Below are 72,089 nucleotides of genomic sequence, written 5' to 3'. Positions count from 1 at the left end.
TATCCAAAGTTCAATAGCAGCAGCAACCACAAGCATGGAGAAGGGATCAGAAAACTCTTTCAGTAATGTATTGGATCATACGATAACCCTGTACCCATCCTTGGTTAGTGAACCTTTTGTCTCTTCATGTAGTATACAGGCACAAGAAGTATTATTGTGTAAAATAAGTGGCAGAAACAAGGTGAAGTGCTGTCATCTTGCTGACTTTATTGCTACATAGTAATACAGGAAACCAGAACACATAACTACATACACCCTGGTACTCTAGAAGTAAAAGATGTTAAGCATTTATAGACATATTTCAATATAATACTCCTTTTCAGTGATGAAAAATGGTGATGAATTCAGAAAACTTTGTCACATCACAGGAGGCAGATTTGCATGGCAAGTGGCTAAGTGTAGGATGTATACAATTCAAGAAGAAAAGTGACATGGCCAGACTAAACAGCATGATTGGGCAAGATATATGTTAATGGACATATGATGACATGGTAATGAGTAACATTATTAAAATTACCCTCTCTGTGTATAATCAGGAGGCAAAACAAGACAATGGAGAACTTTAGAAATGTATAAATGCTGTGTAACAGAGGTACATCCACTGTGTATTTAAACCAGGCTGAAACCCATGTTCAGATATTGAGGAAATCAGATAGCAATGTTATGGACAACCACAGCATTAGTAAATATGTATCTTTAAGATGGTCTTATAGCCTGCTTTCTGTCCAACCATTCATGACTTTAACTCTGAAGGAAATCTTTCATTCAGCCACTTAACCTTTCAGAGATACCTGAACACTGACATTGTGAACCAGTACTGTGTGGATAATGACACCATGTAAAACACTGTGGACATATGGTCTCACTGCAATCGTGGAGTATTGCTCCACTAGATATTAAGGCATTTGTGGCTTTACATATATTGGAACCTTTCAGCAACCTGCTGAGAACACAATGGAGGTATCTCAGACATTTGCCTCAAGAATACTCAAACAGTTTCTCGATGTTGTACTTTAGTATGTGAGGATCAGGTCTATTTAATAAAATCAAAAAGACTTTACCGCGAACGCTCACATGAGCGAAAATGCCGGTAATCGAAATTGCTATTGTGGGTGGCTGCACCCCCCCCCCCGCTAAATATATATTCTAACTCCGAGGTTGCACTACAGTGAGGAAAGGGCAAATGTCCCACTCCTCAGTGTAACACAACCCCACAATCACAGTTTCAATTCCTGGCATTTTCGCTCATGTGAGCATTCGCGTTAAAGTCTTTTTGTGCATCTAATATAGACCCGGGGGATCATATGTGGTTCTTGTGTATGACAGAGAAGAGAGACAGCACTATGTGGGAATTTTGTGATACAGCCCATTTTACTCGGTGACAACACCCACATTGAAATAAAGGCACCACCTGGTGAATTTGGAAGGAGGTATGTGAACCATAAATGGTATCACTCCATTAACTTCCAGGAGCAACCTGCTAGTACAGGGTATCAATTATAATGCGCGCGCGTGTGTGTGTGTGTGTGTGTGTGTGTGTGTGTGTGTGTGTGTGTGTGTGTGTGTGTGTGTGTGTGTGTGCGCGCGCGTGCAGGCTACCCAGGCAGTTATTATGACTTCCACAAATGGCACACTTGTCACTTGTTTCAATGATTTTTGAGGGGTAACTTCCCATGGGAGCATCTTGTTGGTAATGCCAGATATGCCTTAAACCCTGCTTCATGATATCTATAAGAAATCCACAAAATCAGAAAGACCATGGATACAACTATGCACAACTACAAATAAGAAACATTACTGTGCATGTGTTTGGGCTGTTGAAGGTATGGTTTCACTGTTTTGATTCATCCTGTAGCATCCTGCAGTATGACCATAACCCATGCCAAATAGTGCCAGTATGTACAGTGTTACACTGTACATACTTAGGAAGCAGTTACAACAGGGCTAGCACTTACAGGATCAGCAGTCTCCAGCATACCAGGCATTGAAGACTGAATCAGATAAGGAGTCAGTGGAGTAGCCAGCAGCAGGGGACGATCATGCTAATGTAGGTGGGTGCAGTGACAAAGCAGCAGCAGCTTGCATGTAGCTTCAGAGCACAGTACACAAGAGTAAAGCAGCTAGACCACATTAAAAGTGGTGCATGCCAAACTAACACCGGGCTGTGCTTAACCATGTATAGGTTGGCCACCACATGTACCAGACATAGGGAAACCATATAAAAATATGCAAAGAGAAGGGCACAGTTATCATCATTTGCACAGATGGGGGAAGGAGCACAGGAGTGCATGTCTTTCACAGTGAAGTGTTAGAGTGCAGGAGAGTATGAAAATAATATGTGCTTTGCAGCACATGGGATGAAACCATAAGGCTGTTGTACTGGCAGCAAATGGGGAAATCAGAAGAAGCTGGGCATTTAGACAGAAGGGAAAGTAGTGGAACAGGTTAACAGATTTAAGTATCTGGGAGGGTTGGGTGAGGAAAAGGAAAGTCTGAATGAGGAAGTTAAAGCTAGAATCAGAAGAGCTGCAGCAAACTGGTACAGAGTGTCATGGGTAGTGTATGACAGAAGAATGCCAAAGCAGCTGAAAAGTATAGTGTACCAAACAGTAGTATGACCAGTACTATGGTATGGTACAGAAACCTGGGCAGTAATGGCAGAGCAGATGATGAAGCTGCAGGTGATGGCGATAAAGTGTCAGAGACTGGAGCAGGGTAGACACTATGAGACAGCCAAGGAAATAAGGACATCAGAGCAAAAGCCAAAGTAGCTCCAATTGCAGAAAGTGTCAAAGAGAAAAAATTACAGTGGTTTGGGCACATGTGCAAAGAGACAGAAGACAATCTGGTGAAGAAAATTTGGGACAGAAGCGAAGAAGACATGAGGAAATGAGGGCATACTCCAAAGATATTGATGGCGTGTGTAAGAGAAGTCAGACATGACTGTCAAATAAGGTAGGAGATTGGCACTGAATTGAGAGAGATGGTGACAGTTAACACAACACCTTGACCTCATGTAGAAAAAAAAGGGGTTGTTGATGATGATGACAATATGCTTTACTGTGAAATGTCAGTTCTGAGAGTTGGCCTTTAACATAAGACTCATTGAGAAGGGCCTGGGCCAGTGGAGGTGTGTGATGTACTGGGAGCTGTGGTGTTGTGAGTGTGAGCCTGCAAGAGCACAGCAGTAGTTACAGCACTGTGGCATGGCCTACTGGATAGGTCCAGGGCATGGATAGCAGAGGATTCAGCATCCTGTGTACTTCTCGACCATTGAGTGTTGGCTGGATGACCCATGATGCTGGCTAGACGCTGGTGCACTGCATGACCTTGAATGATGACTGTTATAAGACATGCCACTCTGGCTACTTCTACATCCACTGAGATATCTTCTTCTGAGTACAGACACCTTCACAACAGATGTCGCCAGGTCTTCTTCTGAGTACAGACACCTTCACAACAGATGTCGCCATGTAAGTGTTACCACTTTGTTAACACAATCTTGGTCATATATGTCCATGCTAGCTATCATGTCTGGATATTGCAGTTGGCCAGTTCAGTGGATGGTCCCTCACCCATGGCAGGCAGGCCTGAGAAAAAATTGCATGTTTCAGTGAGTGAGTGAGTAATATTGTCTACCCAAGCAATGACAGACACAGGACTTGCACTACTGTAGGACATTAAACACACCCTCCATCACCCTCATTATCTCAACATAGCTGTGTTGTACTAGCCTGTGCATCCATGATGGCTCTGCCCATATGCTAAGTTGTGGCAACTAACACACTAAACTCCTGGGGAGGGTGGTAACCATGTATCCAATGAGCACAATTACCCCCCCCCCCATTTGGAGCCTGTTGCTCATGAGATCTAGTGGCAGATTCTAACATCTGCCCACTGGGGGCAAGCACACTTCCCAGATTGATAGTACTCTCATTAACTTATCTTTCCTGTGAGATGTGCCTAGCCTGGCTATCTGCAGGCATAGAAGCTGTGTTCAATTTCTGTACTGTGGCTGCACTGGTCATATTCCCTGTGTCCAACACACATTCTGTACTCACAAATTATATCAACTCATTCCTACTTCCATTATCAGAGGCTGCAGATCCTCCAACATTAGGTGGGTCCAGTTCCATGGTGCTGGTGCCAGATAAGGAATCACCTTCAAATATAAACCACACAATAACCTTTGTATGTATGACACACTGCCAGGAGTAGACATGCAACTGAATGTTTTACAAATATAAACATGATAAAAGGTTATATTTTGTGTGCATACCTTGTCCAGATGATTGTGGATCCTGAACTCCTGATGTACCTATTCAACATTAGTCAAACAACTTTAATAAGTTTGATAGTGTTTGAGGGGTACGTAGGACTTGCAGGTATTGAAACACAAAAACAAGGTTACATAATTGAGATTGTAGTGGATTATCTCTGGGGACCACCCTAACATCCAGCACTGCACAGTGGGACTCTGAAGAGATGCTACTCCCTCTAAGATAGGCAAAGAATGAGTCCCTATTAAATTATCGAACGTTTCAAAGTTTGAATGTCATATGGTCGACACCATATGAACAAACTTTGGCAAGTGCGAAGGTGAAAGACAACGGCCCCATACGTGCAGAATAAGAACATTTCCCTTTTGTGCACTAAAGTGCGGTCTTGGAGTTGGTATATTTAAGTATGGGAGGTGTGGGGGATGGAGGGGGTTTTGCTCCCCTGCTGAGAGAGTTAAGGTAAGTGTTTTTTTTTTTTTTTTAATTTTTATTATATATTTGAAGATTCAAGTTTCGATCATATGTTATCGAACATATGAGGTTTGAAATTTTGAAACTTCGAATATATAATATAGACCCGCAAAGAACTCCCCCAGCTTCATGAGAGATGGCACACTCTGTGAAGTCCCTCCAAATGCCAATTGTGAATTATAATAGGGGTGACTCAAACAATTGCCCAGGGCTCACAGCTTTCTTTTTATCTTGAAGCCGATTGATATCATCATAGTCGCACATGATCAATGTACAATAGTGACCTTTTACTGCCTACATGCTGCACATGCACAAGTAGTTGCTTGCAGTATTATTTAAATTTTTTTTTTACTTTCTTGATATTCCCTGCTATAATGATAAACTGGCATAACATTATGCAGACAATGGTGTTGGTCTTAATTACCAGAAGTTAATTATTTTATTTTATTTATTTGCGTTTATTAATTGAATATCTGGGATAAAGACTACAGCATTTATTCACATGGACCCTATTAACTCATTCCCTCCAGTGGAGCTCTTTTCAGCTTCTGCTTTCATCTCCCAGTGGGCGTGACCTGAGCCTTTGAAAGAAATAAAGTTATTGCTTCACAGTTCATACAAAAGTTCTTGTCTCTAGAACCATAGGTGTTACTAGGAAACTGTAAATAGCAAGCTGTGCATCACAAAGTAACATTTACAATGCTTGCAGTCATTCAATTCTAATTCTTAAACTGGATTTTATAAGATACAGTAACCAAAGTAAATATGCAATGTTGCATAAATAACTTACAATATCTCAGTAGCCATTCAAACAACATACATAATGCTAGCAGCATTTTATTCATACAGCTGTGAGCCTTCATATGACACTAAACAGTTCTGTTGTGTCACCTGATTGTTGAGATATTTAGAGACATATGAACATTATTACATATAAATAATTTTCCTTGTAACAAACGTATGTTAATTGCTGCTGCAGATTTGGTTATACATTTTCTGCTTTTGCAGTGTCCTTGACTTTGCCTTAGATTTGTGGTTCATACCTTATGAAATGTGTTGTCTTGTGACAAATTGTCAAGGACTTCAGTCAGGCAGCTCTGACTTAGATATTGTTTGCTCAAAGTCTAATCTTACAGGATTAGTGTACATTTTATGAAATAAGCTACAATATTTATTCTTTGGCTACTGTTTGTTTTTGAAACTGCACCTGATGTTACAAAATGTCTATGACTTTGCCTCATATCTTTGTAATTTTCCTCAAAAAAAATTTGTGTTGTCATACAAAACACATTGAGGATTGAAGTCACTAAATAATGATGTTTGACTTTAAAGATTTCTTTGTCTTCAAAATATACATACAAATGTGAAAAAAATGTTCTTTTTAAGTACATAACAATGATATGCAAAATATGTCCCATGATTCCTGTGATAAGAGGCTGATTTATATTATTTATTTTTGCCACAATCCGTCATCTGAGATATACACAGACAGCAATGGGATTTTAATAATTGCTGGGTATAGGGACTGTCTATGGATGAGATTGCTGACACTGACTGTTACAATCATGTTAAACAGTCATTAATCTGGCTTTGCAGAACAAGTGTGAATTTGTGCAAAACAATTTGGAATATTTTAATGGGACCATTTTTGAAGCAATCTGACATGTTGAGGTGTATACAGTTAAGTGGCTAAACTGATAGGTATGGGCATTGGTGAATTATAGTAACAGTATGGAAGGTCTTAAGTCAGTAAGGTGAATCGAAGAAAATGTGATTTATGTGTGAGCTAGGTTATGTGGAGGGTTGGGGGCTCTTGGTGTGAAAACTTCCCAGGGTCCAAGGTGCTCTTAATCAACCACTGTCCATTGCCCTTCCTTCTCATGACAGGAGTGGTGCTCATTGTTGGTCACTATGTATATCACTGGCTCTGTGGAGCACCATTTCATAACCATGGATGTGGCCACCAACTGCATTAACATTTGTCACAATATCTCCCAGGCATGGTTCCAGTAGGGAAGATCAGCTACCTGCAGATCAGAGAGCCATCATCCATGAATAGAGAGAGAGAGAGAGAGACTGCCTGGAAAAGCACTTCATTCTCTGCAACCAAGACGGTGGGCTTATTTGTGGATGTGAAACTAGTGGAATTACCAGCTTATTTGCTGCATGTCAGTGACAAATCCTAACACCATAAGTGTTCTCATTGGCCATATACCATGTTGTTTGTGTGCCTGGCAGTTATAAATCTTTATCCATACTCTTTAATTAATGTCAAGGACATAGGTTTACTGAGCATGTCACCCACAAACCAATCACATATCCTTGCAACTGACCAAGGTGGTGTGACTGCACTTCTCAGTCTTCAAACTGACTTTGCTACTAAGGTACATTCAATGTATACATCAGTCAAATGTACATACTGGAAGTTGTATCATACACACTGTGGAGATGTTTTGAACTATGCTCTGGATGATAATTTAGTCCCCCCCCAAAAAAAAAACTGGTGTCCTGATGAGTCATTGTTGATTCTATTATTCTTTCTTTCTGCAAGTGTGTAACACCCAACTGCTGTGTGTTTGCCTGAAGCTTTTCGTCACTCTGTTTCTCTAGCACACACTGGAAATGAAGTGCTTTGGATAGTAAAAGCAAGGAGGGTTGTGGGTCCATGTATCCTCTGGGTTGCATGTTTTTTGTGTCTTTTATTCTTTCAGTATGCAGGTGTGTAACACCCAACAGCGATGTGCTTCACTGATGCCTTTTGACTTACTGCTTCTGTAGGCTCAACCTGTAAATGAAGTGCCTTGCATAGTATCAGTGGGAATGGTTATATACTCTTTTATTCTTTCATTCTGCAAGCAACACGCACCTGTTTTGCATTTCACAGGTACCTTTTGTTTTACTGCTTCTATAGCTTAGCCTCTAATGAAGTGCTTTACACATTATAAGTGGGGAGGGGAGGACTGTGGGTTCAAGTTCCCAGAGAGTTGTATGCGTTTTGTCAGTTTCATTCTGTAAGTATATAACCCCCAAATGATATGTGCTTCATTGACACCTTTGTCTCACTGTTTCTGTAAATCAGCTTTTAAATGAAGTGCTTCGCACAATGCATACTACCACTGCAAAATCTTATGGGTTCATGGGCCTATTATGTGAGTTTTGTTATGTGTCTTTTTGTATGTGTGTCTGTGATTCCCCTCCCTGATTGTGTCAGCTTTCTTCACAGTCTTGTCTATATTATATGTCTGCATGGCTATACCACCTATTGTACACACATACAACATTATGTTAAAATAAATTGGCACACATGCCTTTAACCCTATAGGGCTGCCACATACCTTCTTTCTCTTACCTTGACGGCATGCGTGAGATTGTACCTCTGTTTATATTTCTCTGTGGCCACAACATAGTCCTACAGGCTCTTCCCACAGTCTCTGCTGCAGTCCCAGCCAAAATATTTAATAAATTATTTGTCATGCATACGTGTCTGGCCACATTAATTTGTTAATGACCATTGGGGCTGGTCACGCATTCACAGTAAACAGAGGAGACCTGGCTACGATTACAACCACAATGTTTACAAATCCCAGGTATGCTCATATTTTTAGATAAAGATTAGAACTATATATTAGCTAGAGCACGTTTTTCTCATTTTTTTTGTATATCAGATTATCACGACGTATGTTATTTTATATTGGAAATTTGTAGAAAAGCACCAAGTAACAAAAAGCACTAAAATGGAGCAGGATACAGGAATAAATAAAATTTATTAAGCGCTTTCGTCAAACATTAGGATTGACTTCTTCAGAATACCCGACAGTCAGCAAGACCATCCTTTTATACATACAACAATTAAGCCATTGATTGAATACAATTGAATAATTAAGCATAAAAATGTTTAAAGACATAGACTCCCTTGTTTTCTGAATTGTTTCTTTTTCAGTAAATTAAAAAAAGATAGGCCATTACTTAGTACCACTGTAAAAAATATATGTATGTGGTAAGTGTGCACCCTGATACTAAATTACAAAAAATGCCAGCTTGTAAATATAATACAAAACTATCAACTGTTTCTAGAGAAAATATGAACAACATATGTATGAATCTCTGCAACAAGCAATATTTACAATAAAATATGTCCAATAAAAACTGTAGAAAAAAACAAAATGTCTTGCAACAAGCAATAATTAATATCAGTACTATAAAAACTTACATAGAAATGAAAAACAAGGTCATATTGTACACCTCATCAAAATAAAAAGTCTGCTTTAAGTTTTAAATAACTGGTGAGGGACACCATATTGTTCAAACCTGGGCTAGTAGTGGCAATAACTCTGAGTTGACATATAAGTTCTCTAAATTCAAGGAACCAGTCACTGGGTCCCCCTCTCTCATCCATTACTACCCTTTCCAGAATAATAAACTTGAAATTGTGGTTTGGAAATGTATTAATGTGCTTTGCCAGGACATTTTTGGTGTTGCCTTTAGTTATATCATATGTATGCTGATAAACGCATGTCCTAAAGGCATTTTTGGTCTTGCCAATATAAAACCCAAGACACGCCTGGCATATAGCAGCATACACTACTTGTTTACTCACACAATTACAATTCTGGTTGACTTTTACCCATCCACAACCTTTAATAAAGACTCTGTCGCACTGTAACATATGTTTGCATTGAGTGCAGTGCCCACATTTTGTCATTCTCCCAATACCAGGTTTAGTAATCTTACCACTGGACTCCAAAAGGTTCTTAATGCTGGAATCCTTTTTGTATATTATAACAGGGGAGTCACCCACCTTCTCTCCTATGGCCTTGTTGCTCATAAGAATGAACCAGTTTCTCACCAATATGTCCTGTATCAAAGGGAATTGTAAGTTGTATGTAAGAATAAGGCAGTTGTCGAAACCCTACTTTCTGAAGGTGCACAGAGTCTAGAAGTGTCCAAACCCAACAGTGGGTAGAAATTACCTTCCACTCTCTTTATGGATACTTCCTCAAGTAAAGGTTTAACAAATTCTTCAGAGTACCCCCTGTTGATTAACATACCTAATAAAACATCCCTTTCCTTGTAGAAGTCCTCAATTCTGCTGATCATGCGGGCCAATCTCACCCCTTGTCCTTTTATTAAGGATTTTTCTTGATGAAGGGGATGTCTGCTGTCAAAATGAAGAAGGGTGTTCGAGTATGTGGGTTTCCTGAAGATGTTAGAATAAAACTGGTTGTTCTCTAGATCCTTGGAAATCTGTATAGCCAGGTAACTAATGGATTCCATATGAGTTATCATGGTAAACTCCAGAAAGGTAGTACTGGAGTTGAGAAACAGTAGGTATTCAGACAACTGCTCCTGGTCCCCCCTCCAGAAAATAAGGATGTCATATAGGTACTGCCCATAAAAAGAACAGTATGCCATACATTCAGATGTAAAAACTTGGGACAATTCCCATTGCGTCAAGACGATATTAGCAAAAACTGGTGCACAGGCCGCCCCCATAGCAATACCTGATTTTTGCTTAAAAAGATGTCCCTCAAAAATCAGGAAACTGTTTTCCAGGACTAATTCCATTAAAGTCCTAAGTGTAAGAATCCTGGTATGGGAGAATGTAGTCTGTTGGCACAAAAAATCATAGAACAATTCAATGCCTTCCGAATGTGGGATGACATTGAATAAATCTTTGATGTCAATAGTTAAACATATGATGTTACTGTCAAAAAATTCTTGCCTGATCTTTTTGAGACAGTCCCAAGAATCTTTTATAATCTGGGAAAATGACAGTTTTTTTAACTTGTGGTCCAAAAATTTGGCAATACTAATAGTTATGGAACCTTTCGCATCCACTATGGGCCTTAATGGTGGGTGGGAGATGTTCTTGTGAATTTTTGGGATCCCAAATATCGTTGGGATCCATGGATGTTTCTGTGTGCAAAAAAACAGTTCTTCTTCAGATATCTGGTTGTTAAGAAATAAATCAGAAAGCACCATGTCTACATGACTATATGCGATGTTTAATTCGTTGAGTGATATTTGTGCATATCCATCACCAAGAAGATGTTCTAGCATACAGTCAATGTACCTTTCCTGATCCATGACTACTAAACCACCCCCCTTGTCAGGTTTCATGACTCTGATCTGTCTGTTGTTAGAAATACTGTCTAGAAGGATAGTCTCCTCCTTAGTTAAATTGTACAATTTACTATTGTCGTTCACTCTATTTAAATCCCTGATTTCCTTAGTGCAAATGCCTTGGAACAGTTGTAAAGTGGGATGCAGTGGGGGGGGGGGGTTATAAGTGCTTGTTTTTTTGCACCCAACTGGTAACTGGTAACTATTCCCAGTTTCACTTACACAGACACTCAGATTTAGTTTTCTAGTGTAAAGCATGACGTAAAGAAGTGTTTTTTCCATGTTGAATTTCTTGTAGGGTACAAAATTTAACCCCTTCTGAAACAAGTTCGCACAATCTTTTGTAACTTCTATGTTACTTAAATTATAAATTTTGAAGTCTTGATGGTCATTAGAAATAATGGAAATCTCACTGTTGCTGTCCAAAACTTGCCCTGTCATGTCTGTTGCCAGTTCACCCGACAAGCCTTGGATTCATTAACAATCATGTAGGCTTCACATGAAGCCAACAAGATTTAAGCACGTTAGTGTGATGAGTAGCAGCACATAGAATATGCATGCTGCTCATTGCACCTACACATTTACAAGCACCTTTTCATGGGCAGTAGCAGAGTTGGCAGCCATGAAAAGATGCAGCAAATCACAGACACACAATGTAAACAAAACGGCTTGCCTATAAGCAAACTATTATGCGAGTATGTGCCGACAGCTTACATGAAGTAAGGGCAAGTAGGTAAGAATTAAGATGTAGGGGATTTAAATTGGAAGAATATACACAGAATACAGTGGTAATAATTCAGACATATAAGAAAGATGAGATGTAAATGGGGAAAACGTACTCATTTAAGCAGTCAAATGTAATTATGTTACAAAGAAACATTTTAAACATCCTTCCATACTGATGTAATAATAATTAATCCTGTTCACAAATCCTGACCCATGTTCATAACTAAAAACAGACATGCTAACAAAAGATGTGAGAGGGACACACTGCAACATTGCAACTAAGGGAATTAAATACAATATTAATGTTGCTAACATGCTGAGTTGAGATAACATTTAGCAAGGACAGTGGATACAGTAGAGGCTATTCACATAGACTGAATTTATTGAAAATGACATGAATATAGAGGAAATGTATGTGTGATAACCAACAGTACTGTTTTATTCTCCATTTCATCATGTATAAACAAGAAGAAATGATCCCTACAGCTGTTGCCCCATGCACATCAGAAAGAGTTATGTTTTGCCATTTGTTGTCATTTGGCAACCAGATGCAGGGGAATATTACCTTCAGACATGTATTAGACAAGCACATTATATATTCATGTATATCCTGAGCAGTATGATAATAACACTCAAAAGATACAAATAGCAAATGACCACACAGATCTGATGACATTTCAGTAGTTCAAAGTATACATTCCTAAATGGAGCACATCTATTACGTTTATACTGGGGATGCTCATAAGAAATTGCAGTAAACACTGCATAACAGCATGCAAATACCACAAACACACAAGAAATTCTTTGAACACAGGCCCAATTACACTTCATGATTTTATATCATGTCATACAATAAGAAATGCTATGCAAGTAATCATGTCCTATAAAGCTGTACAGTGTGAAATAAAAAATGGCAGTAATACAGAAATGTTTGCATGAAGATATGCAATATAAAGCATTATTATTTGGAAATGAAGTTATACCTGTGAATAATCAATGATATATTCAACATTTGCATCTTACCAGATTGGAACAAATGCCAGGATACATATCCTAGTTCACACTCCTGCTTATCATACTCTACACTCTTCAGAGCTGCGTTTTGACTGTGTCTACCACAGAACATAGCAATAGAGCTTGACACAAATAACTGATGTTAATGTGTGAAGTAAGAAAAGAGATTTGATGATAATTTGTACAACAATATTATGTCAGGGTGATGACAAGGAGGTAACTTTGTTAATGTTCACGCAACTGTGAACAGTTGTTGCATCTTTCGGCTTTTCTAGGTTAGGAGTTTCCACAGCCGAACTCTGGTCTGCTAATGATTGGCAGTAGATTTTTACGTACCAAGTTGCCAGCTCTGATGCACAACCTTCAACAAAGGTACGCCCATTCACGCATGTCTACACACAGAAGACGTTTTAGCTGAGAATCGAACAGGACAACGTCTTACTGTGAGGCAACAACGCTACCACAGCACCACCACCGCAGTACAATATCAATAAATATTGGCCAAGGAAGCAGTTTCTGTTGTTTTTCACATGCACTGTCCCAGTATTGAACCACACTCTTTGTAGATATGCTATACAATATATGTATTGTATAACTATGTTTAGTAGATATGCTATACAAGTCATTACTGAATGGATGTGGCAGGGGAGCACTAATACCATAACATTTGTAGAACAACTGTTTCCTTGTGAGGAAATTACCAAATGAGTTTACGTTTGTTTCTCCAAAGTAAAAAGTGAGAATAATAACTTCATGCAGTATTTGCTTGTGTAATGTCTGTGCACTCATATAATATTGTCCTGTGCTGCAATTGAACAGCAGTCTATGTAAGTCCACTGAATAATGGCGTATGTAAGAAATACATGTGTCACAGTGGAAGTCTTAAACACCTCTGTGTCTCCACCTGTATGAAGTCATTACATCATGTGATTGTGTTGCAAACAATTTGTATGAGATAAAATGAATAGAGCAGGTATCTCCCATGCAAACTGTACACATTATAACAGCTGTGGATGTCATTCATGCATAACAGCATAAGGACACATGATGCTCACAGTCGCTCATTGTGGGTTTTGAGCACCTTATGATGTGACAGCAGAAGATACTTGATATTGTGAAGAATGCATCATGGTGCAGATTTTGCAAAAGTTATAAGATATTTGTGCATTGGAAACCATGAAATCATGTTATTGCTACAAGGGATATGTCTGCCTGTAATTTCTTTAAAAGACTGTTGCTATATTTCTATTTCTCACACAATATTCCCTGCTGCTATGTTTGCCCAAACATGAATGCATAATGCAATTGTCACTGTGATGGGAGAATAGCAACCATGCACAATGTATTGATAACCATGGATTTGAACACATGCCTTACTAAGGCAACATCATACAGAGAACATTAGACTCAAACCTACTGCCTAGTTAGTTACTCAGTCTGGAGTGCACAGTATCGATTGTTGTTGATACTATGCACTCTAGACTGAGTAACTAACAGGATAAGACATATTACAACTGTTATGCACTTCATTTTTGAAATCATGATTTAACCATTGTGTTTCCAAAATTGAGTAGGGTAGCCTTCTGCCAGTACAAATATGACTTCAAAGTATAAATTTACATAAGGGGTGTTGTCAAAGAGCAAACTGTGCACACAGTCACATTAGTTAACCCACTTTGGATTTGAAACCCTAACATATACATTTTCACAATCTAGAGAACACAGTATCAGTTGCAAGCACCATAGGAGAAGTCAGATGCTTATAGTGAGAGATTGCACCTATGAAAGGATGACCTCAGCAGTGTGTTGCAGAGAACCTGTTTATTTTAAAAGGGGATGGGAAAGTCCTCTCCCAAGTTAAATTCTACCCAAGAATGAAAGTAGATACAGCATATCTGTTCATTTAGCTATACATGCCTAAAATTAAAGATGCATACAGAAATTGACAACTGTGAGATTTGAATCTTGTACCTAACTAATTACAAAATGCAGACAATACAGTATTAGCTGCAATCACCACAGGAGATGTCTGATTTTTAAGGGGAAATAGTACACTTTTGACAGGGTGACTTCCTCAGTGTGTTCCTGAGAATATGTTTGCTGTAAACTGAGATAAAGTGTAGAGGGAGTTAAGGTTATCTCCTGAGTGGAAGTGGACAAAGCATATCTGTTGTTGAGGCTTTATCTGCCTGATACTAGCACTGTACTCATACACAATTTTACCACTATCAGATCTGAGCCACCTACCTAACTAATTACAGCATCTACAGTACACTTTATGAATCTCAAGAGCCATAGGAGGTCTGACTTTAACAATGTGAAAATGCACATTTGTAAGTATTAAAACTTCATTATTTGAAACATGACTTATTGTACATCACAGGTCTTGGGACAAATGCATGTGTCTGGACAGGCCAATGTAACAACACTGTGCTTGTCCCATGTAATTACATACTTCTCTGCTAACATCTATATATTGCCATTCATGTACATTGCATTACTGTGACTGACATGTACCTGTTTCATAGTGTGGGGTGCCAGTGACAATCACAACTGTAAAACAGTGGATTGTCAAGGAAACATTCATGACAGTTGATACCAGGATAACTGCATGCAAGTAGTAACCATTTAGTGCCTATGACAGTTGTCTTAGCCCATGCTTGCACAATGTGCGTTGACAATACAAACAGACATTTCCTAAATATGAAAGAGCACTTCAGAATAACAGAAATGGATTGTGTGTGAAAAGGTTACAACACATTGTGACACAGTTGCAAGTGTAACCATCGGCGTGCAGACATACATTAACAGACTAACTTAACTGAGTCTACATCACTCTGACCAAGGAAGACAATTCTAGTTCTTTTAATCAAATTAATATGGTGCTGCATTGCTCACTGAATGCCAGTGATATTAAAGATGTGTTGAGGAAAAACTGGTCTTTTCTGTAATGTGATAAGGATACTAAGAAATGCTTTCTGGGAGGACCATTTTTTTACATTTAAAAAAAAATTAACATCAAACGTTTATTAGAGGCACCAGTTCATAACAATTTTGAGACATCAACTACTCTGTTGTGTGGGCATTGTAAGCAGTGCCCTTATACTAATACTGTGTTGGACAAATCAAGTGGCAATCTAGATAAGTTGGGACAACAGTGAGGGGAAATTTAATTGAGAAGTGCAGTGATTAACGTTGTCGCCTCACAGCAAGAGGTTCTCTGGTTTGATTCTTGGCAGGTGTACCTTCTGTGCAAAGTCTGCATGTCCTCCCTGCATTCAAGTGGGTTTCCTCTGGGTAGTCTTGTCTCCTCCCACATTCCAAAAACGTGCATCTAGAGCATTTATCCCCAGTTTCTGCTAAAAATAGGCTCTGTCATAGTCAGACGTTCCTGGTCAACAAATGTTAAATAAATAAAAAAAAATTGTCACTCAGCTAGAGTGGCTTATTTGGCAACTGTGAAACCTGTGGAGCATACTATGTTGGTAAAACTAAGAATGCCTTGAATAACAGGATATACCAGCATTTGTACAGTATATAAAGAAAAGACTCAAGGAGTGCCTTGGCTAAGCACTCTGTCAATTGGATTGGGTTTCAGAAATTCACATTTGTTGTCCTTGAATAGGTGCATGCAACAGCTTTTTGGGGGGGTTGGCAAAGCAAACTGCTGCATCAAGAGATGTGTTGTCAGCTCAATTTAAATGCAGCTAACTCCCCTGGTTTAAACAATGGTATTCCAATTTTCAGTGAACTAAAAAAAGGGCAGCATGCCTCTTAACTTCCATTTTTATTTTTATTATTCATTTTAATACAATTTACATTGTCAATTGGTTCAGTTTAGTTAGGAAGAATGATGCTGTTCCTTTAAATGATATCTAACTCTGTTTATGATTGTTAGGAATGTATGGGTGTGTTCACAATCAGCTGTTTCATTCAGCTTTTTAAACCACAGTTTGAGTAACTAACACCAAAGTTCTGAAGAGGTCTAGCTGTATGACCAAAGTGCTTAATCGAGGTATTTTGGGAACTACGGCTACCTGGAATTACCATTTGTATGTTCTCACGTTACTTTGTATTCCTGCAGGGCAGCAGATGTAAGCACATTTGCATGACATGGACATTGCTAGTGCAGCTGAAATTAAAAGCTTCAGCTTTTGCCATAGGACATTAAACATCATTCACTGTCATTCAACATTGCTACATGATGCCATCCTTCGAGCAAATAAACACTGGTGACAAAAAGTGAAAGCTTTTCATAGGTCATTACTGGCTATATGTGCTGTATATGATTCTATTTTTTACCACACTAAACATGTGAAAATAGGGTTGCTAGAACATTGGTGAAAATGGTGGGGGCCAGAGGGTAGGACACAGGGGAAAGTTCACAGGATTGTGTTAGAAGAGCAGCATAGCTATCCACTTCTTCACAACATAAATGCAGAGCTGAACACATAATTTTATGACTTTGGAGAGTCACCACACCAAGAAATGTTGAATAACCAATTACCAAATCAAGTGTGTCAAGATGGCAAATAGTCAAAATAGAAAGCTATGTATGGGGAATAATTTTTTTTGTGGGACAGGTGCCCATTTTTTTTTCAGAGAAATTAGATTGTTGGGGAAGGTGCTTAGAAATGAGAGGGTCAGACAGGTGGGGTAGACATTCAGGACACACAGGGATGGTAATGGACATAAAATGTTGAGGAAAGCTATGATTTAGGGATAGATAGGCAGGACACTTCAGAGCTGCATACACATTCAGCTTGAGAACAGTGAGAAACTTGTCCTCACCCTTAGAACTGTCATTACTCTCTCCTATGTCCATTGTCTGGGTCAGTGCGAAATGTGGCATTGATTTCACAATGCAATGCAGGACGTTTCAACCCTGCTGAATTGGGCACTGAGGACTCTCTCCCTTATGCCCTCCACCAGTCATATCACCACTTTCATTACTACTACTGCTGAAGGTTATAACTTCACTAGCAGCCAGGTAGAGCTACCTGGTGCAGCTGGAGCAGGTAGAGCAGAAGTTTTGAAGGTACTGCTAACAAGTTGCAACTCAGATGTGCTGGGTGTCTGTGCTGCCTGTAGTGGTACTGGCACAGCCACCTGTCACGGTATGGCATACTGAATTCTAGTTGTCAGTCTAGCTCCCTGTGCTGATGGTCATTTTATTATCAGTAACAATGCATTAAAAACATTATATATGAATAACAAAAAAAATAGAGAGAGAGTTAGGATGGGGGAGACAAACAGAGAATTAGATCAATGGCATGTCACGTTATTTTATTATTTCAAAATAATAAACCAATATGAGAAATAAATAAGTGCACCTTGGTCACATATAAACATGATGGGAATGCATTCATGTGTTATAAAATTAATCTGTCACAATGGCATAACATGACTAACAGAATAATTTATTTCACTATGCCTTATCAGATACCTGCTTTCAAAGTTAATAACTGCATTTGTCAAAGTTTAATTGTTAATGTCATGCAGTATTGCAGTTAACCTCTTACAAATCCATCCATCCATCACTCCATCCATATACAATCCTTTTTTCCCATTTTTCACATGGGGTCAGGGCATCACTTCAACAGTGACAATCATCTACAACCAAGTTTTATAAACTATTGTGTAAAAAATCTAATGTATGTTTCTGAGTATTGAATCCACACACATTTATGCATATGTATTCATTGTCTAATGCAATAATCAAGAGCTATTGTAGCAGGCATGTATATTCAATATCAGTGTTAAGGTTTGCCTGCTCAAGACAACATACAGTAACAGATGGAAAATACTTCTCTGCCTTGCACTCATAAGTGATGTATACTTACACTGTGCCTGTCTGAGGTGAGTTAGTCTCTCCTGATGCACCTCACAGTTTTCTGCTATCTCTGCTGTAGCTGTACAGTGGAATATATATATATATATATATATATATATATATATATATATATATATATATATATATATATATATATATGCAAGAGTAATGAATAACTGTGTTGCCTGGTTAATTAATGTCAGGTCATAGAAAGGTGATGGGTCAGTATTCTTACTACTCAAGGGCGTTTGCAGTCTTAAATTCATCCTCCCTTAAGCTGAAGAGGTTCTGCTTCTGCCTCCTCATGTCAATGTTGTGGAGACAACATTGCTGTTTAGTATGTGGGATGCCAGGTGCAATGGAGACAGCCTTGACCAAGCAATTCTAAGTCTCAGTCTTATACTGTAGCTCTATATAATCCCCCTGCAGCAACGTCCAGGTGTAGTGCTTCATAGGGAGTGCCACAAAAATCCTGGACTCCTCCACACCCTACCTCTGTGCTCTAAATAGAACACCATCCCTACCATCACCAGTCATGTCTGCAGCAGTCGAGCTGGAAATATGTTTCTGAACTGGTACCCAATTCAGATCTCACTTGTAACAGTTTTTGCATAAGGGTGCATATCCTTGCCAAATGCATTTGTGTAATTGAAAGTACAGAAATGGCTTTTCAGACACATTGACAATGTTTAAATCAAAAAGCACAGATGGTGTGAAATATGGCAGTAGCATTTGGCCATATGTGATGCTTAAGCTATTGAGATGAGTTCCAATGTTAAACAATAAAATATTTTATGGTGTTTGTTATAATCATAGTTGGTTAGAGGAAAATGGTGTGACTTGTGACATATTGGACAGTTGGGAATTGCACACTGATAAGATTGAGTAGTACTACCTGAGAACTCATGAAAAAAAAAGATGTACACTGGGATTCAACAACCAAAGATTTCCATGCAGGAACAGTGTAGCCACTCCTGCATGGGAATATGGCAGCCGAGAGATCCAGGAACATGCTGTAATGATGTGCAGGAGCAAGTCGACACTGTTCCTGCATGGAAACCCATGCGGGATGCTAATTACCTCATTTTCTGGTGGAAACCATGCAAACAAGGTAAAGTAGCGATCCAGGAAGCAGGTAGGTAGCTGTGTAGGAACAGTGTAAGCTGCAGAAATGTATTTGGCTACTAGCCGAATACATTTATGCAAAAGTGAAAACGGAGCCATGACAGCTCCAATAAAAGCATGTACCCTAACCTGTAGGCATGCCAATGGCCAAATATATGGCTATTGACATGTTAAACTGTTTAATTTTTACAAAAATAAAAGTTAATTATTTTACGGCCGATCTCAGCCGTTTAAGCATAGGGAAGGTTGGCGCAAACGGGATTGTGGGGAAAATAAAAAAAATTAATATGAAAAGTCCATTTTAGGGGAAAGCTGCATTTTTCTATTATAGGCAATAGCAAGTGGAATCAAAACAATGGCAGGGAACAATGGTTGCTAAGGAGGAAGGCTCTTGTGTAGTGCAGTAACTACGGATTAAGGCAGTGGGGTATGTTAATGGGGGACTTGTACTGAATCACAAAATTCTTCTAACTGTCACACTGCACCTTACTGTGTAGTTGCTGTAACACCATTGTGTAGACTGAAGGAGCAACTAACATGAAAAGGGGATGCGTCATGCTTGCTGTAAGCACATTGGAGCTCCGATGCCCGAGTTTATGCTTAGCTAAGCACAGCTAAGTGAGGGGGGTGCCTGAGACTGCATAAACTTATTCCATGAACTGAGGAGTGTGTCCGTGCCCAGGGGAGGGTGATTTCTTGCTGTTTACACTAACTAAATGGGTCTGGGCAGCACGCCGGGGCTTAAACAGGAAGGATATAGGAAAAAAAGGAAATAGCAGAACAAGGGAAATGCAGTACAAATCAACAATATAGGACTCCACAACTCACAATGGGCCATTGAAAGCACTCAGTAATACAGCTGGCAGGTGGCTGCATAGCTAAAAATGGGAGGAGATGTAAAAACAAAAAACATAAAGGGCAACAGCACAATAAAGGAGAAATGAAGTAGAAATCATTAATATGGGACTCTTGCAACTCACAATGGGCCATGCAAATCACACAATAATACAGCTGGCAGGTGGCTGCATACCTGAAAATGGGAGGAGATGTAAGCAAAAAAAAATTAATAAAGGGCAACAACAGAATAAAGGCAATCATGCATAAATTACCATTAATACCTCCAACACTCACAGTGGCCAAAGCAAAGTCATGATTAACATAGGTGGCAGCTGGAATGTATCATAGTCAGCCAATCATACAAACAGCATCTTCGGCACAAAAGTATAAAATATGGAAACACCTTACAGTCTGTTTTTTCCCACAACTCTGCACCATTGGTGTATGCATGCAGGGGAATTTTAACTGGAAAAATGTTAGGGGCTGCCATTGATTTGATCCATCAGTATGTTCTAGAGGCTGACAGTGGAGAGGAGGATAATGCTGACAACCACCACAGACCAAGGAGGAGGAGAAGAGTGTTCAGACCCAGGGTAACCTACCAGGGGCTACATGATCTGGAGATAGTAGACCACATCAGGATGGAAAGAGACATACTTCAGCAAATCACTGAGCTGTGCCGGCCTCAGCTCAGAGGTAGAACCAATAGAGGGGAACCCATCCCAGTGGACACCAAGGTATGTGCAGCCTTAAGAATTCTAGATACAGGTACTTTCCAAACAACTACGGGGGACATCATGGGGGTCTCACAGGCATTTGCATCTAGAGGACTCCACCAGTTCCTGGATGCCATGCTACCACATGGTGAGCACATTTACTTCCCCAACACCCGTGAGGAGAGGACCAGCAATATGAGTCTCTTCCACCATGTAGCAGAATACCTGGAGGTACTGGGTGCAACAGACTACATGCACATCCACATCAAAGCACCACCCAGTGAACAGGGTAGGGTCTACATAAACCACAAGGGCTTCCCCTCCATCAACTGCTAGGTCATGTGCAATGCCCAGGGCATTATCATGAATGTGTGTGCTGGCAGCCCTGGAAGCTATCACGACTCCCACATCTGGCATTCATCACAGCTGTATCAGGCATTTGCCAGTGAGGGCATCCCATATGGCCATCTGGTGGGGGATGCTGGCTATGCACTGGAGCCGTGGATGATGACACCCATCAGAAATACACACACACACACACACACACACACACACACACACACACACACACACACACAAAAGAACACCATAATGAGGCACACGCACAAACTAGGATCATTATAGAGCATGTGTTTTGGATACTCAAGTCACTGTTCTGCTGCCTTGACATATTTGATGGAGCCTCCCAGTACTCTCCAGCCACATGTGTACACATGTTCATAGTATCTGCCATGCTACACAATATGATCCTGTGGAAATAGCTGCAGCAGGAACAGCATGGGGAAGGGCCACACAGCCCACCACCATTGCCAAGTTCCCCACAGGCACAGAGGGACTCAAAGAAGGAGGCCCCTGAGCCTGCTCCCATAGGCATACAGAGGCATGACCAGTATGCTCACACCTTGGCAAATAGGCAACACATAGTACACACACTGACACTGTAGGGACCCCAGGGGCTGACACTTCTCTCTGACTATCACACACACACACAGTAAAATGGATGACACACACATCACATTACCTGTAAATTACCATGTATAGGCAACTGTACTGTGTGTATCCAACATAGGTGGCCCTGAAGCACCATCCTCACAACTGCCACAAGCACAAGGTAAGTCAGTCTTCTTAATAATAAATGAATGGAATAGTATGTTCTGCTAGCATATTTATGGTAATGCTGCATGCATACAAGGGAATAGGTTGGCTTACTGGAATAGCAGCACACAACTGACAGCTATGTGGGACACCAGGAAATGTCTGGCCAAAACTGGCCTCCACACACTATGCAGTAGTACCCAAGGTGGCAAATCCCACTGTAGTATATGTGTGGGGACAACTAACTGAGAGTCATAGGTCACAGGCATGGATATGAGGGTGGGGTCCCATAACCACCCCTTACACCCACACAGCAAGGCAGCTGCAGAAAACCACAGAGAAGTGTCCTGTTAAAGGTACACAAATGGTGGCAATGTTGAATTAACACCCTACAGACTCACACAGTGATAACACAGCAGGACCTGCAGGTGCAGTAAGGCTATGAAGGGAAAGAAGTATGAAACTCTAATGTATGCCAGTAGAATCTGACCTGGGCTTTTTACTGATATGCCTCCAGTCCCCAAGATAGGGTGCAGTAGTATGGTAAATGGAACCAAAATGTAAAGCAAATATCAGCACAGTATGTGCAAATGTGTACAGTTGACAGGTGTGCCCCCCATATACCCACACAGAATGCAGTAGCATATATGTTTGCATGGAAATAGCAGCATAGTGCACATTTGCAGGGCTTATACACATGAAAACATGTTGCTTGTCCACAATATGCAAGGGTCAATGAGCTATGTGCATGTGTAGTTAATACTGTCAGTATCTGGCAACCACTTTCTTCTGGCAGTCATCTTGTACTGCCCTAGGTACTGTGCTGCCTTTGACAGGGCATTTGCAGATAATTGCAGTGCCAATTGTTATGCATGTCAGTGAGACCCACTGCTCTGCTGCTGACATATATGGAAGTCACAGTGCTATGTGAAATATACTACACATATTAGTGACATCTTGAAGAATGTGTAGCAGAGGTGCCAAGGCATTTGTGAATATAAGTGCTTTGTGGTACTATTGCCAGTGGTAATTCTCAATAATCCTTTTTCTTATGCTTGCTTTTACAAATAATGGACATGCCTGCACAGTTGAATGCACTCTGTATTCACACCCATAACTCCCAACCTCTGACAGCAAGATGTCTGGACAAGGGCAGAAATAAAAGTGGAACAAAGGCACAATGATAGGCATGTGTTGTAAATATCGCCCTTACATACTGAGAAAGTTGGTAGGGTGAGGGGTTTGCAGTAGTGGGAATGGTCTGAAGGTTATGTATACTGAAACTGTAATGTCTGTATTATTTTGTAACATCACACTTCAGTTATATGTAACTAACTTGCCATAAAAATACAAGTTTATGCAGAAAGGACGAAACTTCTAGGCAAAACCCTGGACATCCTGCCAAAAATGTACAGGTCAGAGGTATGCACACACAAGGATATGACATGTCAGGTTAGAATGATACCACACAAGCAGGAGATCCCCAGCCACTATATCACCAGTTTGCTGGACTGTTTACACAGTTGTGTGTCATTACTACACTGGGTGTAGCCACACCTCACAAATGGCCTTGTTGGGCAAGAATTTACATAGCTGCCTTCACAATATTGGTGTATGCATCATACAACTAGTATTCCTCTAGTAAAGCAACTGTGAGGATCTGCGGATGTCTGGCACTAGGTAATACACAATACATTATACTTTCAGACTACATATATGCCAGAAAATGTCTGCTAAACAAAACAAGTATCATGAGTAAAATCCTGTGTACTCCTGACAGGTATGACTGTAGCACAAAAAACTCTGGACTGCAGTACACATATCTCTGGAATGGAGTCCCACCATAACTATAGAAGGTCACACTGGGCATACTCCTACACTTAGAGAATCAAAGACATATCACAACCCACACCGGAATATATGACTGTATTGTGTATATATATGTCTGTGCATATAGACAGCTATGTACATCTCAACTGTCAACCCACATACACACATCAAACAGGATTATCCTCAGCGAGCTATAGGTGGCCCATATGTGATATAACTGCATCTGTTGCATGAGATACACACACATATATCTGGGCAACAGATAATGTATGTCAAGCATACATACACATAGATGTGGGGAACCGAGAGAGAGACAGTGATACAGAGAGAGACACAGGGGGACACAGAGTGAGACAGATACCCTGAATGGCATACAGTGATGTCCTGCTGTGGACAGTGGCATAACAGTTGTAAACAGTTGCACATGCCGGCATAAAAGGTGAGCCCCATTGTGTAACAGTACTGAGGTTGAGTTTATAATATCACATCACCTGCATGTGTGTGTGTGTGTGTGTGTGTGTGTGTGTGTGTGTGTGTGTGTGTGTGTGTGAGTGTCTCCATAGATCCAAGTATTAGGAGAATCTTCCCACTCAGTACAATTTACATTGCCCTACTTCACATGATCTGCTGCTTTCATTCACCTTAGAAGTACCATTGGACACTGATTACCCCTATAAGCTCTGTTGCACATGTGATAACTGCGTAACACTGCAATACAAATAACTAGATAGCTAGGGGTTCTAATATTGATACTGGCAAGTGTGTGTGTGTGTGTGTGTGTGTGTGTGTGTGTGTGTGTGTGTGTGTGCACGTGCCAGTTGTGTATGTGAGAGTGAGGGTGTGTGTGTTTGCAGGTGAAACAGTTTTAGGCCATTCCAACCCACAACACTCCCCAGTGCCCCACTTTATCAGTCCTACTGATGTAATTCCCCTTATTGGCATTTTTGACTAGTTGTTAGCCCAATAAACTCTGTACCATGTATGATAACTGTGTAACACTGTAGTACAAATCACTAGCTAGACAGGGGATCGAATCTCAAATCTGGCAAATGACTGTGTATGTTTGTAAGAAAAAGCATTTTGATAAGTTTCCCATCCACTGGAATACTTTATCAGTCATGCTGTTGTCATTCCCTTTATCATCACCTTTAGCCAGTTGTCAGTCCAGTAAGCTCTGTAGTGTGTGCGGTAATTGTGTACCACTGTAGTACAAATAACTAGTTAAGCAGGGGTTCTACTCTCTGAATTGGCAAATGTGGGTGTGTAAGTGTCTTTATGCTTGTAGGAAGAAGTATTTTGATAAGTTACCCACCCACTGGCCTACTTTATCAGTCATGCTGATGTCACTCCCCTTATAGGTTCATAATTGTGTACTAGGCTAATGTCCCTGGAGCTGTTACAAGCCTAGCCCATAGAAGTGCCCTGCCATTGTACCACACAACATTAGTTCCCAGTGCCCCCATCAGGTAGAGCCACAGGAGTGATCCATGGGGTGAACTTTCTATTACCCATCCACTCATCAAGATCTCTCTGAAACAAGGTTATTTAGGTGCTTTGCTTGACATGTATGGGAAGTCTATTCCAAGGCATGTGCAGTCTCTGGGTGAGGAACCTGTCCATCCAGCATGTTGCATTGATTGTGGTAATGAGGTTGAGGTCCCTGCAGTGTGTGGTGCAGAGAGACTGGGATGTCTTTAGATGTAGCATTTGTAAAAGAGCTGGTAGGTGATAAGAGACAGATAATAGCTGGAGTCTTTTGAGTCTGTCTGTGTAGGACATGTGTTTAATGCCTAGGATCCTCATTGTGAGGTACTTCTGTGGCCTCTCCAGCAGCTGTTGCAGGTGTCTAGTGAGGTACATGCCAAATGGGCCATTATACTTGACTGGTGTAATGAGGGAAGAGTACACAGAGACGTCCTCTTTCTTCCTGGATGCAAAACCCTTGGTAATGAGATGTGCCACATAGAAGGATTTCCTGATTACAGTGACAATGTGGTGGTTAAAGGAGAGGTTGCTGTCAAACTGTGTCCCCAGATCTCTTATAACATCTACAGTATTCAGTGAGCTCCCATCAATGTAGTACTTAGCGGGAATTGGGATTTCACCAAAGGGCTGATTATGCATTTTGTGGTGTTAAGCTTCAGGCCATAGTTTCCACACCAGTCAGTGGTCTCAGTGAGGTCTTTCTACAGGATGTCTGCATCACTTGTGGAGTTAATGATGGCTCCCAGCTTGCTGTTGTCTGTGAACTTGGTTAGCCAGAGTTCCTTTGTGTTGGACTGGAGGGGACCCAGGACTGATCCCTATGGGATTCCACTTTTGACTGGCTAGCAGTTTGACTTGGAGCTTGCTTCTTTCACACTGTGTGTTCTATGAGGCAATTAGCAACCTCCCTAGTGATATAGGGGTTGATGCCTAGTTTGATGGGTTCATCCATAATTTCTGATTGAGGAATGGTTCAAGAGCCTTGGCCAGATTGATGTAAGCTGTATGCAGTGCCTTACTGTCATACACATCCCTGGTGACTGACTCAAAGAAGTCAACCAGGTTGAGCAGGCATGATCTCCTTTTCACAAAGCCAAACTGTGTGGGGTCCAGAGTTAGAAGATTACCTATATGTTTGTCGATTAGGTCCCTGATGATGCTCTCCATAGCTGTACATATCAGACTTGCCGGGCTACTGGATTGATAATTCCCAGGCTCTGTAGTTGCCACACCTTTATGGAGAGGGATGACTGTAGCAATGTGCCATTTGGGAGGGATAAAGCATGAGGTGAGACTGTGACTGAACAAGGCACACAGATGTGGTGCCGGATATCTTTGTAGTTCAAGTAGAACACATCCAGGTATAATTTTGGGCCCCATGAAAGCTGTATTCTTGCCCATGAACAATGCAGGTGTAACCTGGGCAGCAGTAATCCTGGGTGCCTGGCATCCTTCTGGCATTCTGATTGCTCTCCTAGGGGGGAGAGGGGGTAAAGCTGTCACTGAATGTGTTGGCAAGAATGTTGGCAATATCTGGTGGCTCTGTATAGGAGATAGCATTGTGCAGTAACTCAGAGCACTTCTGGGTATTGGCATGGAGGTTCTTAATATTACTATCAAAGGCTTTGTGATTGTTGTCAGTGTCTGCTGCAATTCCACGATCATAGGTGGCTTTAGATGATTTCATGAGGGATCTCAAGTTGTTGTTGAGTCTAATAAGCCTTAGGACGATGCAGTGGTGCAGCGGTAGCATTGTCACCTCACAGCAAGAGGTTCTCTGGTTCGATTCTTGCCTGGGTTGCCTTCTATGTGGAGTGTGCAAGTCCTCCCTGTATTTGTGTGGGTTTCCTTTGGGTGTTCCAGTTTCCTCCCATGTTAAAAGACATGCATCTAGAGCATTTCTCCCCAGGCCTCTGCTGAAAATTGGCTTTGTTCCGAGTCGGAATTTCCCGGTTAACAAACGTTAAAAAAATAAATAATAAGGGAGTTTTACCACTCTTGGGACACCACCTTTTTCTGCAACAGTTTCTCCCTTCTGTTGTACAGGTTATTATTGGCAGGGGACCACCAGATTGGCCTCCACTGTTTGGAGGAGAGTGTCATGGTTCTGTTGAGTATGGCTAGTTCCATGCATTGATGTACATGTTTGTACAGTGCATTTGTGCACGATTCAACAGTCATGCAGGTATTTTCCATTGGCATGGGTGCTGTGAAGTTAGTCACCTCTGTTCTTATGAGTCCAAAATCAGCTTTGGTGAAGTTTTTCAAGGGGGTTACCTTTGTGAGGGGTGTGGGTGAGATGTGGATTTCCATTGTAATTACTCTATGTTGGATCTGACCAGGTAGTGATTAACTACTGTTGTCAAGCAATGGTCCCATATGTTAGTAATCAACACAGGTCAAGAATGTTGCTTCCTTGACTGGGTGTCAAAATGAGCTGGTCCAGGGCATTGAAACTGATGAATTCCAGGAAACATTGGGCCAGTGTATTGGTGCTTGAGTATCTTATCCAGTTGATGGAGGGGTAGTTGAACTCTCCTGGTATGAGAGTATTGGGTTGGACCTTGATAGATTCCAGGGTATTGAGGAATGTGGATTGAGAGTTTAGGGAAATGGATGTGGACCTATACCAGGCTATGACCTGGATTGCACCATTACTTAATGTCAGTTGTACCTGAAGTATCTCAGATGCATTACGCTGGTATCCTACTCTGGATGTGTGCATATCCATTATTAATATGGAGACACCACTGCCTTTGTAGCTGCGGTCCATGTTTTGGGGCTGACAGGTGTGGAATGAGTTATAGCCTATTAGTGCAGGGGTGCTGTCTCCTGCTGTAAACCAGGTCTCCGTTACAGCACAAATGTCAATGCTCTCCATTATGAGGAGTGCTTTGAGTGGCTGCATCTCAAGATGTGCTGTTTAGTGTTGAGCAGCATTACCCTCAGATTGCATATATGTATAGCTGTTACGGTGGTAATTTGATTTGGAACACCGACTAAAAAGGCACTATAGGTGTGGGAAGACACTTAGCCAGTACCTGGAAACCCAGGGGTGACAGACACAGCCCATCTCTGGAAAGCCATTGCAATCTGTCAGTCATGCCATGCCAAGCAGACAGATGCTGAATCCCATGAGAGTGACACCAGACACTTAAGCCAATTGTTGAAGTTGAATCATTTGTTGTGTGTACTGCACTATAATTCTGGGTGACAGTAGTATACAGTTCAGGGCTACTCTCATACCTGGCCTGGCCCACATGATCTGAGAGCTCCACCATGTCTCTTTCCATATAGTCTATGGAGGTGCATCCCAGGTCATTCACACACACATGGACAATGACAGAGTGATACTTGTAGTTGTTCTGGAGTAATCTGACTGGGTGTGTTATGTGTTGGATTCTGGCACCTGATAGACAGCTGACTGTTACCTCCTCCATATTCAACCTATTGAGTGGGACATCTGTGAGCCTCACTATTGAATCACCTATGATTACTGTATCAGGCAAGGTGGTTAGCCTTTGAGGCTTAGGTTGAGGGGCACACTGTGTAGGTGAGAAATGTGTCCTGTGGTTTGTGCTGTGTTGTGGTGGTTGAGTGGGTGTCTTTCTTGGTGGTCTCTGCTGTTTGGGTATATGTCTATTGAGTCCCTCTGTGAAGGTGGGTGTGTGACTATTGTTTGTATGTTAGAGCTGTGATAGTGGGTGTTCTGGAGGGTTATGAGTTCCATGTGGTGTGTTGCAGGTGTTGACCCTTCTCCTCTTGACTAGTTAGTCCAGTCTTCTCTGGAGAGTGTATATCTTCCAATTCGGTGATATAGAGCTATCTCTCACAAGTCTGAGTGGTGGGAGTTTAGAGGAGATGGTTGTCAGTGTACATGAGATAGTTGCAACAGTGCTTCAGAATGCCCAAGTGCACCATGTTAATGTGCAAAAGCACAGAGAGCTTGACTTTAATCAAGCCAGGGGGGATGGTCATAACTAAGTACTGGAGCTAATTCCTTGAGGAATGCCTACTGCTGATGGCTGTCAGGTGTGCTAGAATAATTGATAAAAAAACCTGTTGAAGTGCAATGCTATTAGGCTATTTGAAGTGCAGCAGAGAAAGAACTAGCAAGATCTAAGGGAAAAACTGAAGGCAGACTTTTGGCACCTGTAACAGTTTACCTCAGCTGTGCAGTTATCAGCACCTTTGGCCAGTTGTCAGTGCAGTAAGCTCTGTAGCACATGCGATAACTGTTTAACACTATAGTACAAATAACTAGATAGGCAGCGGTTCTAATCTCAATGCTGGCAAGTGTGTGTGTGAGAATCGTATACTGTGTGTTATACCATTTTGAGTTGTGTACCACCATGTAAACTTCCCTTCACCCTACTTTACTAGGCCTGCTGATATCATTCACCTTAGAAGTACCTTGGGACTACGTAAAATTATGCAAGGTCCGTGGTGTGACTGATAACTGTGTAACACTATAGTAGAAATAATTGTATAGTTTGGGGTTCTAATCTCAATACTGGCAGCTGTTGGTTTGTGTGAGAATCATATACTATGTGTGTTATACCATTTTGAGTTGTGTACTACCCTGTAAACTTCCCATCACCCTACTTTACTAGACCTGTTGATGTCATTCACCTTAGAAATACCTTGGGACTAGGTGAAACTATGTAACCTCCGTGGTGTGTCTGATAACTGTGTAATACTATAGTAGAAATAATTAGATAGGCAGGAGTTCTGATCACACTATTGGCAAGTGTTTGTGTGAGAATCATATGCTGTATTGTGTTATACCATTTTGAGTTGTGTACTATCCTGTAAACTTCCCATCACCCTATTTTACTAGGCCTGCTGATGTCATTCACCTTAGAAGTACCTTGGGACTAAGTAAAATTATCTAATCTCCATGGTACATTTGATGACTGCATAACACTATAGTAGAAATAACTAGATAAGTAGGCATTCTAATCTCACTACTGACAACTGTTTGGGTGTGTTTGTGTGAGAATCGTATACTGTGTGTGTTGTACCATTTTGAATTGTGTACCACCCTGTAAACTTCCCATCACCTTACTGTACTAGGCCTGCTGTCATTCACCTTAGAAGTACATTGGGACTTAGTGAAATTATGTAAGCTCCATGATGCATCTGATAACTGTGTAACACAATAGTAAAAATAATTAGATAGGTACGAGTTCTAATCTCAATACTGGCAACTGTGCATGTGTGTCTTTGGGTGAAGATCATATCCTGTTTGGCTGATACCATTTTGATTTGTGTACCATCCACATCTGTTTATCAACTCCTGATGGCATTACTTTATATATAGTGTGGTAACAGCATTTGCCTCACATGCAGCATGTTAAACCATTGTACAGGCCATAACAGTCCTCTGTACAGATGTCTATGGAATATCCAAATGTTTGCAACCTATATGTAGTCTGTGTCCCTTAACAATGCCCATGTATGTGATATTGTTGACAAATTGGCCACAGTGAGTGTAGTGACACACATGCCAGCTTCAGGCACCATACTTGACTGAAACATCATGCTGGTACAACGTCTGCTACACTATCACTTCTCCAGGCTTGTAGGTGCAATATTTGACTCCACATCCTATTTCTGGTGGGTTATCTCACCATCCATGAAGGTATTCAGAACATTATGTGTTGTAAGAGGTAGTGTGTTATGTCCCATGCATATAATCTATGTGGGGAATGTCATGTGCATGTAGTAGTACAGTACATCATGGTGGAAATGTAAGTTTACTAATCTGTCTATTGCCAACTGTGTTTATGTTACTGTGTACACATCCCCTGTGTCAGTCCTTACTGTGTGTATGCAAAGGATATACCATTTTGTCTCCCTGTTCCACCCAGTGAACTCAGGAATACATACTACAAACTTGTCATACACAGTATCATGCATACCCTCAACTGCATCAGGGTTGAGTGTATGGGAAAGAAATGACAGGGCCAACAGGTGTTGACAGGTGAATCTGTTGCAGTTAATGTAATGGCTATGCTTGTGATGGGAACTGCTGACAGTTCTGCAGTAACCTGTTCTGTATGTATGAGTCTATGGTACTACACAACACTGACATATATAAAGGCTACCTGTCTGTGGCAAGGGTTATGTATGCAAGGTCACACTGTCAGACAACAGTGTCCCTCATACACTGTTGCATGCATACACACCTGGTACGTGTACATGTAAAGCTGTACCTTGCCTATGACATGGTCAGTGTATTCCCACTCTGCCATACTCCCTCTCAAGAATGCCTGTAGGGCCACAACCTGCAGACACACAGACACCTGGAACACAAACAGAATATAGCATGTCAGACTACATTCAGTCAGTAGTACTAACAGCAATAATGCATCTGGTTTAATAAGGTATATACACCTGTATGTGTACCCACAACAAATGCAAGCAGACAGCACCTTATATAGTATTACATAGCTACACTGTACAATATTCACCCTGTGCATCAGACCCATATTAGCATGTTCCTCCTTCGATGATATGGATGACAGGGATGTGGCACAGGTATCATCATATGCACAGGGTGTGGTGTGGGTTTGCCAGAGGCCTAGACTGGGCCATACGGTTGACATCATGTGTGTGTGTTTGGAGGGGTATCCAATAGATGGGCTATGCAGAGCTGCTGTGTGTGTCTGAAGGTGACCTGCCCATGATACAAATGTGTGTGTGTGTATGTATGGACACAGTTACGCCATGTGTCTGCCCTACAAAGGAGTACATTTGACAGCTGTGGACCGTACATGGCAGGGTGTCCAGTTCACCATCTCCAGCCATGAGAACTTGTCTGCCAGGGGTATCACTGGCACAACCAGGCCCAAGGCCAGATTCAGTACTGCTTCCTGATGGTGACTGCTGCCTGCTGGATCCATGTCCCTGACGGGACTGGACAGGACCATGTACCCATGGCCTGCTCCAGTATGATGTGGACAGCAACCATCCTTTGGTAGTTCTGGTGTCACTGCCACTATGGGAGTGTAAAGGTACATGGCCCCATAGACTCTCAGCTGTTGTTGGTGCTGACATATGTCCATGTGGCCGATGCCCATCTCCCATCACACTCTGTAGCACAGACATGCCACGGTCGAGGATTGCCAAGGTCTCACCCCACTTTCTAGTCATGACCTCAGTATTTTGATGTGTGGCCTCAACAAGGTCATGTATGTCACCACGTAAATCAAGAAGAATTGCATCCACCACCCTGAGTATTATTCTGGTGTGGTATTCACTACACGCCTGTGCATCCATGACTCCCTGAAACATGCATCTGGTGACTCCTGCTGTGGCACTTGTAACAGTGGATTGATGAGCAGTGGCTCTCCTGGGAGCACCCCTCTCCATCCACCTGTGTGGGATCTTACCTGCACTCTGGCTATGGCCAGTGTCTACACACACACACACACACACACACACACACACACACACACACACACATGTGAGGTGGCACAAATCTGTTACACAGACCACTACTCAAATGGTGATATGCATGACACACAGCCCTCAACATCATGCATTTCAGCCACTTTACTACATGTCACTAACAATATAGAGCTCTGGGATACATGATTAGTGTTAGTAGTTGATGGCCCTTTCCCAGCACAGACTGCACCCATGTACACATCATTCTGTTCACCTGTATAGCACAGTGGCAAGTACTACAGAACATTTATTTTATTTTTATTTATTTTATATTTGTTGACCGGGTTTGTCCGACTGGGCGACAAATGCCCATTTTCAGTGGGGGCTCAAGGAGAAAAGCTCTAATAGAAAATAAAAATTGTACATATTGAATATATATAGAAATACATTCATCAGTGCCACCGATTACTGTATTACAGTGCCACACATTACGTTCATTAGTACCACACATTATTGCATTACAGTGTCTTACATTAAACTGTGGCAAGTGAAGTACATAGAAATACATTCAGAGGGATACAGTCATAATTACATATCATATACATATAGTGCAATAGTTACATAGCTGAAATATCTTACTAGTTATATTTGTACAGTGATGTGCCAAGACGAGAAGATAAAGTAGTAAGTTTGTTTATTGAAGGGAAGGAAGAGAGAAGAAAAGGTTATAGAGGAGTGTTTACGGAGGATAATTACATTGGCAAGTCCATTTTTCATGAAGGTATTTTTTGTAATGGTTTTGAATTGATTGGGATGTTCAAGGGAACTTATATCTAGTGTTAGGCTATTCCAGGCCTTTGAAGGTTTAAAGCTATAGACTAGGTGACCCATTTTGGTCCTTGGTTTGTAGATTTTTAGTAGGCCTTGTTCAGAACTGTGGAGTAATCTAATGGGTAGAGATTAGAGATGAGATAGTTGGACAGAAAGTGGGTTTGTAGAAAATGGAATGAATAATCTGAAACTGATTATACCAAAGCAGATTAGGTAATTCAAGCCAATTTAGACAGTGATGGGACTTGTAAGAATTTTGGGCAGCAAATCTGGCAATCCTGTTAGTTGTTTCTAACTTGTTTAGTAGTCCAGTATTGAGGCTGGGTAGAATTTGGGAGCTATAAAGTAAAGTGAGTAAGAGATAGGTATTTGAAAGGGTTAGTTTTGCTGTTTTGGTAAGATATTTTTTGTTTCTATAGAGGAGACCTAGTTTGAGATGTGTTTTTTCTGATACAATTATTGACGTGTAAATCACTATCATCAATAGGAACACCTAAGAGTTTTGTACTGGTGTCCACCTGTATTTGAGTAGTATTTTGTGACAGTATGGAGAAGGAAGACTTTATGTGGTTAAGGTTTTTAGGGAGAAAGAGTAGTAATTTGGTTTTCTTTGGATTTAGGATAACTTGGTTTTCAGATAGCCAGTTTTCTACAGAGTTAAAAGAGGACTGTGTGTCTGATTTTAGTTGAGTTGGTGATTCAGCAACAGTGATATGTGTAGAATCATCTGCGTATTGTATCAGTGAGGATCCAGGACAGGAAGAGTAGAGAATGTTGGTAAAGATGTTAAAAAGAAGTGGCCCAAGGATGGAGCCTTGTGGAACACCCATTTTAACAGGAAGAAGAGGGGAGAAAGCTGAGAGTCATTTGACTGATTGAGAGCCATTTGAATGATTAGAGTCTATCAGATAGATAGCTTTCAAACCAAGATATGGTGGATGGAGAGAAGTGTAAGTTTGCTAGTTTAAGGAGAAGTTTATGAGAGACTATATCAAAGGCTTTAGAGAGGTCAATGAAGAGACAGGAAATCAGTTTGTTACTGTCTCTAGCTAGTGATACAGAGTTTAGGAAAGAAAGGAGAACTGTTGTAGTGTTGTGCATGGGACAAAAACCATGTTGGGTAGGTGTGAGTAGATTTTCTTGCAGAAAGTAAGACTTGATTGTGTATAAATTTTTCCAGAATTCTGAAGAGTGGTGAGAGTATGACTATGGGTCTAAAATTAATTATATCTGTGGAGTTTCCTCATTTGTGTATTGGAAGGGTGTAAAATTGCTTCCAGATGGAAGGGACTGTGGATTCCATAATAGAGCGGTTTATTAGAATAGAAACTGGGAATGCAAGAACATCAGCAGCAGCCTGAAGGAATGTGGAGGGAATGTTGTCTATGGATGTGGAGCAAAGTTTTAATTTAGATAGTAGAGTTTTAATACAGTTAGTGGAGACAGGGTTGAGGGAGAAGGTAGTAGTAAGGTTACTACTGATGGAAGAGTTTGAGCTATTAGGTCTATTATTGTTGGTGGGATGGTTTGTGTCTTGATTTAGTAATTTGGATATTGAGTCTATAAAGTAGTTGTTAAATTCAGAGGCAGTTTCCTCATGTGTTTTGTCAGGGTGAGAGTTAAGGGAGGCTTGCGTACCTGGGTGTAGTATTTGATTTACAGAGTGCCAGAACTTTTTATGGTTGGATTTAAAGGTAGAAAATGGATTATTATAGAAGTTTTTCTTATCTTTAGTTATGTGACTTTTGGCAAGATTTCTAAGTTCTTTATATTTCTGGAGGTCTGGTTGATGTTTAGTTTTAGTCCAAATTTAACATGCTCTGTCTTTTTTTGTTTAGTAGTTCACGTGTGTTTACGGTCAGCCATAGGGCCATGTTAGACTTTATGTGGATTGATCTAAGGGGTGCCACAGAATTTAAAATACTAAGGAAAGTGAAGTTAAAAAAGTGGACAGCTTCATCCAAAGGGAGTAGTTTTAAAGGATTCCAGTTCACTTTTGATAGTAAAGATTTGAGAGTTTCAGGATTAAAGTTTGGTAGTTGTCGGTGTTTGATAAACCTTTGAGGTTTACCTTGATGGGATGTGTATCTTAGTATTTTTACTGGACAGTGATCACTTGGGGAATTTGGTAGCTTTTCAGGATTATAGTATTTGGAAGGGTGAGAGACAAGAATCCAGTCAAGGAGAGATGAGGCTGTATGGGAGTTATTGAAATAAGTGGGATCAGAGATGAGTTGAGTAAAGCCGTAGAGATTAAGGTGTTGTGAGGAGTTTTGAGAGGAGAGAGACAGACAGTTAATGTTGACATCCCCAAAAATGTGTTGGGAAATATGAGCAAGCATATTTTCCAGTAGGGGGATATTATCACCTGGTGGAATGTAAATTGCTACAATGGTGATAGTGGAATGGCTATTAATATTTAGGTTTACAGATGAAATTTTCGCTGGGGAGAAGGCTTGGAATGTAAAAGTAGAGTTAGAAATAGTAAAGAGTGTAGGATAGCAACGCCTCCACCTTTCCTTTTTGGTCAATCTAGACTGTGTATGCTATAGCCTGAGGGCAAGATCTCTATGTCTTGGTGTTAGGATTTCAACAAGGTTTCAGTTGGAACAAGGATATCAGGAGTATAGTGGGAGATCCAAGCATGTAGTTTATTTACTTTGTTCAGAATACTCTTAGTGTTTATTGAATAGAAGGAAAGATATTTGTTTGGGAGATTATTGACTTTGGGGTTAGGAGGGCTAGCAGTGGGGTGTGTTGGACCAGGGTCAGGATGGATGTCTCCAGCTAAGAGAATGTTTTTGTGGAGGTAGATGAGTTTGAGCATATTAGCTTTGGGGGTGCAGTATTTGGTTTTGTGTTTGGTAGGGGTGCATTGGGTGTTAGGTAAGTGTATTTTTGGTAAAGAAATATTTAATGAGAAGATAGATGGAAAATGGAAAATGGTGAAGGTTTGGTGATCATTTATATGGCTACAGCAATTTGGGTCTGGGTCTGTAGGGGAGATATGTGTGGGGTGTAAGTGGATGTTAAGTGATGCGAGTATAAGGAGGAGGAGTAGGAGAGGCAGTAATAGGATGGATGTAGTTAGAAATGCATAGATTTTACTCTTGGAGGAGTACATATTGTAGGGTGTTTTTAGTTAATAAAATGCACAGGAGAACAGTTTTTTGCTCTATTAGATAGTGGATAATAGTGTATACCAGCTAGTACCAGTAGGGGGGGGGGTGAAGTTAGAATATTTTGTTGTAGCAGCAAGTGGGTTGAGGTATAGTATATTATGGAGTGAAAGACAAGAGGGGAAGGGTGCATGTTGTGGGAGGTGCAAAGTAGTTAGCTATAAAGGAAATGATATGGGGTGGGAGGGGAGCGAAGTGAGCCCAAGCGAAGTGAGGGCGAATGTAGCAGGTTGAGCCAAGCCCAGTGTCAACCACAATCAATAAAAGCTCTAACAGAATAAGGCCATGTACTGTTCATAGTAAGAATAAGAGGTTTTGTTGTGTAGTACTATCAGATAAGAAATAATTTAAAACAGGCTGGGTAAGAAATATCTTAACACAGGCTAATGAGTCCAGCATGTAATAGACATACGTTTGTTGAAACTAACAGACAGTCTATTAAGAAATGGGGGGGGGGTCCTTGCTGCCAAGCTACTTTACAGCATACCAACTTGTTAGATAGTACAGTAGATAATGCCTTAAATAAGTATATTGTAAAATGTAAAAACTAAGCCAACATACTTAGCAGATAAGAAGACACTGCAAGGTAAGAGAACAGAGCTGTGTGATGAGCGAGTTTCATTGAACCGTTTAATGCAGCATACAGGACTTTTAACAGTACGCTGTCAGTATGGAGATGAAAAAGACAAACTTGGCTGATAGCTGAGGAGAGAGAAAAATAATAATAAAAATTGTTACCAAATATGGTGTTTAGCACACAAAAGATAGATGGAGGTATTTTAGAGAGGCCAGAAAGAGAAACTCAAACAATATAAACACACTGTTAAGACTACCACATCTGCATTCACTCTAGCACAGTAGAACAAATGCAATGCTACACAAAATTTAGCTTTAAAACGCTGTTACAGTTAATAAATATACTTAGAAAAACCAGTTAATACAGATGTGTAATCAGGGTGAAAAAGTGATACATTCTTCTGAACATAGCAGAACACACAGTCACAGCTAGACAGCAGGCTATTGCACCTGTTGCAGTGAGCATTATATAACTATAGCATATTTGAAATGTATGACAAGAAAAAAAGTTGTTACTAAAGGAGGTAAAACAGTAAGCAAACAAATGCATTAACCAACGGATAAAACTCACAGCAAAATAGCTTGGTCCATAGTAAGACAGCTAAAACTACTGTAGATAAACCAGGCATAAAAGTATACAGTACAGCATTTATAATAAGTGAGTATTAAAACTGAGCAGACAGCTACTCAACAAATCTTAGCATCTGTAGTTGAATCAGACATAATGTATACAGGGCAGCATTTACATTAGTGAGTTCTAAAACAAAGAACAAGCATGTAGTCAACAAGTCTAAATAGCTGTAATCACAAAATTAGTTGAACCAGGCATAAATTAATTGCTGGAATTGCTGGAACCTGTGTTCTGAGAGACTGCCTTCCAGACTATATGCAGATATACAGAGCTGAGTATATTCTTCTTGGTTATAGAGTTTGTTAATTGTTGCTTAGATCTCTGTTGAAGCTGTTGTCTCCCTGTTTTGAGAGACTGATCTGCAAATATACAGAGCTGAGTGTATTTTTTTGGTTTTAAAGATTGTACTGTCAGTAGTTGCGTAGATCTCTGTTGAAACTGTTTTCCCCACCCTACCCCCCATTTTCTGCTGTGTTTTCAGTTAGTAAAACTGTTTTTTGCAGGTTGTGTGTTATCTAACTCAAGGATCACTTGCATAAAATTTGACCTGTTAGTAACAGCCTGCATGTAATTGCTGGAACCTGTGTTCTGAGAGACTGCCTTCCAGACTATCTGCAAATATACAGAGCTGAGTATATGTTTCTTGGTTACAGAGTTTGTTAATTGTTGCTTAGATCTCTGTTGAAACTGTTGTCTCCCTGTTCTGAGAGACTGATCTGCAAATATACAGAGCTGAGTATATTTTTTGGTTTTAGAGTTTGTACTGTTAGTTGTTGCTTAGATATCTGTTGAAACAGTTTTGTCCCACCCACCCTATTTTTAGTTTGTAGTTTAAATTTGATGGCTTTTGCAGTTGCCCGCCCCACTGTAGATTTGATCTGGGACACTCCCCCAGTCCCATCTTTTTACCACAGTCTACCTAATAAACTCTTTCTGCACTTGCTTTTAGTCCTTTTTTAATTTAATTGCATTTTTTAAACTGTGCTTGGTCTAATATTGCTATATATTCAAGTGTGTTAGCTTGCACTGCATGTGAATTGTTTTTACTACTGTTTTTGCTACTTTTTCTGTAAAAAAATACTGTAAGCCTGTTTCCTACCTTTCCTGTAACTAGTGTTCCAGAAACAGATTTGCTGTATCCAAGACTGCATTGCTGTATCAAGGACTGTATGTAAGCTTCTGAGCCCCCCAAGCCTTTCTGTGTTGGAGGGAAGCCTTCTAGCTTATCAGTGGGAGTGGTAAGCACTAGGTAACCTGTCTATCACATAAGGAGTGGTTCTGGCCCAGAAATTGTAGTTATTGGCCGTTTGGGCAATCTCTTCCATCTCTCTCAACTTTCTGATTTGAAAGCCTGCATTTGCACTTGTTTCTGTCCTGTAACTTGTCTAGAGCAGATACAGATTCTTAGTTTTAGCACTTAAATTTGCTTATTCATGCTCAGCACTTGTTCAGAACTTGTAAGCACTAAATAAGCTACTAATTACTATAGCACTCAATCTTCCTCATTACCTAGAGGAAAACAGTTTTTGTACTTACTTTTTTCACTTGCTTAAAGAAAAACAGCTCTTGTACTCACTTTCCTCATCTATCTAGAGGAAAATAGTTTTTTATTCAGGCATGTCCAAGGGTCAGCTCCCAGTGTTCTCTCCTGTCTATCTGATGAATCTGGGCATCTTGAGGCAATGTAGAAATTGCCTCATGTACACAGGCAACCCTCTCCTCCTACCACCCAACACTACAACCTGTGAGAGATGCACTTATCTAGCCAAACTGGAGGTAAAGCTATCTCCAACCAAGACTGAACTTGACAGTCATGAGGAGAAGGTAAACATTTGCACTACACCACACTCATCACATAGTCTCACTAAATCTACACCACCAAAATCCACACATAGTAACACAAAAACATTTGCAGAGGCTCTCAATAATCTGTCTAAGCAACAGAGACCTCCAAAGCAGAAATGCAAGCAACCTCCATCCCCCAACACAACCCAAATGACACATAGCCCTTAGACTCAGTGTGCCACTCAACCACAGCCAATAAGGCAAAATAACATACCCAACACACTAGTCATAGGTGACTCTATAGTCAGGCACACTGATGTCCCACTCACCAGGCTAAACAAGGAGAAGGTTACTGTCAGCTGCCTGTCGGGTACCAGGATCCGCCACATAACCCATGCACTCAGGTCACTCCACAACAAGTACAAATATGACTCTGTCATTTTCCATGTTGGTGTGAATGACCTGAAATGTACCTCCCTGGACTACATGAAAAGAGACATGGAAGAGCTCTCCGATCTTGTAGCCCAGGCAGGTATGACCCTAACCCTGCGTAGCATTCTGCCGTTGCCCTGAATGATACCACAGTACAAGGAGAAAATGATTGACTTCAACAAGTGGCTAAGCTTCTGGTGTCATCCTACGGGGATCCAATATCTGTCTGCTTGGGATGACATGGTCGACAGACCATGATGCTTTGCCACAGATGGCCTGCACCTGTCGCCCCTGGGATTCTGGATACTGGCTAAGGCTCTTGCTGCCCCTATAGTGCCTTTTTAGGCAAGGTTCAAATAACAAATTCACCACCATAAAAGGAACAGGCAAGCATCCTCTGAGGGTAATGCTACTCAATGCTAGAAGTCTAAATCTCAAAATGCACTCACTTTAGGTACTCCTTAAAATGGAGAACATTGATATCTGTGCAGTGACTGAGACCTGGTTCAAGGCTTCAGAGAGCACCCCTGCACTACTAGGCTATAACTCATACCACACTTTTCAGCTATGTAACCTGGACCAAAACACCAAAGGCGGAGGTGTGTCCATATTCATTAAGGATATCCACACCTCCAGGCTAGTTGCTCAGCATAATGCATCCGAGGTTATCCAAGTGCAACTAACTCTGAGCAAAACTGCAATCCAAATTGTAGCTTGCTACAGATCCCCCACCATGCCCCAGGATTCCCACTCCTCTTTTCCTGATGTACTGGAAAATATTAGGGTTCAATCAAACACCCTAATATTGGGCGACTTCAACTACCCCATTAACTGGGAAAACTACTCGTGTGCAATCTCCTTAGCTCAATGCTTTCTGGAATTCATAAACTCCAGTGCCCTGGATCAACTTATCCACATCCCCACCAGGGGCAACAATATCCTAGACATAGTCATTACCAACATGAGTGACCGGTGTTCAACTCCTCATTGGTCCGATCCGACCATAAGCTAATCACCCTTGATATCCACATCCTGCCCCCACCCCCATTAAGGAAACCAAGGTAAAAAGTTTCTCCAAAACCAACTTCATGCTTCTTAAGACAGAAGTGGTGAACTTCATGACACCCATGCAGATGGACAATACAGTTACAACTGCTGAATCCTACACAAATGCACTTTATAAGCACTTACACGAGTGCATGGATCGTACTATCCCAAACAGAACCAAGATGCTATCCTCCAAAAAAAGGAAGCCAGTCTGTTGGTCCCCTGCCATAAACAAATTGTACAACAGAAGGAAGAAACTGTTGCAAAAGAGAGCAAAATCCCATGAGTGGAGGAGCTCCCTGGTCAGCCTCAGTAAGAAGCTGAGATCCCTTATAAGATCCTCCAAAGCTAGCTACGAAAACAAAATTGCCACTAATTCTAAGGACAACCACAAAGCATTCTATAGTTAAGTCAAGAATCTTGATGGCAACACCCATATCTGCTCTGAGTTACAGCACAAAAGCACGAAAATTACAGAACCAACTGATATTGCCAACATCCTGGCAGATAGGTTCAGTGCTAACTTTACCCCCCACCCCCTAAATGGCCCATATCTATACAGGAAGAATGGAGAGTCCCTGTAATCACAACTACGCAGGTAAAAGCTGCACTCTCTAAAGCCAAAAACACAGCATCCATAGGACCGGACAACATCCCAGGCTGCGTTTTACATGAACTTCAGAACGAACTGGCTCCCCACTGAAGCACCATGTTCAATAATAGCCTCACATCAGGCTTTGTGCCCACTGAATGGCACACAGCAACAGTTATCCCACTCCACAAAGTGGGAGTCACCACTGATCCCAGGAACTATCGACCTATTAGCCTGATGAGCCTGGTCTGCAAGGCCATGGAATGTATCATCATGGAACTCATAAACAAATACATTGGTAACCTCCAAACTCTGGATCCCACCCAGTTCGGGTTTGTGAAAGGCAGATCATGCCTCCTGAACCTGATCAACATCTTTCAGGCAGTCACCAAAGCTGTAGATGAGGGTAAGGTGGTTCACACAGCCTATCTTGGCCTCGCCAAGGCTTTCAACACCATCCCCCATTCTGGAATTATAGCTAAACTCACTAAACTAGGTATAAATCCCTATGTCACAAGATGGGTTGCCAACTGGCTCACTGACAGAACCCACACTGTAAAAGTTGCAGACTCCAAATCTGACCTCAAAGCAGTGACAAGTGGAGTACCACAGGGTTCCGTCCTGGGACCTCTCCTGTTTGGTATCTACTTCTCTGAAGTACAGGCTAACACAGAAGGCCTCTGGCTAATTAAGTTTGCAGATGACTGCAAACTAGGAGCCATAGTCAAGTCCCCAAATGATGTGGACATCTTACAGAAGGGCCTCGCTGAGACAGATGCCTGGTGTCAGAGCCATGGCCTCAAGCTCAGTTCCAAAAAGTGCAGTGTCATCCCCTTTGGTAAAAACTCTGTACCCATGAACTACCATATAGGCAGCAATCTACTTAATACTGAATGTGTAATAAGAGGCCTTGGGACCCAAGTGGACAGTAGTCTCTGCTTTGATAGTCACATCGCCACAGTAGTCAGGAAGTCCTTCTACATGACACAGCTCATCATAAAAGGGATCTCATTCAGGAAAAAAGAGGTCATTGTTCCCCTCTACTAGACACTCATTAGACCCATTATAGAGTACAATGCCCATTTTGGAATGTACCTCACAAGACATCGGCAGCAGCTGGAAAGGCCACAAAAGTACCTCACAAAGAGGATTACTGGCCTCAAACAAATGCCCTACACTGACCGCCTCAAAAAACTCCAGCTTTGCTCCATAGCATATCGCCTACTCCGAGGTGATCTCTGCCTAACATATAAAGCTATGTCAAACCCAGAGCTGTTGGACATGCTACACCTAAAGAAATCCCAATCCCTCCAAGCTACACACTCTAGGGACCTAAACCTTGTCACCACAATAAGCAGGACATGCTGGAGGGATAGATTCCTGTCCCAGAGACTTCCCATACTCTGGAACAGGCTACCCCATCTATGTCAAGTAAAGTTCTTCATTAGCACTCTTCAAGAAAAGTCTTGATGAGTGGATGGGAAATAGGAAATACACCGTGGGGATCACTTCTGTGTCTCTGCTCGACAGTGGCACAGGAAAATAACTTTCTTGGATGGCATAAGCCAGGGAACCTTGTTTGCTAGGCTTGCATAGGCCCTTGGGCTGATAGCCTAGTACCTACCTATGAACTTAAGTATACAGTGCAGCATTTACATTAGTGAGTTTTAAAACACAGAGCAGGCCTGTAGTCAACAAGTTTAAAATAGCTGTAATCACAAAAGTATGACAAACAAGTAAAAGAACTTACAGAGCAAGCTGAGGGAATGCAGTTAAGGAGTCATCAGCAAGGAAGACACCAGTTTGAAAATGGGGCCTGGAGTTTCAGTAGGTAATATCACCTGCTGCAGAGGTCTAATTGGTGGGATGGGGGTTATGAGAGTTTACAGCACTGTATGTAGGCGTGGTTAGAGCCAAGCCCAGAGTCAAGCACAATCACTAAAATCTCTTTTAACAGAGTAAGGCTATGTACTGTTCATAGAAAGAATAAGAGGTTCTGTTGTGTAGTACTATCAGGTAAGAAATAACTTAAAACAGGCTGGGTATGAAATATCTTAACACAGGCTAATGAGTCCAGCATGTAATAGACATAAGTTTGTTGAAACTAACAGGCAGTCTATTAAGAAATGGGGGGTCCTTGCTGTCAAGCTACTTTACAGCATACCAACTTGCTAGAGACTACAGTATATAATGCTTTAAATAAGTATATTGTAAAATGTAAAAACTAAGCCAACATACTTAGCAGATAAGGAGACACTGCAAGGTAAGAGAACAGAGCTGTGTGATGAGTGAGTTTCATTGCAACCATTTAATGCAGCATGCAGAACTTTTAACAGTATGGAGATGAAAAAGGCAAACTTGGCTAACATACCTCACAACTGTACAGATCCTCACAAGATTTGTAGATGTCTGCCTCATATGTTTGCTCTGTTTCTCATAACCCCTGTGTTTCTATGATGCATAACTGGGATTATCTGAGGAGTGACAGCACTGATTAATGAAATACATTTGAGTGTCAGACCTCCAAACCAGCAGTAAATGTATGGTCACACAATTCCTGTTACACCACCAGCCTTATAAGCTTACAGTGGATAAATGTACAAAACCCTGTTAACATGCCATGTTCCTGTAATATATCAGATGACACTGCAATAATGCATTCAAATATGTTACCCACCTTTCATGTGACATATGACCTGTGCAATCCAATCGATAAACAAACAAATGTGTTGTGTATAAAATATAATGACTACAATATGTACAATATGGTGGTTGCATAAGTGTGCACACCCTTAAAATGATACTTTGTTGAAGCACCTTGTAAGTGACTTACAGCATTCACTCATCTTGTGAAGGTGTCTATCAGCATGGTACATGTTGACTTATCATTATTTGGACACTCTTCCATGCAAAAATCACCCACCTCTGTCAGATTACAAGTGCAGCTCATGTGCACTGTCCTTGTCAATTCACACTGGGGTTTGTCTATCTGGTGTAGGACTAGGCTCTGGCTGGACCAATCCATAACCATGAGTGTGTTCAGGTGGAGCCTTTCTTAGGTAGCTTTGGGTGTATGCTTTGGGTCTTTGTCATGTTGAAGGCTGATACCTCTCCCCATCCTCAGCATTCTTGTAGATGTCTGATGGATTTGAGCCAGACATGGGTGCTGTTTGTAACTGTTCAGAATTCACACTACCATGATTACAGGCTCAGTTTTGGCTTTGGAACAGCATTGGTATAGCAGGCCACTGCCACCAGCATGATTCACCATGGGGATTTTGTTGTTTGGTGTTCAGGTTAAGAAGGGTGCTGCTTGTGCACCACACATACCTTTTAGTATTGCGGCTGTGAGGTCAATCCATGGTCTCATTACACCATAACACATTTTCACACATGCCTTTGGGAGACTTGATGTGCTGTATTGCAAACTGTATCCAACCCTGGATATTTTTTGATGTGGGGAAATGCTTCCATCTTCTGATTATACCCCATAGGCCAGATGTATGCAGAATATGGGAGAGTGTTCTCACAAATAGTACACATCAGCACTTGCAAGAGATTCCTGCAACTCCCGCAGTGTTGCTGTATGTCTCCTGGCAGCCTCTCTGAACAGGTTTTGACATGTCTTGTCATCATTTTTGGAGGGACATCAGGTTCTTTTCAACAGCACTGCTGTGCCATATTCAATCCACCTTTTGACAACTGTCTCCACTGAGTTCCATGGTGTATGCAATGCTGTGGTAATGTTGTTGTACCCTACTCTTGACTGATACTTTTCAAATATGAGATCCCTTTGCTGCTTTGTAAGCTGTCTGCAAGCCATGACTGTTGCTGTTGCAGATAAGTGAGCAAATGTCATGCATATCCTACTTGGATGGCAGACTGTTATTTGGTGTTACTCAGAGTGCCTTTACTTGATGCAGGTGTGTACAGATTAATTGGTTTTACAACTAAATTATTCATGTCATAGGTCACATTACAGGTTGAAAAAGGTGTGGACTGACATATTGTGGTCTCAATTTGTATATATGTATATATGTATATATGTATATATATATATCATGAACACCTGGCATCTTAACAGGAGTGTATACACTGTTTATATCTACTGTATGAGAGTAATGTTTCACACATGTCCCTACCTTAGGCCGTTTGTCCCCCCATTTTGTTGGTCTCTGTCCAGAAGTCTAGCACTGACAGGTTGTGAGGTATGCTACAGGGATGTTACATTTTCTGCAGATATGCCACTGTGTTGACCACTGTGATGCAATGCAGTTATCCCTACCACAAGTGAACATGCACATAAAGAAATATGGCTATGAGTGCCAGTTTTGTTCATGGTACATTGCATGGCCTTCACATGCCTGGGGTACTGACAAACCACAACAGAACAATTCCATACTCACCAGCTTCAGGCTGGCATCCAACATGCAGACCAGATGGACCTAGGTACTTGTGGGAGAGAGGTATTGTCAGCAGACTGACATGTGGCATTGGTACAGGATGGATGCAACATGTCTGCACATTTACAGTACAACCCCCAATACTACACAATTTGCTGTTCTTCACCACAGATGTGCACTTCTGTGCATTAGAAAACCCCATCATCCACAACTGCAATCTGACCTGACACATGCAATAGATACTCTACAAATACAAGTATGTCTGCTACACTAGTCTAGTAATCTCCACTGGGGCCTTACCTGTACACTCCTCGACCATTGTCTGGGTGCCACCCACCTCCAGCATGTGGGGGGTCTGTACCCTGATGTTGCACTGGGATGGGTGCTCCAAGGTTGCCAAGGAGCTCCTCAGTGGGTGTCAGTTAGGACTGCATGGCTGGGCGCCCACCTGTGGCTGTGCGATCCCTGGCCACTGCAGCAGCCTTTTGCTGGGCATGGCATATGAGGTAATTTTCATGATGCCAGACCTGCTCATATGTATGTGCATGCAGGATGACATCATTTACCCTGTGGACTAGGTCATCCCACAAGCCAGTCCTCTCCAGCAGATGCTGCTGGTTCCAGCCAAACATTATGGCATGGTTCTGTAGTATGGCTTCTATGATTATATTGTCTCAGCCGCTGAGAAAGTAGACCTTTGCTGATACGACATTGCACCTGGACGACATAAAAAAGGAAACACATCACAGGACCTCATACATTTGGCAACAGTATTACAGAACCTGCACAGCTACATTGAATACCAGTAGCCATCACTCACAACCACAACATACCGCTGTAATCTATCAGCACTGTATCTGCTTGCATTGCACTGCTGGCCCTGATGTGTAATATTCCCCAAAATGAGGGCTAGTTAATTTCATAATTTTCTAGTCCTCATTCATATCAGTGTAGAGGGATGACATTGTCCATCTTCAATGTGGATGGGGTGTGGATGGTGCCAAGGCTTGGTGTGACTACAGTGTGTAATGGAACTGGGTGCACATGCCTGAGTTCATGTAGGATGCAGACAGGGATGTTATCAGGTTCCATGGATACTTACATTTGTTGCCTTTCAGTAGGCAATATGTACCTGCTCACTGGTGATGAGGGGAGGGGTGTGGGTGCTGTGCCTATCCATCTATAGTGATGCTGAGCCAGGGGGGTGATGTTTGCCCTAAATCTATTTGTAGCAGGTTGGCTATAGTCATGTTGTGTGTGTACCTGGTCTGATTGACCAACATTACAGGATGGGTTGGTTTGTTGCCTCTGAAATTGCAGACATATGTGAAGACGGCCTTGTGATTGGCCTTGGTGGATATGTCCAATTTGTCCTCATAGTTAGCCTTACAGTACTCCACCTGTGACCTTATATGCTTGATCAGACAAAGGCTGAGCATGCCAAGTTGGTGCCAACTCCTAATTTGCCCTGGACAGCCAATAAAGGGATCAAGTCTGTGGTTTGTGTATTGCTGCTGTCCATCAAAGGGGATTACTCTACTTTGGTGGAGGCAGGTTTTACGAGTAAGGTATTGCTGAGTCCATACAGCTATGTTGGTGTTCGTATAGCTGTTTGTGGTAGGCATGGACACACAGTCACAACACAGCTGGACACCTCTCCAATTTCAAACAGATAATCATGCTTATTGTAGTACCCATGGCTGTGTCAGGGCAATGCAACAACCAGTAGCTGTAGAAATGTCACTCTGTTGGATGCACAGTAACTAAGATTAGACACGTGTACAACATGTACAGCTTATTTAACTGACATTTTGCATCCCATGTCAGTTGTTAGGAGGTGGCCAGATACACCTACTCTTACTGACATGTGCACAGGTTATACTTGATATACATTTCTGTTCTATGTCAATATGGCACACTGTATTCACACTCTTGATGCCCAGTCGTTTCAACCCGTTAGAGCAGGACATCTGTAGGATGCCACACATACATGGGCAATGGGACAAAATTAGTGACACTGTCTTAATATTGCTGTAACACACTTGAGTCATTCAATAGCACAGTAGCATTTGCATTGACAGACATACCCTGGAGGATGTCCAACACTCATATGGCAGGAAGAGAGGAGAAAGGGTAGGAGTGTGGTAGTGAGGGTAAGAACTGTTAATGTTGGCAGTATGACTGGTATAGAAACAGAGCTATCTGATATAATGGCCAGAGGAAGGTGGATATATTGTGTGTGCAAGAGACCAGATGGAAGGGGAGTATGGCTAGGTGTATTGGAACCAGGTCACGCTATCAGGGTGTGAATGGGAAGGAAAAGGGAGTAGGGGTTACCTGATGGAACAGTATGCCAAGGGTTTTTTTGAAGGATGACATGAGTGTCTGATAGAGTGGTGTTTATGAATCTGGAAATGGATGGTGTAATGATGAATGTTGTTAGTGCATATGCTATGCAAGTTGCTTGTGCAGTGGATGACAAAGAGAAATGTGAAGTCAGTTGGATGACATGGTGATGACTGTACCCAAGGGTGAGAGATTGGTGATTGCAGCAGATTTCAATGGCCATGTTGGTGAAGGGAACAGAGGGGATGAGGAAGGGATGGGTATGTATGATGTTAAGCAAAGGAATGCAGAAGGTGAGATGGTAGTGGATTTTGCAAAAAGGATGGACATAGCTGTTATGAATACATACTATAACAAGAGGGAGGAGCATAGGGTGACATACAAGAGTGGAGGGAGATGCACATGAGTGGAATATATCCAGTGTAGGAGGGCCAGTTTGAAGGAGATTGGAGACTGGAAAGTGGAGACAGGGGAAAGTGTAGTAAGGCAGCAGAGACTGTTGGTCTGTAAGATGACGTTGATGATCAAGAAGAGAAGGAGTGTGAGGGCAGCACCAAGGATCAGATGGTGGGAACTGGAAAAGGTTGATTGTGAGGTGGAGTTCAACGAAGAGGTAAGACAGGCACTGGGTGGCAGTGACAATTTACCAAATATCTGGGTAAGTATAGCAGAGCTAGTAAGGGAGACAGCTAGAGAGGTGCTTGGTGTGACATATGAATGGAGGAATGAGTACAAGGACACCTGGTGGTGGACTGAGGAAGTACAGGACAGTATACAGAGAAAGAGGTTGGGAATGAAGAAGTGATGTTGTTGCAGAGGTGAGGAAAGTAGACAGGAGTATAAGTAGATGAGGTGCATGGCAAAGAGAAAAGTGGCAAAGGTTAAGGATGAGGCATATGATGACTTGTATGACAGGTTGGACACTAAGACGGGATGACAGGACTTGTACCTGTTGGCTAGACAGGGTGACTGAGCTAGCAAAGATGTGCAGCAGATGAGGGTGATAAAGGATAATGAGGGAAATGTACTCACAAGCGAGGAGAGTGTGTTGAGCAGATGGACAGAGTCCTTTGAGAAGGTGATGAATGAATAGAATGAGAGAAAGGGGGTTGGATGATGTGGGTATGGTGAATCAGGACATGCTTACCAAGGATGAAGTAAGGATAGCTATGAAGAGGATGAATACCGGAAAGCATGTTGGTCCACATAACATACCTGTGGTAGCATGGAAGTGTTTAGGGGAAATAGCAGTGGTGTTTTTCACCAGATTGTTTAATGATATATTGGAAAGTGAGAGGTTGCATGTGTAGTGGAAAGAAAGTGTTTGTGTACCATTTTAAGAATAAGGTTGATGTGCAGAGCTGTAGTAACTACAGAGGGATAACATTAATTAGTCACAGCATGAAGTCCTGGGAAAGAGTAGTGGAAGCTAGGTTAAGCAGGGTGGTAAGGTCAGGAATTGCTTTGTGTCTTTCCGGACGTAGAGAAAGCATTTGATTGGTTGCCTAAGAGGGGAGTTGTGGTATTGTATGAGGAAGTCATGAGTGGCAGAGACATATATAAGACTGGTACAGGATATGTATAAGGGTGGTGTGACAGCCGTGAAGTCTGTGGCGGGAATGACAGATGTGTTAGGTGGGATGACATCAGGGATCAGCTGTGAGCCCTTTCTTATTTGCAGTGGTGATAGACAAGTTGACAGAGAAGATCATACAGGAGTCCCAGTTGACTATGATGTTTGCAGATAAGATTGCGATCTGTACTGAGAGTAGGGTTCAGATTTTGGAGACCATGCAGAGGTGGAGATATGCTCTAGAAAGGAGAGGAAAGAAGGTCAGCAGGACTAAGACAGAATATCTGTGTGTGAATGAGATGGAGAGTAGTGGAATGTTAAAGATGCAGGGAGTAGAGTAGGCAATGGGGGATGAGTATAAATGGTTGGGATCAACATTTCAGAGTAATGACAACTGTGGAGGGCAGGTGAAGAAGAGAATACAGGCAAGATGGAGAGGGTGGAGAAGAGTGCCATTACTGATTTGTAACAGATGAGTACCAATAAAAGTGAAAGGGAAGGTCTACAACAGTGTAGTGAGACCAGCTATGGTCTATGGGTTGGGGACAGTGTCATTGACAAAAAGGCAGGAGCCAGAGTTGGACCTGGCAGAAGTAAAGATGTTAGGATTTGCACTGGCTGTGATGAGGGTGGACAGGATTAGCAGTGTGTGTATATGTCAGGGTCAGTCCATGTTGGATGGTTTTGAGACAAAGCCAGAGAGGCAAGATTACATCAGTTTGGACATGTGCTGCAGAGGGATGCTGAGTATATTTGAAAAAGGATGGTAAGGATGACGCTGCCAGGTAAGAGGAAAAGAGGAAGGCCTCAGATAAGGTTCCTGGATGTAGTGAGAGAGGACAAGCAGGTGGTTGGTGTGAGAGAGCAGGATGCAGAGGACAGGTAGAAATGGCAACAGATGATCCACTGTAGCAACCCTTAACAGGAACAGCCAGAAGAAAAAGAAGGAGGTGTTGTAATGTCTGTCTTCACAGATTTGCCAAATGAGTTGCCAGACATAACACAGCTGTATGAGTAAATGACTACAAATATGAGGCACACATATGGTCAGTGTGCATAACACTGGACCGTTTACTGGTATGTGCTCAGTATGTCACATGCAGTTCAACACACACATGTGCAACAGTACTTTACTATGCAAATACTGTGTATAGGTCTCTCACATTTCTAAGACAGCCAATTATTTCATAGTTGTATTCACAAGTAAGATATGGATATGTACAATATCACAGTAGCTGGCCTAGCATTGTCACAGTCAGTACTGTTCAACACACACTGCAGTAGTAGTCATATGTGAGCCATCCTTTCTTGGGGTGACTCAGGGGCCTGACCTATGATCTATGTCACTGCAGACAGACCCAGATGTTATGGCCATAAGTACTGACCAGCAATATATCAGTACAGCAAGTCTTGTTGAGACATATATGTTACAGTTCCTAATTCTCATTCTTACATACCCCCTACTGCAGTCCATTACGTGCTTACTTGTCTGACATACCTGTTTGTTTTATTCAAGTGTAGGTGGTTATGTCCTGCTTGGTTTTTATTTTTATTTTCGCTGTTTCTCTCTGTCTCTCTCTGTCAAGGATGTAGGGTGTACATCTGTTATGCATAGGCAGCAGCTTGCCTTTTGTAGGTAATGCTTATGAGCAGCTGATATCCTGTGCATCAATTGGTGTCCCCCACTTGATAACTGCATGCAGGAGAGCTGTGTTGTTATTCATATAGCCAATGTCATGGCATCACACTCCTATCATTGAGTACATTGTGTGAGCATTGACCCTTTTCCTTGCCAGTGAGGAGAACTTCATGGATATGTGTGAACAACAGCATCACAAAGGGTATTTGGAAATACCTCTTACAACCCAAACTGTGGTGACAGGCCAACAGAATGGGGAGAATGTTCCAGACATAGGGACAGAATATAAGTATTGCTGTTATACATTTGGATTAATGCTAGTCTAACAGGGTTTATGTGGACATGGAGTTCATGGGTTATTTTAACTCTGACAGTGTTATGTGTTTGACATAACTCTCATCTGTAGGGCTATCCGCAGAATGGCCAGAATTTAGACTCCTATGTTTGGTGTGTTCCTCAGACATTTTTTGTCTTTGGAAAATCAGTAGCATACTCTGGGGATTGCAGTCAGTAACTGCTAACATCAATTTGTGTTTCTGACCTCATATCCCTCAGAAAAGATATGTTACAACTAACCCTGTTACAACAGCAATATTTCAAATATGTCCCTGTTTTTGGGCCTCTGTCCCACAATTATGTCAAGATTTGTCCAGATGTTATGCAGTAAGAGGTTGATGGGTATGGCATATGATTATTTAGTGCCTACATTTCTGACATTATCCCAGTGATGTATCAGACTGCCAGACATATTATGTAGAAGAGGCCTTATATATGAGGGGGAAGCCTGGACATTTTGTGGATTCTGTACAGTTGAGAGGTCTGTGTATTTCTGGCAATTGTTGACAGACTGTCAGGATTGTGCAGCAATGTATTGTGTCAATGTCATTTGGCCTGTGTAGGAAGGGGCGTGGATGTATGTGTTATGGCTCCTTTTCTATCTGCCTGTGCATGCTGGTCCTGTTTCTGGTGTTCTATCAGCTGTATATGTTTGTAGGGCCGACTGAGACATGTCCCATACCACAATTAGGCATCATAGTACACTGTGAATTGGGCCAGTATATGTGGGGGTAGTGTGTGAGTGGCAAACATGTTGAGATGTTTTTGTTCACACAATCCTTATGCTGTACTGTTCATTTGGCTTACTGGTATGTCACTGTGGTTGAATTGGTTGTCGGTATACACTTTCACACTGGTGTCTGTTCTTCAGTGCTGTGACATCCCTGTAGTACCTGATATATTTGCCAATACATGTGTAATTCCCCCTAGCATATTTGGGTTAGTGTTGTGTCAGTCTGACTGTAGTTTGGACAGTGCTTGGTGACATGCTTAGCAGCTGAGTGTAGTTTCCCTAATGTGATGTTATGTCCAGATATTTGTAGGACGCAGTGTTGCCTGGCCCACATAAGTGTTGTGCACTTCTGACACATCAGTGGGCTGATGTGAGGATTTCATTCACTAACTAGTGGGAAGTCATTGAGTGTTGGACTTGTGATATTTCAGTCAGTTTATGTTAGAACAGACATGAGGGTGTTACTGCAGCAACTGTGTCAGCTTATCTACTCTAGTATTTCAGATATGTCCCTATTTCCATGGCTTTCTTCCCTCACTTTGTCAGGCCTGGCCCAGGTTTGTTGCACTAAGGGGTTCTGATCCTACCTCAGGTTGGTCTGGATTGTTGCATAAGTCCAGGTTTATTGCTCATATTTCTGGAATGTTCCACATATGCATTATTTTCATATCCCTGGTTAATCAATGTGAGGATCGGAGGATTTCTGACAGTAAATGATAACATACATTTCAGTTTCAGAACTCACATCCTTTAGAACATGTATCCTGAAACAAACCCTGTCACTCTGGCAGCATTCTACATTTATAAGAGCGATATTTGAAATATGTCCCTAGTTTTGTCCCATTGTCCCCCCCATTTGGACAGCCTTGGACCAGATCTCTTGCAGTAAGGGGTTGGTAGGTATAGTTCTGAGGTATGACTCCATTACATGTTATGAGTATATATATATATATATATATATATATATATATATATATATATATATATATATATATATATATATATATACATATATATATATATGTATGTATATATACATATATACACTTTTTTCTATATATGTATAGTTTATTTTATATATATATTTCTATATTTCTATTTATATATATATATATATATATATATATATATATATATATATATATGCGCATGTGTAAATTTTATATGTATATCACTATTTATATTATGCATATATTTGTCTATATATGTATATGTATAAACATTAGGCCTGATTGATTCTATGGAATCATTTCCCTACTGTTGAATGAGCATATGTAGGAAAAAGCATCAGCAATCCCTACAGCTTAAATGGTGTAGTGGTACATTTCTCTGACTGTGGTGTACAGGTACCTGGCAGAACTGGTAATTTTGTTGCTCTTACAACTGCTTACTCATGCTTACACCCACAATAATTCTTTAAAAGAATGGGTGATAGTAAAGTGGTGTAAAAGGGGCATGCAGAGGGAAGAACAATATGGAAGATAGCTACGGATGTGCAGCATGGGTGTACAGAAGGTCTATAGCTGTCCATTTCTTATACAGCAACAGCTGTGTATTTGTACAGACTTTGGAGGTGAGTTTGGAAACTCAAACCTCAGAGAGAGGGTTGAGAACAACAGAAATGTGTTGCTAAACCTGCTAAGCATAGCTGAGCATTGCTCACCATTGCTCACAGTTTATTCTCATAATATACCACTTTAGTAAATGTGTATGATTTTTATTACATGAAATGGCTGTATATGCTTTCATTACAGTAGCAAGGGGTGTAACTATATTGCATGGGACACATGTATACATGGGTATTTTCACATGTTATATGCACTCACACATCCATTTTACACCAGCTACACTACCCTGGTGGCAAAAATAACTTACTACATATTTTAATATGAACATAGCACTTTTAATACTGCTTTCCCATGTAAATTTGGATTCCCTGTTGTATTACTTGAACTGTGTACACCTGCATGCAAAACTGGGACTCTGTCCACTGCACTATCTTGGTTTGGGGATTTGAGCTGTATATTTTTATTTATGCCTATTGGATATTAATATTATATTATTATATTAAATGGAGAGTATTTTGGTTTTCAGCCATGTCATTGAGGACTGCTGTCATGACATTATGGCATACATTTCGATTTCAGACTTGTATCCTTCTGAACATTAATGCTAATGCATAACCTGTTTTCTATCAACTTTCTGTCTGTCCTTTGTGCAGATGGGATGACACCAGTGCTCAGGCTGTGGTTGACTACACTGCAGAGTGGGTCTGACATCCCATGCCTGTGTTCATGTTGGATGCAGCCAAGAATGGTATCAGGCCTATGGAGACCTCTATGTGTTGCCTTTGAGAGGGCATTACAGACCTGCTTCCTGATCATGAAGGGAGGGGGCAGGTGCTGTACATGCACATGTGTACCTATGGGGGGACAGGGGGTGATGTTTACACTTCACCTGTCTGCAGTATGTTGCCTATATCCATGGCATATGTGTATGTGGTGTTATTGACCATCACTGCAGAGCAGATATGTGTGTTACCTCTGGAATTGCAGACAGACCTCTGGAAGGCCTAGTGATTAGCCTTGGTGGATGTCTCCAGTTTGCACTCAAAGACAGCCTTAGGGTACATCACCTGTGACCTTATTTGCTTGTGCAGAACAAGGTGACATGGCTTCCAATGAGACACATGTTCCTTCTTGTCCTATCCTGTGATTATTTCCACCTATGATGGTAGTTGTATATTGCTGCTGTCCACTACAGGCATTCAGCCTACCTTGAGGGGGTTGATGTTGTCCTGTCAGGTATTGCTGAGGCCATAAAGCTATGTAGGTTCCCACACAGTATTGTGGTGTTGGCCTGGACACTGCTGCTAGTTCCAGCATATGGGACACCCTTCATATGGGCCTTGCCCATTTTCCTTGCCTGTGCGGGGAACAATATGGAGGTGCGGGGGCTACAGCTTCACAGAGAGTAGGTGTAAATACCTTACAGGACAGGACATGTGGAGACAGGCCAACAACACGGGGGACAAAGTTCCAGAACTGGGTACAGATTATATGTCATTAGTGTTGTTATACACATGAAAGGTTGCTAGATTGACAGGGTTAATTTGGACATGCATTTTCTGGCTGACTTGACATCTGACAGTGATATGCCTCTTAATTGGGTTTAAACTATTCCTGGCTCCATAAAGTCTGCTCTTCACTTTTTCCCTTAGAACTGCTCTATCTCTCAATTTAAACACCATATTCTCATTCTAAGGCCCTTCACTGGTCCAATTAAGTAATCCTACAAGTTAGCACTATTAAACCATAAGCACTACTTACTCTTATATCTCTACGATTACCCTGTCCTCTATCGGTCCGTCTTAAATTCAGTTTCCCTATATTACTCTAGCATGTCCAAAGGTCAGTCAATGGTTTCCTCTCCAGTCCAGCTGGTGAATCTGGGAATTTTGAGGCAATGTTACAACTGTCCCATGTACACGGACAACCCTCTCCTCCTCCAAACAGGTTCAAATATATGTGAGAGATGCAACTATTTAGCCAAACTGGAGGCTGAGCTCTCTCATCTCAAAACTGGTGTAACCAGTCAGGAGGAGAAGGTAACCTCACACAACAATATTCCAGTATCACAGTCCCACCACATCAGCAAACCAAACACATAAATACACAAAAACATACTCGGAGGCTCTAAATAAAAATCTACCTAAGCAACAGAGACCTTCAAAGCAGACATCCAAGCAAACGCTACCTCAAAACAAAACACACACAACACATAACCCACAGAGTCAGTGTGCCAAGCAGCCACAGCCCTTAAGGCTGAATAACACACCTGATACTCTTGTTATAGGTGATTCTATTGTCAGACACACTGACGTCCCACTCACCAGGCTGAATAAAGAGAAGGTCATGGTGAGCTGCCTGTTGGGTGCTAGGATCCGACACATAACACAAGCACTCAGGTCACTCCAAAGCAACTACAAATATGACTCAGTCATTGTACATGCTGGTGTGAATGGCCTGAGATGTACCTCCCTGGACTACATGAAAAGAGAAATAGAGGAACTCACTGATCATGTAGCCCAGGCTGGTTTGACCCTGACCTTGAGCAGCATCTTACCCTCACCTAGAATGATGCCACAGTACAAAGACAAAATGATCGATTTTAACAATTGGCTAAAATTTTGGTGTCATTCAAAGGGGATCCAGTGTCTGTCAGCCTGGAATGACATGCTCGACAAGCCACGTTGCTTCACTAGGGATGGCTTGCACCTGTCACCACTGGGCTTTTGGATATTGGCAAAGGCTCTTGCCACCCCCATAGTGCCTTTTTTAGGCAAGGCTCAAAAGTCAAACCCACCCCCATAGACAGCACAAGGAACAAGAAACTAAGGGTAATGTTGCTAAACGCCAGAAGTCTTAACCTCAAGATGCACGCACTCGAAGCTCTCCTCAGTATGGAGAACATTGATATCTGTGCAGTGACAGAAACCTGGTTCAAGGCTCCATAGAGCACCCCAGCACTACCAGGCTATACCTTGCATCATGCTTTTCGGCCCCAAAACCCGGACCGAACCACAAAAGGAGGGGGAGTTTCCATATTTATCAAGGATATCCACACCTCCAGGTTGGTGGCATTGCACTAAGTATCGGAGACCATCCATGTGCAACTAACAGTGGGGAAGACTGCTTTTCAGTTTATAGCATACTACAGACCACCCTCTCAAAGTCAGGAATCCCATTCGGCCTTCCTGAAAACATTGGAGAACATGAAGATCTCTCCGAACACCATTATATTGGGCGACTTCAACTACCCAAACATTGACTGGGAGCACTACTCAAGCACCAGCACCTTAGCCCAAAGATTCCTGGAAATTATAAACTCAAATGCTATGGAACAACTAGTCACCACTCCCACAAGAGGGGACAACATACTAGACCTGATCATTACCAACATGGGGAGTCTATGCTCCACACCAGAAGTATATCCCTCATTGGTAAGATCAGATCATAAATTAATTTCACTGGATGTCCACATCCTGACCCCACCCCCAGCCCAGAAAACCACAGTGAAAAACTTCTCAAAAGCGAACGTCTCACTTCTCAAAACCAAAGTGGAATCCTTCAAGGCCCCAGGGCTAGTGGAAACTACAGCCCAAATTGCAGAATCCTATATAAACACATTCTATGGACATCTCCAGGAATGCATGGATCATGCTATCCCAAACAAAACCAAGACCCAGTCATCCAAAGGCAGGTGTCCAGTCTGGTGGACCCCTGCCATAAATAAACTGTACAACAGAAGGAGGAATCTACTACATGATAGAGCAAAATCCCTAATAGGGAAGGCATCTCTGATCAGTACTAGCAAAAAATTACGATCCCTCATAAAATCCTCCAAGGCCAGCTTCGAGAGAAAAATTGCACAGGACACCAAAGACAATCATAAGGCTTTTTTCAGTTGTGTTAGAAACCTGGGATGCAACTCCCAGACTTGTTCTGAGTTGATTCTAAACGACAAAAAATACACTGAACCCACAGACATCGCCAATATCCTGGCAGGCAGGTTCAGTGCAAACTCCCCTCCCCAAAAGAGCAAGTATCTATCCCGGCAGAGGGCAGCCTCCCAAACATCTCAGATGCTCAGGTGAAGGCTGCCCTCTCCAAAGCAAAAAATACTGCTTCCATGGGACCAGATGGCATCCCAGGTTGCATCCTACATGAACTACAAGAGGAACTAATCCCTCAAATAAAACAGCTATACAATCTCAGCCTCACTACAGGATATGTGCCCACAGAATGGTGTACAGCAACAGTGGTCCCACTCCACAAAGGTGGAGCCTCTACGGACCCTGGAAACTATCTCCCCATAAGCCTGACTAGCTTAGTCTGCAAGGCTATGGAGGGGATCATCATGGAGCTCATAAACAAAGACATTGGGGACCTACAGACACTAGATCCTACCCAGTTCAGCTTTGTCAAGGGCATATCCTGCCTTTTGAACCTGGTTGACTTCTTTGAAACAATCACCAAAGCCATAGATGAAGGGAAGGTAGTCCACACAGCCTATCTGGACCTTGCAAAGGCATTTGACACAATACCCTACTCGGGCATCATAGATAAGCTATCCAGCTTAAATATAAACCCCTATGTCACAAGATGGGTCGCAAACTGGCTCAAAGACAGAACCCACAGAGTGAGAGTTGCTGGAGCCATGTCAGGACTCGAAACTGGTCACAAGTGGCATCCCACAGGGTTCTGTCCTGGGCCCACTCTTGTTCAGTATATACTTTTCCGAGGTACAGGCAAACATGGGAGGACTATGGCTCACCAAGTTTGCAGATGACTGCAAACTGGGTGCCATAATCAACTCTCCAGCTGACACAAACATCCTTCAAAAAGGTCTCACAGAGACAGATAACTGGTGCCAGCGCCATGGTTTAAAGCTAAATGCCAAAAAATGTATAGTCATACCCTTTGGCAAAAACAATGTGCCCACAAATTACCACATAGGCGGAAACCCATTAAGTACAGAGAAAGTTATTAGCGAACCTGGGGACCCAAGTTGATAGCAATCTCTCCTTTGAAAACCACATTGCCAAAGTGGTTAGAAAGACCTACATAGCCCACCTCATCATGAAGGGTTTCACATCTAGATCAAGAGAGGTAATCGTGCCCCTTTATTCATCCGTCATCAGGCCCATCATAGAATACAATGCCCCTTTTGGGATGTACCTTATCCGACACCTGCAGCAATTAGAAAGACCCCAAAAGTATCTCACCAAGAGGATCAAGGGTCTCAAACAGATGCCATATGCTGCTCGGTTAAAAAAACTCCAGCTCTACTCAGTTGCATACCGCCTACTTGAGGCGATCTATGCCTGACATACAAAGCTATGTCAAATCCAGAATTAATGGACATGCTCCACCTCAGTAAATCTAAATCCCTTAGAGCCACACACTCGAGGGACTTGAACCTCAGCACAGAAATAAATAGAACTTGCTGGAGGGACAGGTTCATAACCCAGAGGCTCCCTTCGCTCTGGAATAGAATTCCAGTTCATGTGAGGCAGAGCACCTCACTGAATCTCTTCAAGAAGAATCTCGATAAGTGGATGGGGGATCATAGGTTTGTCCCAGGGATTACTCCTGTGTCACTATTAGACAGAGGCACAGTAAACTAAGCCTTAAAAAGGGCACAGTATACTCAAATCAAGGGGTGGTGTAAGCCATACAGAATCGGGCTAGGCTTATAATTGCCCCAGGGCAGATAGCCTAGTATGAACCTATGAACCTATGAACCTATGAACATACCTCTCAACTGGCATGTTGTCCACAGATTGGCCAGATGTTTGCCTGTTATGCTAGGTCTGTTCCTCGAACGTCTGTTTTTGTGGGGTTAGTAGGATAATGTGAGGATTATATTCAGTAACTGTTGACATCCATTGGTGTTCCAGACATCATAATCCTTCAGGGATGTTATGTTACAACAACACATGTAACACCAGTTACTGTTTCAGTTTGTAACACTATTATGTGTGATATGTCCCTCTTTCCAGCCCCCTATCCCACAGGTACATCATGTGTTGTCCAGATGTCCTGCACTACGAGGTGCAGAGGTATAGTATATCATTAATTACCAACTGCATTCCAGTTATCATGCCAATGACCTGGCAGACTCCTGGCCATGGTATGCAGTGGTGGCCAGGATTATGGTTCCACACCCTGGTAATTCTGTGGAAATCTGTACATATGACAGTTATGTCTGTCTGGCCATTGTGAACAGACTGCCAAGATTGTGTGGCAGTATTGTGTGTAGATGTTTGTTGGGATGGGTAGGGAGAGTAGCATATGTGAGTGCCATACATCCTTTACCTATCTAACTCTACATGCTGCTACAGCTGTTGGTGGTCTATCCGTATGCTTGTAGGGGCTGACTGTGAAATGTCCTGTAACACCTCAGGATTCCCAGTACACTGTGAATTGGGCCAGAATATGTTGGTGTAGTGTGGGATTGGCAATCAGGATATGTTTGTTCAGACAGTCTTTCTACTCTAGAGTTCATGTTGGGTACTGGTATGTTGCTGTGACTGTGGTGCAAATGGTTTTGGGTGGACATTTTTTCACCACTCTTTGCTTTTCATTACAGTTCCATCCCTGTGGTGCATGGTATATTTGAATATACATGGGTAATTGCCCAGAGGTGATGTAGGGGATTATCATGTTGCTCTTATTGCACTTCATAAGGTGCTGGGTAACATGTTTGGCAATTGTCATGGGATTTCCATTCTGTTACATCACTGCAGTCATACCTCTACATTGTCCAGTAGCCTAGACCCTGTCCAGATGTGTGGCTCATATGTTTGCTCTGTTCCCCAGACAGTTGTTTTCCTTGGTGAATTGGTAGGATACTCTGGGAAATGCAGTCAGTAAATGCTAACATCCATTGGTATTACTTCATATCCCTCAGAAAAGATATGTTACAACAAAGCCGGTAACATCAGCAACTGCCTACATTTATAACAGCAATATGTCCAATATGCCCCTGTGTTTGGGCCTCTGTCCCCCAATTATGTCAGGCTTTGTCTACATGTCATGCACTAAGAGGTTCAGAGGTATGTAGTATCATTATTTTATTGCATTCATTCCTGCTACCATCCCAGTGATGTCCTAGACCCCCAGACATGTAACAAGGAAGCAGCCATAGATATGAGTCCTGCGCCTATACATTCTGTGGGAAACTGTACATTTGAGAGGTCTGTGTATGTCTGCCTATTGTTAAATGTCTGTCAGCATTGTGTAGCAGTGTAGTGTGTACATGCTAGTTGAGCTGTGAGGGAGGGGGTACATGTGAGTGTCATGGGCCCTTTCTATCTGACTGTGCATGCTGCTCCAGTTTCTGGTTTCCTATTGCCTGTAGATGTTTGTACATGCAAACCATGACATGTCCCATAACCCCTCATGATTCCCACTACACTGTGACTTGGGGCAATATACGTAGGGTTAATGTGTGCATGGCAAACGGATTTTGTTGCTCACACAGTCATTATACTGTAGTGTTCAGTTTGCTTACTGGTATGTCACCGTGACTGTAGTGCAATTTTTTGGGGGTATTCAATTTCACACGAGTGTCTATTTTCCACTAGTGTTACATCCCTGTAGTGCCTGTTATATTTGCTGATGCATGTGTACAGCTCCAGAGCTGGACTTGGGTAGTGTTATGTCAGTCTGATTGTAGTTTGGACATTGCTCGGTAGTTCAGTGTAGTTTCCCTACTATTGTGTTATTCCACATATTTGTAGAATGTCCAGGTGTCTGGCCAATGTCTTTGGTCTGGTCCCCATAACTGTTGGATATTCCTGACACATCAGTGGAATGATGTGGGGATTGAGATCACTAACTAATGAGAAGCAATTGAGTCCTGGAATTGTGATATTTCAGTCGACATATGTTAGGACATACAGTGTTTCTACATCAACTTTCTCAACTTATCTACTGCTGTATTTTGGATATGTCCCTATTTTCATGCCTTTGCCCCCCCACTTTGTCAAGCTTGGTCCAGATTCATTGCACTAAGGGGTTCTGAGCATACCTCTCCACTGCCAGGATTTTTATAGAATGTCCGGATGTTTGGCCAATACTATTGTTCAGTTCCACAGTTTATTTGTTTTTGTCTGGTAAATCACAGTTTGGATCCAAGGATTTATGTCAGTACATAATGACATAACATTTGAGTTTCCATCCTCATATCCTTCAGTAATTGTCTGCTGAAATGCACTCTGTTGCTGTAGCAAATGTCTTCATTTCTAACAGCAATATTTGAAATCTGTCCCTATATCTGTCCCTTCCACCCCTTTACTGTCTTTGTACAGGTTTCTTGCATTAACAGGTTGAGACGGATGGTTCTGAGGTATAACTGCACTGCATGTTCTATACATACACACACACACACACACACACATATATATATATATATGTATGTATATATATATATATATATATATATATATATGTATATATATATATATGTATCTATATATATATATATATGTATATATATATATATATATATGTATATATATATATATATATATATATATATATATCCTTCCTTTGCATACTTAGATATGTATATTGAGTCTACTTTTTATATAATGTTTCATCAGATAATTATATATAAAATAATATATATATATATATATATATATATATATATGTGTGTGTGTGTGTGTGTGTGTGTGTGTGTGTGTGTGTGTGTGTGTGTGTGTGTCTATATACAACACATGACTGGTTCCACAAAGCTTTCTCCCTAATGTTGTATGCCTCTATTGCATGATATGTTTGAAAAAGCAACAGTAATGCTTACAGTGCAGATGGTCTAGTGATATGTTCCTCTGACTTTAGTGTTCAGCATCATGGATTTGGCACTTTGGATTGTTGTTTTTTTTCATAATTGTTAAATTACCAGAGTTTATGATATGCTTGTTAAAGCATTACACCTTTTCACAGCTCAGATGGTGTAGTGGCATTTTGCTGTGATTGTAGAGAACAGCATCTTGGGTTCAAGACTTTGGCAGTATTGACTATTTTGTTGATGGGCAGAATGAGGTCTGATGAATACAGAGTGATTAAGGCATGTCTAAACATATTATACTTATAATTTTATATTATAAAATAATATTTATATATACATTTTAATTTTACATTTTCCTTCCATGACATCCCCCTATATGCTTTTGTTAAATTATATTCTTGTGTGAATATAATGTATGGGGCACTTGTGTTTATGTGGGGGTTTATATTTAAAGGAAAGCTTGGAGCATGCTTATTTCACACTGAAGAAGGCTGTGTAGATAGTACCAGTTGAAACCGGTCTGTGTACTTCTTTGCTGTCCTATGTATTATCAATAAATTATATCTTATTGGGTTTTGTTTTGCTGGCTCTCCTTTTTGTTCTTGTATCATGTTCCTTTGAGCCATGCAATTGCTTCCGTGCAAACATATTTTTTGTATTGTGCCTCTTTGATATTTGTTTGCTGGAAGCCTAACCCTATTTAAGTTTGGTTATTACCAAGCTTATTTAACTATTTTTGGATCTATTAGGACTGCTTATGGTTTTTTACAGTCCATTTTTTGATTCAACAATTCTGAATATTCATTCCAACCCCGATATATTTAATATTCAAGTACCACAATTATATTATGTTTATCACTTTTTTTATATCCCGTTGATTCAGTGAGCTATATTGGATTTCGTGGTATTGGATTTATACCTTTGACACTTATTTTTGCCTTTTTTACGTATTTCTACCATAATATCTGGCTCTCAGTTGGTCTGGTCATCTCATTTCATGGTGGAGTGGCTTTGCATACATTCTGGGTCTCAACAGGAAGTCCCACCTACATATCGACATCAGGTTTCCAGCTGGGTAGTCGGTTTTGGCGTGAACAGGTTGCAGTCTTCACTTCACTCTCAGAGCTGTTCTTTTTGGTTTTTCCCAACCATTTTTTGGTCAACGTTCTGTTGTCTCAACTCCTATTTCTGGATTATAGCTGAACATTCACTTGATGGATTTCTTTTTTGCAGCAATCGAAGGTTGTGGATCAGAACATTTCTTCAGGTTGTCTTGGGCGTATCTGGAATGTCTTATAGTGAGTTTTCGGCCTTTTGAACATTTACACCTCTTATTAGACTTGTGATACATGTGGTATCTACATCGTGGGGGACTTATTATCCAGTGAAAATCTAACTTTGGTAATTGTATTAGGGCTTCTACTTTTGGAGGGTGTTTATTCACCGGACAGTGTTTTGTGTTGATGCTTTTGTGAACTGTGTACAGCCAGCATTCCACGATGCCATCGCCATTTTGTTTTCAAGTGGATCACAAGCTTATTTGACATTTTTTTCAGATAAGACTATATCAACAGCACCTACTAGCATCTCCGATGATATTCTTTATACCAAAGTTATGGACTATTTGAGATATTACTGTCTAACTTGTTTTTTTTTTTTTCTATTGTTAACTGGTAATATAGCTTTTTGCATTTAGTGTAACCGTACAGGTTTCCTTTGCGAGAGATTGCAGAAGCTTTATATCAGTAAGTGTATTTTACACCTTACTAGCTTATGTAGGGAATTCATTTGCATTTAGCGGGTCAACTATTTTGGGATTTATAATTAATAGCAGGTTTGACTCTGGTGACTGTGTATGTGATTTTACTTCTAAGGGTGCTTGTTTATCGAACAGTGTTTGGTGCTCATGCAATTGTAAAATGTTTTACAGCTAAGCTCCACGAAGCCATCGCCATTTTGGTCACAAGTATAACACTGGGTCTTTTGACATTAGATTTACATAAGATTACATTTTGATATTCATTAGCATCCCTGCATTTGGTTTAACCGTGCAGTTTCTTTGGTGAAAGATTTCCAGAAGCTTTATATCAATAACTGTTCATCACACCTTACTAGTTTATGTATGGAATCCAGTTGTACTTAGTGGGTTACCCATTTTGTGACTTACTATTTATAGTAGGTCCAACTGTGTTGATTGTGTATGTGACTTTACTTTCAAAAGGGGCTTGTTTACCGAACAGTGTTTGGTGCTTATGCTTTTGTGAACTGTTTTACAGCCAAAGCTTCACGAAGCCATCACCATTTTGGTCACAAGTATAACATTGGGTCTATTGACAGTTGATTCACAATAGATTATATTTTGTCACTTATTAGCATCCCTGAAAGAAATCCAAGTGATGGACTAATCCTATTTGTGATTTGATTGTTATATTTTGATACTTTGTATTGCTAAATGCTAATTTCTTGTGTTGGTTATTACCATTGCACCTTCTATTCTCGAAGGGCCTAAGCAGCTTAGCCTAACCAAGTGTTTATTCACCCTATTGGCTTACACTTATAGTAGATTTCTGATAGCCCATATTTAACTGTTCAACCAACCAATATAATTATATTACAGCCCAATCTTGATTCAATATCTTACCATATGTGTACTAGCTAAATTTTGATTCCAATACTGTTGGGAAAGATCATATTCTTGCAGCACCCATTGTATTTTCTTCATCATATTTGATATATTTTTAAGTATATTTTTGTCTTCTTTGTGGGTCCTTTTGTCTAACTGAGTTTGATCCATTCGAATTTGTGACATTTCACAGCACTCATATTACGAGTTCTGTCACCAAGTACCCCCTTTTTTATTGGTATCGATATATTGTCAGTCACTATTAATATTTATTGTTGTACCACTCCCCTTCATTTTCAGTATTGACAATTTTCATATCCAAGACCAGGTATCATTGAATACCATCCAATTGTGCTTAGACATTGGGTCATTTGTTCTTTTTCATATTTGTGGGAATCCAGATTTAGCTGTCCCTGGTATTTCAATGTCCTTTGAATAATTAGACAGGCTTCTTGCCCATAGAATTTGTTTTTTTTCTGAGTGTGTCTTCCACACAATTCTTTTTACTCAATCTGAACTATTCCTTTGTTTAGTCTCAGATACTCATCAGGGGCGTAGTCTCATTTTGGGTCTATTATTGTCCTTGATTTGGACAAAGCCATTGTAGCTATTATTGCCCATCTGTATTCATTCTTTACATACCTTCATGGATCTATTGAGTCTTGTCTCTGGACTTTCCTCTGATCGTGAGGATCTGAGTGTTTTTGGTTTGGGTCCAAGCCATGATATTCCCAATACTGGGGAACCCATGGGGTCAGAGACAACCTGTAATTTGGCATTCGATAAACTCCACAAACATCTAAGACTATTGCGCTTGAATGTGTGGCATGCCAAACTTTTCAAAGCATACATTGCCAAAAATATCACTCCATGCGGCTTAAGGGTCAGAATACAACCCCTAGTTGCTGAAATTGATGACGATTTATCATCTGAATGGGCAGAGATCCAACACAAAGCGAGCATGTCATTTGTTGAAGCATTAAATAAATATTATGAGCGCACAATTGATAAGGAAGTCAGTATTGTCTTGGGCCTGGCTAATGATGTTAAACCCTTTGAAAAGGAGCCCTTTTTTGCTAAACATTTGTATAGAGTAGCTTCGGATTTAAATACTTTGGAGACACAACTCAAAACCAAGAAAATTCAGAAGTTTAATAGGGATATGTCGGACTACCAGGGCAGCAATCCCTTTAGTGTTAAAAAACAAGTCAAATTCAACATTCCACATAGTCGTCCCACAAAAAGGAAAAGACCCAAATCAATATTAAAAAACAATTGGGTCTCTGATACTGGCTCCTCTACTGAAGAACTTACCTCTGGCCCCGAGAGTGAACTGCAGACTGCATCCAGTTCACCCATTCCTAAGCGATCACTCACAGGTGCCCCTTTAGGGCCAAGTATAAAAGAGGGGGGAGAAAACACAAAGGTTGTCACAGACATACAAGGACTCTTACAACTGGCAATGACGAAGTAGTATCACACATGTATAACAATGTTTTAAACCTTTCCAGTTACAATCTGTCACCTATTGAAATCAATGTTCTTAATAAAGGTTTATCATTTGTTCCAGGTCTTTTTGTTACTGAAGATTCATTTGCTCAGGATGTCTCAGCATTTTGCAGATTACTTAATTTAAGATTATTTTTTGGTTGTTCCAATGGTTGTGATGACGTACAGAAATTTACATATCACAAATCTCAATTTAACCCACCCATGCATCCTGTTGTTTCTCAATTTCAAAACAATGTTCTCAAAGATCTACACTACTCACATTCCAGATCTGATATTCGATCAAACAATATGACTATGGCTGAACAACAAGTAATTAAGAACTTACAAAACAATCATGATATTGTTATCATTTCAGCTGACAAAGGGGGTGCTGTTGTGGTATTGGATTGGCAAGATTACAACCAAGAAGATCTCAGGCAATTATCGGATGCTAAATATCATGCTAAAATGATAATAAATCCGACAGCTAAATTTCAAAAAGATATTTTTGAATTTCTTTCTTATGCCAGAGATGCTTCTATTATTGATTCTAATCTCATGCATCAACTATCAGTACAGGATTCATCTAATCAGTACATATATTTCTTGCCTAAAATACACAAGGATCCCACACACCCCCCAGGCAGACCGATTGTATCAGGTAGGGGATACTTTACGGAACCCCTCTCACTTTTTTTGACCAAGAAATTGAAACCCTTGTTGTCACTTATTCGCTCACGCCTAAAGGACACAACTAACTTTCTCCAAATTATTTCAGACACTCAACTGGAACCTGAATGGCGCATGTGCACTTTAGACGTAAGCGCCTTGTACACCAACATCCCTCATTCTGGTGGATTAGAATCTCTATCATATTGGTTGGAAATCTCAGGTCTATACACATGTGAATTTAATGAATTTTTACTAGACATGGCCTCCTATGTCCTGACCAACAATGTTTTTTTCTACCATGATATCTGCTACTGGCAAACCAAGGGTACCGCCATGGGCTCTTCCTTTGCGCCCATCTACGCCGATCTTTTTATGGCTTATTTGGAGAAAGATCTAATATACAATAGTAGTAACAACATATACCTTGAACATCTTGACATTTGGCGATGATACCTTGATGATTCCTGGGCAGTATGGAAGGGTGATCTTGAAGGTTTATTCGAATTCGTAACATATCTTAACAATAACCGATGGGGTATACACTTTACTTTACACTATGATCTAAACAACATTACGTTTTTAGATGTTTCTATCCATAGATTATCTGACCATACCCTAGGTACTCAAGTATTCAGGAAACACCCTGAATATAATACTATATTACATGCCTCAAGTTTTCATCCCCCACACATCTGTAAAAACATTCCCAAATCTCAATTCATCAGACTAAAATGTATCTGTTCTGATAATACATCTTATAATGAACAAAGTAAAGACCTTATTAACCGATTCAGGAATAGGGATTACAAAATGGGCCATGTCTTTGATGCCATACACCAAGTGGGTCATATAGACAGGGAAAACTTATTAACTTATAAGACCAATCAGAGTTCTCCCAATCAACCCCTTAGATTTACCACCACATATGGCAGAAACTCAGATAACCTCATTCAGAGCATACAAAGACACTGGAATCTATTACTATATGATACTGATACATCCTCCATCATTCCGAATCAATGTTTTTTCTCATTTTGGAAAGGTAGAAATCTGGGTAGCACATTTAGTCATTACAAACATGGACATGATGCGGACAATTCTGAACCAATTCAAACCACCCTCACAGGTTCCATTCTTATGGGTTGTCATCCCTGTGGACATTGTACAAATTGCAATAAAATATCTAAAACCAAAGAATTCACCAGCAGAAACTCTTCCGATGTATATGAGATTAAATTTTTTGCCAATTGTAGCTCAGATTGGCTTATTTATTTAGCTACATGCTCATGCGGAGCCTTTTACATAGGCCAAACATCCAGGCCACTCAGACTGAGAATTTCGGAACACATCAGTAATATTAAAAAAGGCAGAATCAATAATGCTCTATTTAAACATCAGGTATCACATCCTTCAGCTTCTTTTATGTTTACCATTATTGATATCATACGGGGTAGAAAATCTAATAAAACGGGTTGGCATGCATTACTAAACTCAAAGGAGAAAAAAATGGATTGTTAAGTTGGGTAGTCTTTTTCCACCTGGGTTGAATGACAAGTTTTAGATCAAACCAATCAGATTTGTTTGCAGTCTATTTAAAGGAAAGCTTGGAGCATGCTTATTTCACACTGAAGAAGGCTGTGTAGATAGTACCAGCCGAAACCGGTCTGTGTACTTCTTTGCTGTCCTATGTATTATCAATAAATTATATCTTATTGGGTTTTGTTTTGCTGGCTCTCCTTTTTGTTCTTGTATCATGTTCCTTTGAGCCGTGCAATTGCTTCCGTGCAAACATATTTTTTGTATTGTGCCTATATGGGGGTTTCACATCTTTTCTACACTAACAACTCACATATGGAACTGCTACACTACCCTGGTTGACAAAAAAAGTTGCTACATAATCTAAGTTTGCTAAACTAATTTTAACAGTACTTTCACATTGGAAAACAAGTTGCCTGTCTTGGGACTCAAACCGTGAATGCCTGCATGTAAAGCCATGACTCTAATAACTACACTACCTTGGCTTGGAAACTTCACCTGTCTATTTGCATTTAGCTTCTATGGGATGTTTAAAATATGCTAAGCAGTAAGATTATTTTGTTGCAAAAATAGTCATACTGTATGTCAAAATTGTGCAACACAGTTTTTTCTACATATTTTGTGCATAGTACTGATGAACAACAACATAATAAACCTTTACTGAAAATGCCTAAAAGGTAAAATGTCAATGATTCCAACAATGCTTGTCATGTGTGAGCACCTCTCCATGCACTTGATATTTATAATAAGAGAACCCACAGTCAGTGATCACACAACCTTAATGCCAGACATTAATAAACGCAAAATAGAATGCAAAACAATCTAAATAATTGTATCTTGAAGATAAAATTAAATGCTCCAGCACTTATGGAACCTTAATTACTTTAAAGGAGATGGATTTCACTGCAAAACCCAACTCTACATTATGAAAGTAAATGCATAGTTCAAAAAGCAAACAGTTAATGCTTTGATGCCACAACCAGTTCAAGTGAGATCCCGGCTGTGTATGTTTGCAGAGTGGCAAAGCAAAGGCTGCATGTGCCTCACATGCAGGCTGCACCTCTATTATCCATGAAATAAATATGCAGCTCTCACCTCAGACAGACAGACTCACTCTCTGGCGATCATTATGTCTGGCCTTCAGGTGTCTCAGCTCACAGTGGACGGTGGTCGGGGGAAGTGTAGGTTCGGCTTTGAAAGTTCTGTATGGCATTTTCTGAGTGCAGGGGGTGTGTTTAGCATCCGTGCAGTACTTGGACATGCCCCCTGCACTCATTCATGGTTCATGTCCATGTAGTTTAAACAGCAGAGCACCTTCAAGCAAGGAGCGCTGCTGTTCTAAATGGACACAAACCACTCCATGCAAGAATAGTTTTATTCTTGCATGAAGCTTTGTTAATCCATGGGGCACTGTTAAACTTTGCTTATTAATGGTCAGTGCCATGTGAGAACTTATTTTTTGACATTGTAATTAGAGGTATATTAATGTACCAATGACTTGAGATATACTTTAGAGATGCCTACATATCTGTGATTTTACTTATTCTTGTGACTGTATTTCTATGCAAAATTCAGCATTTGTGTTTGTAAATATATTTCAGATGCATGCAGTTGCATAACCTGAGTAATACATCAAGGATTAGGTTCCATAAAAACACATACTTACAATATGTAATAACTCATAATAAGTATAACAAAAAATGTTGTGCACATCATGCCTATGCATGTTTATTTTCATTAAATATCAATACTGAGATGTTTGACATAATTTACACACATTATATTGGGCTTCCATAGCAAGCAGTAATGACACATTTGTTGAAATATAGTTATGATACTCATTTGCATTTATTACATTCCTAATCAATTTTTTGTGACAAATGGCATTATGACCCTTTCTGTAAAATTATCTGTAAACTGTATTGAAACCCTGAATCAGCTGCCCTATGTCTGTAAGCTCACTGCACTTAACACCTCGTATCACATAGAAAATTACCTGACAAGTGCATTTTCTTCACTACTATCCACAGTGCTAATGGTCACACATTGCCACCAGGCATGTTTGAGCTACAGAAGGCATCACAAAATAAATATTTTCACTTTTTCTTTAGGAAGTGAACTCTTATTCAGTGATAGGTCCACTGCAAGTCAAGAGTGTACAAACCAAAAAGAGCACAAATAATGAAAAAAAAAGAACAAAATGACTAAACTACAGAAATCCTTCTGAAACAAGTAGTTAACGTGTACAGTTCTGATGTTTTCTCAACTTTGTTGTCTTGCAACATGAAGATACACTTTTTAAACATCAGCATGTTCACAGAAACAGGATCCTCTCTGGATATGAACCCCAGGACAACAGAGCATTCACACTTGAG

Source organism: Protopterus annectens, chromosome 1.part1 (genome assembly GCF_019279795.1).
Source record: "Protopterus annectens isolate FY-2018-M chromosome 1.part1, PAN1.0, whole genome shotgun sequence".
NCBI lineage: Eukaryota > Metazoa > Chordata > Ceratodontiformes > Protopteridae > Protopterus > Protopterus annectens.
Note: the sequence above shows the minus strand (reverse complement) of the source record.